Source organism: Malania oleifera, chromosome 7, assembly GCF_029873635.1.
Source record: "Malania oleifera isolate guangnan ecotype guangnan chromosome 7, ASM2987363v1, whole genome shotgun sequence".
Classification (NCBI taxonomy): Eukaryota; Viridiplantae; Streptophyta; class Magnoliopsida; order Santalales; family Ximeniaceae; genus Malania; species Malania oleifera.
Window position 1 is genome coordinate 5726322 of NC_080423.1, and position 72089 is coordinate 5798410.

The 72089-nt window shown below is 37.3% G+C and overlaps 3 protein-coding genes across 5 annotated transcripts; all 3 read left to right on the plus strand.

Annotated features, from left to right (window-relative positions):
- Window positions 1-29077: 29077 nt before the first annotated feature.
- Window positions 29078-42404, plus strand: LOC131159572 (uncharacterized). Of its 2 annotated transcripts, XM_058114591.1 has the most exons (9): window positions 29078-30117; window positions 38737-38943; window positions 39050-39292; window positions 39817-39883; window positions 39974-40165; window positions 40355-40446; window positions 40692-40874; window positions 40953-41089; window positions 41593-42404. In XM_058114591.1, the coding sequence occupies exons 1-9, from the start codon at window positions 29623-29625 to the stop codon at window positions 41777-41779; spliced, it is 1803 nt and encodes a 600-aa protein (XP_057970574.1). In that variant the 5' UTR covers window positions 29078-29622; the 3' UTR covers window positions 41780-42404. The 2 variants fall into 2 exon arrangements, with proteins under 2 accessions (XP_057970574.1, XP_057970575.1); XM_058114592.1 differs by lacking the exons at window positions 40953-41089; window positions 41593-42404 and having other exon boundaries at window positions 40355-40450; window positions 40692-40869.
- Window positions 42405-49233: 6829 nt separating this feature from the next.
- Window positions 49234-53951, plus strand: LOC131159574 (pentatricopeptide repeat-containing protein At4g02750-like). The gene is made up of 2 exons (XM_058114595.1): window positions 49234-50344; window positions 52620-53951. The coding sequence occupies exons 1-2, from the start codon at window positions 49588-49590 to the stop codon at window positions 53579-53581; spliced, it is 1719 nt and encodes a 572-aa protein (XP_057970578.1). The 5' UTR covers window positions 49234-49587; the 3' UTR covers window positions 53582-53951.
- LOC131159573 (putative WEB family protein At1g65010, chloroplastic) lies at window positions 53510-57452 on the plus strand. Of its 2 annotated transcripts, XM_058114593.1 has the most exons (5): window positions 53602-54281; window positions 54443-54719; window positions 54814-54953; window positions 55222-55348; window positions 55450-57452. In XM_058114593.1, exons 2-5 carry the CDS (start codon window positions 54567-54569, stop codon window positions 57304-57306), a joined length of 2277 nt encoding a protein of 758 aa, XP_057970576.1. In that variant the 5' UTR covers window positions 53602-54281; window positions 54443-54566; the 3' UTR covers window positions 57307-57452. The 2 variants fall into 2 exon arrangements, with proteins under 2 accessions (XP_057970577.1, XP_057970576.1); XM_058114594.1 differs by having other exon boundaries at window positions 53510-54281; window positions 54443-54953.
- Window positions 57453-72089: the final 14637 nt, after the last annotated feature.

Here is a 72089-nt window from a genome sequence, read left to right on the forward strand (position 1 = left end):
AGGAATAAAGTCAGTGATGAGAATTTACACGGTGAAGGGCTTGTGGTGAAGGGTAACCAGGATCTTGGGAGAAGCAAGTTCCGAAGCAGGCCTAGTAACAATAAGGCTCAGTCCAATTCCAGGAAGATGAAGGATGTACGGTGTTTTAAGTGTGGGAAAAAAAGGCACATAAAATCAGATTGTCTAGAGAGGAAGAAGGGGAATGCAGAAAATAAAGACAGTTCATCAAACTCGGTGAATATAGTAGAAGAAGGAGACTCAGTGAGCGGTGATGGTGATATGCTTTCGGTTTCATTTGGTTTAGATGGTCTCACGGATTCTTCGATCTTAGATTTGATGTGCTCTTATCACATGATGCCCAACAAATACTGATTCACCACTTACAGGTTGGAAAATTCTGGTTATGTTTTGATGGGGAATGATGCTTTATGAAAATTTTTAGAATAGGTAATATCAGAATCAAGATTTTTGATGGAGTTCTGAGGACGTTATGTGATGTTAGGCATATACCGGAATTAAGTAAGAATTTGATTTCATTAGGCACTTTAGATTGTAATGGATTCAGTTACAAGTTTGAAAGTGGGGTAATGAAGTTGAGTAAGTGTGTTCTAACTGTGATGAAGGGGCATAAAGTACTTGGGAATATCTATACACTGCTAGGTACCATAGTTGTAGGTGGAGCTGTAGCTGTAGAGTTTGAGTCGAATAATACTGTCTTGTGGCATATGCGGTTAGGCCATATAGGTGAGCACAGAATGATGAACTTCATAAAAGAAATCTTTTGAATGGGGTCAAATCATGCAAGCTGGATTTCTGCAAGTATTGTGTGCTTAGGAAATAGAATAGTGTATTATATATACTTCATCCTTAAGGAAACTTGAGATTTGATTTCAATTGAAATCAAATCACAGAGGCAAACCCCCCCCCCCAACGCTCACTGTCCCTCTCTCTTCTCACCTTCCCTCTCTCTTTCTCTCCTCATTTTCTCGACAAATATTCGGCCAATTAAAGAATGGAAAATACCCCTAGATTCCATTCTCAGCCACCAAAATCTTAATTGGAGTGGATTCATAATTAAGGCGTCGTAGGTACCACTCCTGGGATGAGGTAAACTCTCTCTCTCTCTCTCCTCATTTTCTCGGCGAATACTCGGCCGATTGAAGAGCTAAAAATACCCCTAGGTTCCGTTCTCGGCCACCAACATTTTAATCAGAATGAATTCGTGATTAGGGCATCGTAGGCACCACTCTTGGGATAAGGTATACTCTCTCTCTCTCTCTCTCTCCTCAATTTCTCTAAATCTTCAGTCAAATTGAAGATCGAACACTACCACAGGGTCCTAGCTTCAATTCTTAGCAAGTTAATCGGAGCAGATTTTAGGTTTGGGCTTCCTAATCACCACTCCAAGGCTAAGATAAGGGGAATAAATTATGTTAGGAATTTTTATAATTTAACCAATTAAATTGTAATATGAGATTACAAAAATTATATACACGTTTTTCTAAATATTCTGGTATATGGAAATTGAATTTTGGATTATTATTATTATTATTATAAGTTAATTAAATTGGTGTTTGTGAGCCTAAGGATTTTATAATAATTGTTATTTTAAAGTTGAATTGATTGAATTAAAGTATTTGATTTCTAAATTATTGTAGTAGATTTTCTGAATGATTTGACCGGTTAAAATTATTGGTTTGATTTATTATACATATTTTGTAAAGAATTAAAGTGAGTAGGATTGGTTATCTCCATTTTTCCTTTAAATACATATTTTGAGTTAAATAAAAGGTGGAGATAATTAAACTAGTATTTTCGGTAAAATAGATATTGGGTATAAAATGACATGTTTTCTAGTTGTAACAAGCCCAAAAAGGGTTATAGAAGATTAGTACAGTGATTCCCAAATATATATATATATATATATATATTGATTAATTAATTAATTAATCGGATTTAAAAAATAATAATTAAAATTTATTTTTATTTTTATTAATAAAATATATTATTATTATTATTATTATTATTATTATTATTCTGAAGTTAGAAGCTTCACGAGATTCATTTTCTTTCTTTGGTTTTCTTTTCTTTTCTTTCTTCTTCTTCTTCTTCTATTTCCTGTGTGACAAACTCTCTCTCTCTCTCTCTCTCTCTCTCTCCTCTCATTCTCTCTCCCTCTCTCCTCGATTTCGTGGTAGATTTTTACCCGATTGAAAATCGAAAGATACCGCTGGACTCCATTTTTCGCTGCCTTCGTTTCTACCGGAGCGGATCGGTGGTAGGAGCGGCGTAAACGTATCTCCTTGGATAAGTTAATTTTTCATTTTTCTTTAATTTCTTGCAAATTATAAGCCCAATCGACAAATAGACATCACCACGAGAATCTAGGGATGATTCTCTATAAGTCTAGCGGGACGGAATTCTCATAGGATTGTCATGGGCAAAACTCCAAATTTGGGGTACGAAGATTATTAATGGGCTTATTTTTAATTAATTAGTATTAATTTAGAAATGCTAAAATATTGAGCATCTGATGTTAAAGTAGGATTTTTGAAATTTAGGGTTCGGGTGAGCGCCGCAGGTGTAATTTTGGGACCTGCAGGCAAAATTCAGAAAATTAAGTGGGGGTGTTAAATAATACTTTAAATGATAATTTGGGATATATGGACCTTAGGGAAGGTTAGTTGAGTATTGTTTTGGAGGAAATGAGTTAATTAATTTAGGAAAAGTGTGAATTTTAGGATTTGAGTTTCGGGCGCCAAGGGCGTAGAATCTGGGTGTTAATGAGTCTCTCAGTAAGTTAGGTAAGGGGAATAAATTATAACAATATTTTTAGAATTACTATTTGAGTTAATATGTGAAAATGAGCATGTGATATTTTGTCTGAATATTATGATATAAATATCAGATAAATTTTGTGGCATTTGAGTAATTTTAAATTGTGATATTTTGGAGTTTGAAATATAATGATGAGTAATTTTTGAGAAAATATTGAAATGAGAATTATTGATGTGATTAGGTAAAAATAATGAAATATGGTATTTATATGTGAGTAGAAATGTTTTGCCTGAAAGATGAGATTTTGTGAATTTCTGATATTGGAAAATAATGAATGTGGTATTTATTTGTGAGTGAAAATTATTTGCATGAGAAATGAGTTTGTACAAATTATTGATATGAGTATTTTGGGAAAATGTGAAAAATACGTGAAATATGATATATGATATTACGAGATGATGAAATGTACATAGAAAATGATGAGAATATTTATGTTGAACTGAATTGTGATATACTGGAATATGATTGATGAAATGCCAATACCGCATAATGAATGTGGGTATGTGGTAGTGAACCCTGATGGATGATTATGATATTGAGTACGGTACCGTTGCTAGTGGTGTTAGTGTAACCACAAGGACTTTTGGAGCCTGTGGCGTGATAGTCGACTGTGCCATTTTGTACGGTTGTGGGCCCCCTGAGTCAGGATTAGGATTATAGGCCGGCTAGTCGTACTACAGACGCGATATGTGATATGATATTTGATCTAACCGTGTCGGCCAACCGCGGTTAGATCTAACCTTCGGGCCACACAACCTTGACTATGGGGGGAAGTACGGCGTGGATAGAAAGATCCTCAGGGTGGCCATGAGTTACAGACGCGATGTTTGTATTTGATACCAAGGATACTCATGAGCCGGAAAATAAAATGGAAATGGAAAGTGAAAGAATGATAAAATTGGCTAAAATGAGAAATGAAAGAAAGAATGAAAATTGAGAAATAAAGAATGTTAAATATGAGAAATGAATCATGTGAGTTAATGACATAAATAATTGAGGCAAAGTGAAACTCTCCACCTAAGGGCTTACTGAGTAAGTTGAGTGCCCTAATAGATATCATATGTGGCCATACCCGGCTGCATAAAGTGTTAGGGCAGAGGGAAGCTACCTGTATAGGCGGGTAATCTTCCTTATTCTTAGGAACTTCGCAGGTAAAAATGTGTTGGAATGATTGATTTTGAGAAATGATTTTAAAGCTTATAAAAGCTTGTGTTATATATCTATATGACTATGAGAATATATTTGCTAGTGTATTTTCTCAAGTGAAATTTTATTTTGAAAAGTAAAACATGTTATCACTGAACTCATACGGCCACACATTGTAAATAATTTATTCCTTCTTACTGAGATGTGTCTCACCCAAATTATCTAAATTTTTCAGAGAATAGGGATAGACCAAGTGATAGAGCTCCGTGATCATAGGGAGCTGGGACACTGACACATAGGGTGAGTTTTGAATTAGGGGGTGTGTAATTTCCCCTAGAGTTGAGTAGTTTTTGAGTTTGTGATAATGATGTATATGTGTGCATGTAGATACTATGGATATTGTATTCTGAATGATATAAATACACTGTTTTCCGCTGTTAGGTTTTATAAATAAAATGACTTTTTACCCGGTACCCAATGCGGGTCGGGTCGTACGAATGATAGTAGGATCGTTGACGTGGCCAATTTGTGAATATTATGGATGATGTGTGATTATTTATTTATTATTGAGAAAAAAAATTGTACGAAAATCGGGGCGTCCCATATATAATTATAATTTTTGAATAAATCGCGTGGCATGAAATTTAATTATATTTTACTGCATAATTGAATTTGAGTATTTTTGTGGTATTATCGTGAAAATGTGATTTGGACTATTCGATGGAAATACTGGAAATGTGGTGGATTTTGTGAAATGAGATATGATGGCTGAGAGCCAGGTTTTATATGATGGCTAAGAGATGGGTTTGATATGACAGCTGAGAGCCGGGTTTGATATGGCGACTTAGTGTTGGGTTTGATTTGACAATTATACTGAATTACGAAAATGAAAATTTTATTACATTTTTATTACTTAAATTGCATTATATAGTTTAAGAACCCTAAGAACCAGTTGTGATGAGAGTACGGTACCGTAGTTAGTATTTGAGATAATGCAACCACATTGTTTTGGATAGAAGTGTTGGTAATGAAAATTTGATTTGGCTACGAAAGGGTTGTGTACCCCCTTGGAGTTTAGATCAGGCTGGGTAGGCAAATCGGACTTGTAGACATTAGGTTTGACTAAGCGTAGTGGTGGTCCAGCCAGGTCTAGGTCCAGTCTTCGGACTGCACATCCCAATCATAGGGGTTTATACATGATGATGTTGTATGTCCAAAAGGGGGGTTTCTTATATGCATATATGTAAATTTATGTAAATGATATTATTTACTGAATTGATTATATTGAAAAGAAAATGTATATTTCCATCTGTATAGGTGTGAATTATAGTTTGTATGTGAAAGTTAATTATAGCTAAATGTATTTATATTGTGGTATTACATGTAATTGGGGTGAGGTAAACTCTTCGCCTGAGGACTTGCTGAGTAAGGCAAGTGCGCTGATAGGTATCAGTTGTAGGCACACCCAAGTTAAATGGGGAAGGTTATATAAGGTATTAGAGCAAATGGGTGTTACATTTTATGAACTTGTAATCTCTCCAATTCTCAAGAACTCTTGCTTATAAATAATGATGTATTTGTGAGTATAGCCTATAAATGTATTAACAGTTGTTGTTGATTAACATTTGGTTATATTTTGTATACACTGAACTCATTGGCTACACACTGATGATAATTTATTCCGTTTTATTGAGAAGTGTCTCACCTCATTATGATTAATTATTTTTCAGATGCCTTGTGGAGTATGCCAGGAATCAGAGTAGTACAGTGGAAGTATGGGTGGGACTAGATAGAGAGGTTTAGATTAATTGTTAAATTTGTTATTTGTGGTTTATCTTAGAATTTCCAAGGATGTGCTAAATTTGTTCTTGGAGATATTCTTGTAATAAAAAGTTTTTAGCACTTTGGTATATGAATATTGAGGTCTTCCGTTGTGTAATTGTTTGGTATCAGAGATTTATTTTTAAATAACACTCCGGACCCCAATTTCGGGTTCGGGGCATTACATAGTGGTATCAGAGTTTAGGAAATAGGTTCTGTAGACTCTAGGGATGATTATTACCAGAGCATAGGTATGAAGTAGGATGAGGATAGGAATGGGTAGGTTAGGTGTTATAAGGGCGATCGAATATAGGACGCATAATGGAGTAAAATATGACAAATAAATTGGAATTTTGGAGTTTTGTTTCGCAGCCGAAAGCAGAAATTCATCAAGGGTTTTCTATGATTTTTCTAAAACAGTCGACGATTCCAAAAAAGTCATGGTAAATCATTGACGTTTTTCTCCCGGAATACTGCATTATGATATTTTCTTGTGTAAATAGTCACTGCAAGGAATGAACTACCATTTGCAATATTGGAAAATTTGAAATGAATTTTGTGCATTTTTGGAATGTGCTCACCTTTACACATTAGAGTGTACTTGTAGTTCTCTATGGTTCCTTATGATTTAGTGTGTGTGGAATTGAGAGCAACTGAAAGAATATTAGTGATTAACCTCAGATTTAGGTGTAGGAGGCTTGCATTTGTTTGATAAGATCTCATCTTGCTATTTTCTAGGGAGACATTTTGAATGTTGTAGATATAATCTGGAGGTGTGCTACACAATAGATATAGAAGAAGGTTCCTCGGTTTATTTTTGGAGTGATTGTTGGTGGGGTCCTCATCCTTCTAGTTCCCTCTCATATTTGGTTTGCCTACCAATTAGGAGGCAAGGTCGATGCTATACTACTATATTAGTGAGATAGAAGTCAATTAATTATTGAAATCCTAGTTCTTATATGATTATGATTCTTAACTAAGAGAAGAAGAGGAGGCTGTGAGGCTTATCCAATGCTTTATGCTGATGTAATAGTGCCAAATTGAAGCAACAAGATGTTATGATCTATAAATTGAAGCTCTAGGGAGTTTTTTTTTTTTTTTCTTTGGTGAGGTATTTATTTATGAAGTTGGTTGACAAAGGTAATATTTTTTTTTTTTTGGTGTGGGAGCTTGAATGCCTTAAGTAGATTAGTTAGCTAATATATTCTACCTGGACTGTTATTGTCGTATTATTATTATTATTATTATTATTATTATTATTATTATTATTATTTTTGTAATAAAATAAAAATTTAGGGCCCAGTTTGACATTTTGTGTCTAAAACAACATTTGAGAAGTGTTTGAAATTAGAACCATATTTTAAAATAGTTCAGAGATAAGCTACATTCTTTGTTCCTAAACATTGAGTTTGCTACAATGGGATACGAGTGCAAATAATGGGAAGATTGTTCTAATAAAGAAAGAAAAACTAGAAGCCAGATTGGGTGGCCTTAGAATGTAGATGATTTGACACTATAATTTTACTTCTATACTAGCATGCCGTGGTTTGGGAAATTATCATTGACCTAAAATTAGTTATGGAAGAAATTTTGACAATAAACTTCTTCCTAAACTGAGATAGGTTTAAAATTAATTTATATCTCCAACAATATGATTTCTAATTAACCAAGTGGTTAACTCTAAATCATAAGATCACTTTTAATTGAAAGCTATGTTGAAAAGACATGTGTGAGCTGAGTAAATTAATTTGTTTAGTAATTATGACTGAAAATTTAGGGGTTGTATGTAAATTGAATAGAGATGGAGCGGATCGCGATTAGGTGAAATTTCATATTTGAAAAATTGTTACCACAAAGAGAATACTATTAATATTGTGAAATGATAGGGTTTAAAAGGGATGGAGAGAAGGCATATTGCAAGGAATAATGTTTGCAAATTGAAGGCAAATATTATACATTTTAAAGAATCTAAATTTATTTTGTCAGTAAGGCTATTATTGGTGGCATTTAAGATTCTTTTGGTGTGGAGTGGATTTTTTTTGTCAAGCCAAAGGCACCATAGGGGAGTATTATTTTCTAATGATGAGTAAAGATGTCATTGATTAGGTTGATGATTAATGAATAATGACTAATATCCAATTTCATGTTTTTATTAAAAAAAAATAAAAAAAATAAAATAAATTTGACCTGATAATTGTGAATATATTTTTTGTTTTGGCAGTCTACAGGACAAATTGTAATGCATGTTATTAATTGACATTTAATTGGAAAATCATTATCTAAAGGCCTAACAAATATCCTGTTGAGAATTTTATCAGATCATTGTTCTATATTAATGGATGGAGAAGGTAGTAGCCAATGTGAGGACCCTTTTTGATTTGATAATATAGTGGCTGAAAGAAGTAGCTTCCAAGATCTCATGAGAGAATTTTGGGGATCATCTCAATGGTAGGGTAATCATAGTTATACACTGGCGAATAAGCTAAAGGAGAGTAACAAATCTGAAAGATGGAAGTTCTTGTTTGATTTGAACATAGTAAAGAAAGTTATTCTAGAAATGTTATTTCATCTTGATCAAAAGTAAGTTAAACTGATGAAAAACTCTGTTCATTAGGTCCATGAATGCAGTAGGAGCATTCGTCAGTCCGAATGTCATGACCAAAAATTCATAGTGGCCATACTGAATTCGAAACGCTGTCTTGGAGATATCCTTTGCCTTGAACTTCACTTGATGGTACACAGAGCGTAGATCAATTTTTGAATAAACCTGTATACCTTGGAGCCGATCAAACAAGTCATCTATATGGGGAAGAGGGTACTTATCCTTAACAGTTACTTTATTTATTTCTCTGTAGTCTATACACATTTTCATCGTCCCGTCTTTTTTCTTTACGAACAGAACTGATGCTCCCTATGACGACAAACTTGGTATGATAAAACCTTTATCTAATAAGTCCTGCAACTAATCTTTTAATTCTCTCAACTCTACTGGAATCATTCTGTAGGAAGTTTTAGAAATTGGTGCTGTCCTTGGACTGGCAAAATCAACCTCGCGGTTGGGAGGTAGATTCCTTAATATTTTTCTTTTCTTTCTATAATATTTTCTAAATTGTAAGTGACCGATCATTCAATTTGAAAAGTCTTAAATATAACTGTCCGTTTGGATCAAGAATTTTTCTACTTGGGAAAAGAAAAGGAAAAGAAAATAAGAAAAAAACTCATTTTAGATTTTATCTTCTTTATCAAAATTTTGTTCGTGAATTTAGTATATTTTTTATTTTCTCTTTTACTTTTCTTTATAACCAAACATAAAAAGATGAATTTCTTGATAAATATTTTATAAGTTTTAAATAGAGTGTAAAAGTCATATCCTTTAATACTCGAACTCTAATAGTTTAATTTGAAAAGTCTAAAATTTATAATACGACCTTGAAATGAAGATGAGAATGAATTATTCTAACAGGGACAGGAGAGGTGGTAGCCTGGTAGGTGTGGATCTCATTCTAATAAGAATCAGAATACAGAGCTGTCGTAGCTAGCTAGGCCTGCTCTATCCTTTTACAAATTATTTTACGTGTCATGCCGTCAGCTGCATGCATGCATGAATAATATTAATTCATTGTAATTGTCTTCAAGAATTGATTTATTCCATTTATATATATATATATATATATATATATATATATATATATATATATGCATGAATAATATTGATTCATTGTAATTGTCTTCAAGAATTGATTTATTCCATTTATATATATATATAAAATACCCAAACAATGTGCCCATTAGTCAACCTTTTTTTTCTTACTTCGATAATTGGGTAGGATGTACCCCAGTTGAATCTTCAAAACGAAGTATAGACTTTGACCCAAAATAAATAAATTTAAAAAATTCAATTTTTTGAAATTATTTTTTTGTATGCATCACATAATACTAGAGAAAATAAAAATTCATCCAATATGATATAAAAAATTAAAAATTAAAAATTAAAAATTAAAAATTAATGACATGTAAATAAAAAATTTTATTTTCTAATTTAACATGTGTGCATATATAATAATAATAATAATAATAATAATAATAATAATAATAATAATAATATATTATATTCATACATATATATGTACACATATATATATTTTTTAATTTTTAAACAATTCTCTTTTTATGTTTGGTTATGAAAAAAGTAAAAAATATATTAATTAATAAACAAAAAATTAATTTTATACATTATTGTCCTCTGATTTTTATATTTTTAATTATCTGTAAATAAATTTTTATTCTTAATATATTTTATGTAGAGATAAAATATGCTCAAAATAAGTTTTCTTTTCATTTTTTTTCTATGCCCAATCCAAATAAAATCTAAGAAAAAGTAAAAAAAATATAAAATAATTTATTTTTACATGTTTGGTCACCGATTAAGGAAAATTAAATAAATTAATTATAAAAATCTAATTTGAACATAATATTTTTTTAAAAAAATTTGAATAGAAAGATTGACTCAGTTTGTGTTAATAGTCAACAATTTTTTTCTTTTTTTACATTGAAAAAAGTTATATGACTAATTTATTATTCACAAAATATTTGTGGACTTAATTGGTTTGAATGGTCATAGGTGATGAACAATTCTAAGCCTTAGCTACTTAATGAAGTCTACTTTTCTTTCGTGATATAGTGGTATCAGAGCCAACCTGACTCGATTTGACTCACGCCAAGCATCCAAGGGGGTAGGATGTGTTAGGGATGGCAAAACGGGTCAAAACATGACGGGTGACGGGTGACCCGTCCATTTAAATTGGGTTTAGGTTTAATACAAATTGACCTGTTTATAAACGGGTCAACCTGGACCCGAGTCGTTTATTAAACGAGTTAGGTTCGGGTTGGATGATCTGTTTATGACTTGTTTAAAAATAAAATTGAGTGTTTTTTTTTTCTAATGTCATTTTATATGAGATGTTTAAAATTTTAAAATAAATAAATTATATCTTTTAAACAGGTGATCCATTTATTAAACGAAAGAATTTGAGTTTACATAATAGTCACCCGGTAATAAACGGGTCAACCCGAACATGAACCCGTTTAATCCCGACCCATTTATGACCCGCCTGAATCCAACCACTTAACCCATTTTGCCACCCCTACGTAAGGTGATCATCGGTGACGAGGACGTCACTAGACTGGGTAGGGGAGAATTTCACGCCAGGCACTCAGGAGGGTAGACAAGGTGACATGCCAAAGCACCCAAGAGGGGTAGGCAGGATGTCTCGCCAAGCGCCAAAGGGTAGTTAGACAGGGTGCTTTTGTACTACATCGAGAATGGTTTGAGAGATCCTAAGGGCTTATGAGCGTGGACGCTGCACATCTTAACAAGGTACCTTTTTGGGGGAGGGTAATGGCCTGTGATATAATAAAAATAAAAATAAAAATAATAAAAATAATAATAATAATAATAATAATAAGATCTATCCCTTTCCTTCTTTGTGTAGCCTTTTTCATTCCTTGCAGCGATGGATGGGGCGCGTGCAGCTCATTGATTGTGCAAATAATAAAGTTCATCTGTCCCATTAAATTTAATTGATAAAAATCGAAGTATTCCATCATCAACTATATCATCACAACACTAAAGACAAATTTATGTTCAGCACGAGTGTTAAAAATAAAAATATTTATATTATTAAAAGCAACTAGGGCTTTTATTTTGGGTGATTTCACAATGATACATGGGTAGGATTTAAATATTGTCAATATAATTAGGTACCTTTTGTTGATACCTTATTTTGGTAATCATGCAACGATTTTTAGGTCTAGGTATTTCTAGGTCTAGCTCTATATTTCATTGCTTTTTTTTTTTTTTGTAAGATGTGTTTGTTTTATAGTTTAAGTGGCAAAATACTCTTAATTTATGTTTAGTGTAGCACAATTATAAAATAGGACTAATTAGGAGGAGGGTTCGTATCCACCTCACATGGGCTAGAGCTAGTCGGTCCCCCGGGTTGGCTAGCTTCACATGTGTCCTACCCTATTCCTTAGACATGGTAGATTAAACGTAGAACACGATAATTGTTATATTTAGTCTAGTCTAGTATGGTATTATTTAACTAGTTCAATAATCCTACAACATTATTTGTGAGACATTATATCCATACCTAAGGATTTGTATCTTATAAAACGTATTTGTTAAATTTTAGGACATTTATACTCAAATTTTTAGATTTAAATTTTTTGGATGATGAGAAGAGAAATGAAATGGAAGGGACGAATTACCTCTCATTGCATAGCTTAGGCCCAGTGTGGGCTCAAATTTTGAATTGGGAAGATCAGTAGGTTGAGGATTCGAAGGCAAAATTTTTAGGGATTGTTGCAGGGATATTTTAGGAACTTCCTAAGTCTTTTGTATGTGTAGGGCTACTATATAAACAATATTGTAATCCTTGTTTGATGGTTGATAGTGAAATTCAGCCGTTTGCTCTCGTGGACGTAGGCACATTGCTGAACCACATAAATTTTTATATCGTGTGTTTTATTGCTTTGGTAATTACCTGTGTGTGATTGTGCTTCCATATTTTTTATTGTTGATTACTGCATTGTACGATCCGATCGAATTGTGTTTCCGCTACGCATTGGTATTTTTACAAAAAGATGATTGATTCTTCTAGTTGGATGCAAAGGCATCCTCAGAGTTATTTAAAGAATCTAAAATTAATAGGCCAATTGAAAATGAAAAGTGAATGTTTTTTTTTAATTAATAGGGGATTGCATTAATCATTGCCCATTGAAGGCCATGGAAAGTGGTCCTTCTTGCAGTTGCACATCCCATCTCTCTTCCTCTTTGTCTCTCTCTCTCTCCTTGTAATACCATATCAATTAAAACAAAATGAAGTATAAAAACGATCTTCCCATCATACATCAACTCAAATATTTTGAACTCCATTTTTTACCGAAAGGATTTAAAGATATTTGCACCTAATAAGAATTATTAGGTTAAGTGTAGGAAAGAATAATAAAGACTAAAATTCATTTAGAATTTTGTTTGAGAATAGGAAAAAAAATAAAAATAAGAAGGATGTTTATTTTTTAATATGTTTTTCTATATTAAATACTATCAAAAATAATTTTTTTTAATACGATTGAAAATTAGGAAAGTTCAACTATCAATGACGTGTAAGGTTAAAATTTTATTTATAGATTTAATATATATATATATATATATTTTACTTTTAATAATCAAATATAAAAATATAAATTTTTAAATTTTAAAAAATATTTTACGAGCTTCAAACAAGACATACCAGCCCAACACCTAAGGAAATGATTTTTTATTTTTAGCATTTATCCAGTGCAGCAAATACCCTGAAAAGCTGTAACTAAATAAAATGCACTGTCATTACATAGATCTAATTTAGGTATATAGGCGCGCATGTATAAGGAAATATAATAATTGAAAATGTAGGAGAGCAAAATTTTGTGGTCATGATAATTAAATATAACAATAATAATATTTAATTTAATTAAAATTTGAAAAATTTTCATTAATTATCATGTGTTCATGTGTAATCATTGTGATGTCAGTTAGCTGATCTTTCTAATCTAATAGGTATCCATTATTTTGATAATGCCTATATATTTAAATTACTGTATTAATCTTCTTTAACTATTCTTTTAACCTACCCCCACTCTCCTATATATCCTCCTCAAAAAGGTGTGAAGCAATTATGATTATTTGCTTTTTATTTTATTATTCGGTACATAAGGTTGGAGTAAAGTTAAACGGAATAAAATTTTGAATTTGTTACTTGCATTTGGCTGGAAAAGAATCAAGGTGGGTAAGGATGAAATTAGTGTAGGAGTACAGTTTATTGTTGGAATGTGATCACCACATGTTGTACATAGAATAGTATTTGCACAACAGAATATCAATGCAACACTCAATGAAAACCGTATACAGAACACACCCACGAAATTTATATGAAAGCAAATAAACAACAACACATGTAATTACGTAGTTTGACAATGCCTACATTCACAGGAGCAATCAGTAAAATACTTTATTATCTTGGTATCAAAAGACACTTTACAATGATCTTCTTACCGTGAAAATACACCCAAAATGATGTATATATAAAGTTCTTAGAGGGTTTCTCTCCAAACTCCCAACCAACTAAACGTTCACATTTAAAATTTGAAATCAACGCTAGTATCTTGAGCATATTCGTCGAGAATTTCATCAAACCGTCGATGGTTAGAGCCAAATCGTCAATGTTTACAATCATACTGTGAATAGAAAGATACCGAGAGCAAACTATCTCTACATGTTCAGTCAAGCTGTCGATGGTTCCTTCGACGGATAAAAGCCGAGAGAAAAACATTCTGAAATTCAGCCAAATCATCGACGCTATGAGCAAACCGTCGACTGTTTCCCCTAGCACACTGATTTATCTTTGTTTTCTCCTTATGTATGTCATGCACTCAAAGATATGAGACACAAAATACAACAATCTCTACCTTGGCAAATATATGCCCCTTAGGAGAAATTGAAAATATAGCCCGCTGCTCCACCTTGACCTTGGAACGTTAGGTTAGGCCCGTGTCCCTTCTAGCACTTGGAGACATGAAGGAAGTTCAAGTAATGCTTCAACTTTTCAGTAGTAATCGGCTTTGTCAAGACATTTGCTGCGTTCTCAGATGTGAGAACATTCTCTAGTACAAGTTCACCTAAAGTAATCAATTTCCGGATCTTATGGAACCTTATATCAATATATTTGGTTCTAACATGGTACACTTGATTCTTCGTCAAGTAGATGACACTCTGATTGTCATAACGCAGCACAACTCCACCTTGTTATATACCCAACTCCTTGATCAAACCAATAAGTTATAAGACTTCCTTTGTAATTTCGACAACTACCATATATTCAAACTCAATTGTAGACAATGCTACTAGGGATTGTATCATGAACCTCCAACATATAAGTCTTCCCACAAGGGTAAAAATATAACCTGTTGTAGACTTTTTGTCATCCATATCCCTTGCATAATTAGCATCAACAAACCTCACATGCAGTAACCTGGTCCAAGAGAAAAAAAAAATATTATTAATGTTATATTAAATTAATTAATTTAAATAAACAAATAAATGAAGTATTAATAATTAATTAATTATTATTAAATTTAATTAAATAAATAAATAATTTTATAGATATATATATATTTATATATAGAGGATAAAAGTAAAAGGTATAAAAAAAGAAGAAGATAAAAGTAGGATATTTGTAAAATAATAATATAATAAGTCAAAGGAAGCTTCTTTAACAAGCTTCCTAATTCAATCTCACCGGAAGATTGAATTTTGATTTCAAGCTTCCTAATTCAATCCCTCCCAGCGCCTCTTTGTGCTCTCTCTCTCTCTCACACGTTACTTTCTCTCTCCTCTCTCCACTTTTTTTTTTCTCAATTTCTCGGCAATATGTGTGCCGATTAAAAAATAAAAAATACCTTTGGGTTCTAAATTCGACCAGCAACATTTTAACCAGAATGGATTGATCGTAGGGTCGTTGTAGATATATCTCCTGAGATAAGGTTATGAGAATAGATTATGTTAGTTTTTTTTTTCTTAAATTTGAACCGATTAAATTCGAATGTATGAACTTGTATATGTTATATATAATTTTTAGTTGACTTAGGCATATGAAATGGATGTTTTTAATTATCATACATATTTGGAGAAAAACCTAAAATGTGTTGGTGAATCATTTTTGTTTCCTAAAAATATAGTTTTGGTTAAATAAAATGGTGAAGATGTTTAGACTTAGTTTTCAGTAAAAATATATGTTTTCTCGGGTGGTTTAGTATATTATGAGTTATCAGTTAAAAATTGTGTGGTATGATAAATTATTTATATGATACTGCACAACTGAATCTAAGTTTTTACGATAGTATACGGTGGAAATGTAATTTATACTAATTGATGGAAATAATGGAATTGTGGTAGAAATGGTGAAACTTTGTAATGACGGCTGAATGCCAAGATTGATTTGATGGCTATATGCCGAGGGTTTGATTTGACGGTTGTATGCCGAGGGTTTGATTTGATGGTTGTATGCCGAGGGTTTGATTTGACGGCCGTATGCCAAGGATTTGATATGATGGCTGAATGCTAGGTTTTTATATGCTAGATGTTATACTGAATTACAAAATGAGTTTATATATATTTAAAATTTTTTATTACTTAAATTGCATCATATAGTTTAAGAACCCTGAGGACCAAATGTGATGAGAGCACGATACCGTAGCTAGTATTTGAGATAGTGCAACCACACTGTTTAGGATAAAAGTGTGGGTATTGACAAGTCGATTTGGCTACGGAAGGATTGTGTACCCCCCTGGAGTCTCGACCAGGCTGGGTAGGCAAATAAGACTTTCAGACATGAGGTTTGACTTAGCCTAGTGGGCGAACCAGGGCTAGGTCCAGTCTTTGGACTACACAACCCTTACCACGGGGGTTTATACATGGCGATGATGTATGCCTAAAAGGGGGTTTCTTCTACACATATATGTGAATTTATGTAAATGATATTATTTATTGAACTGCTTTATATGATGATAGAAAATGAGCATTTCCAACTGTATAGGTGTGTGTTATATTATGTAAGTGTCATATTTGTTCGGATAAAGAAATTGGGAAATGTATATATATATATATATATATATATATATATATATATATATATATATTCACTAAAACTCATACTAGCCACACACTGATAATAATCTATTTCGTCTTACTGATAAGTGACTCACTCCATCAAACATATTAACTCTTCAGGACCTACAGGAAATCGGGTCTAGGAGCTCCAAGGCGAGACCTAGACGATATAGCTGAGAGTGAGCTAGGTAGGATACCACCTTGTTTATATTTAGCAGTTTTTGGACATTTTGGGGTTGTAATATGGATTTTTGGGTATGGTATATGTACTGTGTGATACCTCATGGAAGAAAGACTAAAAGGATTAGATGTTACTACTCATATCAACAAGGTGCACCATTCTTTTCGGGAGCCTTCCCATAAGAACTCCACGATTAAGCGTGCTTGGCTTGGAGTAATCCTGGGATGAGTGACCTTCTGGAAAGTTTTCTTAGGAAGTGTGTGAGTGAGAACAAAACACACTGAAAAGAACACGTGTTGGTCTGTGGGACCAATTATTAGTCTGATAAGGCCCACTCCCTGTTGTCTAGTCTAGGTGAAAGAGGAGAAACGCAGTGCTCCTTGACAGACTCAAGTTGGGGCATTACAAAATGGTATCAGAGTCGATTACCCAGTCGGAAGTGTGATGAGATTCACATTGCCTGAGTTTGTAAATGTGGGTTCGCAATGAGGACATTGCATTCTGTAAGTAGAGGAGAATTTGATACCTCGTGGAACAAAAGCTTAAAAGGATTAGATGTTATTACCCATATCAACAAGATGCACCTTTTTTTTTGGGAGCCTTCCCATAAGAACTCCATGGTTAAGCGTGCTTGACTTGGAGTAATCTTGACATGGATTACCTTCTGGGAAGTTTTCTCAGGAAGTGTGCGAGTGAGGACAAAATACATTGAAAATGACACGTGTTGGTCTGTGGGGCCAGTCATTAGTTTGATAAGGCCTGCCCCCTATTGTTTGGTTCAAGTGAAAGAGGAGAGACGCAATGCTTCCTGGCAGACCTAGGTTGGGGCGTTACATATTGGTTGTGAGATAGTACTTTAGTAGGTATGGTTTGGATGGTATTGGGCTTTTGCTATATATATTTATATTATGGTATGGAAAGAATGTACCTGGGGCCCTTTTTTGGGTGCGGGTTGTGATAGGTTTGGTATCGAGGCTTATTGTGGAAAAAAAAAATGCATAAATTTTAAGGTCGTTTCAATTGTGGTATCAGAGCCCAGGTTGTTAGTTTCTGCAGACTTTAGATAATAATACTACCAGAGTGTAGGAATGAGTGGTGATGAGAGTGGGAATGGATAGCGAAATAGAGTATTTGAGATTTTGGGGTTTGTCTTGTAGCTTGGGGGCAGAAATCCCTTGACGGTCTTCTTTGATTTTCTTGAGGCGATGGTCTCAGAAAAATCATAGCAATCCATTGACTGTTTTGTTTCTAAGTGGTGAGGTTGAACCTTATCAAGGAGTTTGAAAGATAAATGGTTAAAAGGTGTGGGAAGAGTTTAGCAGGGAAGTTTAAGTGTTTTAGTATGGGGACGTAGTGAATTCTATAGTCTTAGCTAATTGGTTGTATAGGTTGTGTTCCGATAATAGAATTCTGAGGAAATTTTTCTTCATTTAATTTTTAGGATGGATTCTAGAGGTAAGGACATGGATACCGGAGGGAATAATAACGCGGAGAATCTCAGCAAGGAGGATATCGATTCCTCAATGGTACTGTGAGGATTAATATGTTAGGTTAGGGTAGAGATGAGGCGTGACTTTGGGGAACATACCCATCCACTTGAAGGCTAGGGCTGCACTATTACTCAGTTTACCCTGATGAAACCTCCTTCATTTGCAGGATGAGCAGACCCGATCGCAGCAGAAGATTGGGTTCAGGAAAATGAAGAGATACTTGATGTTTTGCACTATACAGACGAGCAAAGGGTACATTACACCACTTATAAGTTGGTGGGAGAGGCTAATAGATGGTGGAGAGCGGCAAAGTTGATTGAGGATCAGAGGCCGGGACCGGCAGCTCTGACTTGGAGCCAGTTTAGGGGGATGTTCTTTGACAGATATTTCCTTGCTTCCACCAGGGAAGCTAAGGCACTGGAGTTCATGAATGTGATTCAGAGATACTTGACCGTACAAGAACAAGTTCATAGAACTATCCCGCTTCACTCCTTACATGGTCCCAGATGAACCAAAGAAGGCTCGGAGGTTTGAGAGAGGGCTGAGGTTAGGGATATACGAGCTGGTAGTAGGCAGCGGAAGCGTGGGTGGGGTTAGAAATAGTAGCTTAGATTAATAATTAAATTTGTTATTTTTGGTTTATCTTAGAATTTCGAAGAATGTATTTAAATTTTTTATTAGAGATATTCTTAAAATAAAAGGTTTTTAGTACTCTAGTATATAAATATTAAGGTCTTCCACTGTATAATTATTTGGTATCAGAGATTTATTTTTTTTAAAATAACATTCCAGACCCCAGTTTCGGGTTCGGGGTGTCACATTACATCCATACAGGCTACTGCATAAGTTTCATATTCACACAGGATACTGTGTAAATTTCTTCACAATCGACATTCACTGTTACACTTTCACAATGACTTATTCATAGTATATCAGTAAAACAAACTCCTCAAGCCGGCCAATGTCTTACCCTATTTATATAAATGACAATATAACGAACTCCTCAGGCTTGCTAACATTATATCGTGATTTATATCCAAGCAATATAACAAACTCCTCAGGCCTGCCAACGTTATATTGTGATATACAAGAATAACCACACAAAAAAATTCATCCAAACATATCAATTCATTCACCCAATTCATCCAAACACATCAATTCACTCACCATAGTATTCACAACCAGTTTATTATGAAGAGTTATTCTCATGCCACACAGTTTGAGCGTCAACCATACTGTTATATACTGTAAATAAATAATATACCATACTCAAATTACTTTTTCCCCAAATATGAATTATAATAAAAAACCACCATTTTCAAATGCTTAATCCATTCATAAAATCATACATATATATATACACGAACTCATATACACGAATTTAACCGGTTCAAACTTAATAAAAAGCTGGTATAATTTATTCCCCTTACATGTTTTTTCGAAAACGGCCTAAAACGAATGGGAAAGCAAAACCCTAGCTTTTCGAAACTCGCCGAGGATGGAGACCAACAAGCTGAGAGAAGAGAGACATGATTGGACAGCAAGCACGGGCTTCGATTAGGATTAAGAAAGCGAGAGAAACCCGAGAGAAGACCAAATCCCGAAACCCTAGGTTTTTGAGAGAGAGATAAAGGAATTTTTCTAAAAAAAATGAACTTAAACCTATTCATAAGTTCTCAGCCCCGCAAGAAACCGTCGACGATTTTTCTATGCTTGATGAAACCATCGATGGTTTGACACTTAAACGCTCTCGGTAGTTTGCCCTACAGGAAAATCGTTGACCGTTTGGTCTTGGCCAAACCCTTTTTCCCTTCATTTTCTTATTTTTCCTTTCCTTTATTTATTTATTTATTTTATTTATTTTTATTTTATTTTCTGGGTTTGGGTCTCTATAATCTCCTGCTCTTACAAAAATTTTGTCCTCGAAATTTTGCTAACCCATCATTTTTCATGAACTTAGAAGTTTATTAACTAACCAAATTTCACACATTTCAACGCCTCTAAATCATTATCCCCTCCAACGTCCACGTCTTTGCCTCTGGGATCCATCCTGAAGATAGGACATAGGTGAGTTTAGAATTTCCATATCTTAACATAACGGGTACAGTGTTAAAGCAAAGAACCAGTTTAACATTCAGATCTTCAATTTAAACATCAAACACCCAATTGACCTCAATCATCAAATCACAACACTTAAATTACTAAAATTCTCTTTCAGAGGCTTATTCCCATAAATCAACCATCCTACCCTTTGAGTTCTAATTTCAAGTTCCAATCTCTCTGCTTGGAAACATCACCCTCAATGGATTTACCATGATTTTATGAAACTTGCGACTGATTTAGAAAATCATAAAAGACCATCAAGTGGTTTTTGCCTCCAGGCCATGAAACAAAACTCTAAATTTCCTACTAGTATCCTAATCTACACGTTCTTATTCTCGTCCTAACTCGAACCTATACTCTGACATTAATCCGTCCTAGAGTCTACAGAACCTAACAATCTAAAGCTCTGATACCACCTGTAATGCTCCGAACCCGCCAAGTGGGGTCCGAGGTGTAATGAGACCATCCATACGTCTTTGATACCACACTCAACATGCACGCAATGGAAATAATTAAACATTCTCCATTAAAATACCAGAGTTCTATACTATACATCCCAAAAAGTGTATCCATTCATTTTATATTACATAACTAGGAATTTAAACGTAACTTTTAAATACTTCATATCTTATAACCACCCATAATTACCAAAAACTAAACCCTGCCCTGGAGCTGACTAAGCTCGATTGCTAGAAGGACTTGAAAAGTTAATAATTCGCTGGGGTAAGACACTTCTCAGTAAGGATGGAATAAATTATAACAGTGTGTAGCATATGAGTTTTAATGTATACAAAATATAGTTGTTTGTTAATCAACAACAATTGACAAGACACATCTAGACTGTACTCACACATACATAACTAATATTTATAGTGAAAGTTTCCAAGGATAGGGGAGATTAAGCACTCATACATGTAACGCCCCTTTACTCTGATACCATTTGTAACTTTACTCTTTAAATTGGGTGTGACTACAACTGATACTTATCAAGGCACTCACCTTACTTAGTAAGTCCTCGGGCAGAAAGTTTTACTTTGTCATAAATATTCATGTAAGATTTTATTCACATACATTTATCCACACACATTCAACATCAATCATACATTTCAGTCACATCTACACATAACACTGCACAAGTTTCACATCCACACATGATACTGCATAAGTTTCACATCTACACAAGATACTGTGCAAATTTCTTCACAACCGACATTCACTGTTACACTTTTACAATGACCTATTCATAGTATATTAGTAAAACAAACTCCTTAGGCCTGCCAATGTTTTATCCCATTTATATAAATGACAATATAACTAACTCCTTAGACCTGCCAACGTTATATCGTGATTTATATCCAGACAATATAACGAACTCCTCAGGACTACCAACGTTATATTGTGATATAAACGAATAACCACACAAAACAATTCATCCAAACATATCATTTCATTCACCCAATTCATCCAAACACATCAATTCATTCACCACAGTATTCACAACCAGTTTATTATGAAGAGTTATTCTCATGCCACACGGTTTGAGCGTCAGTCATATTGTTATATACTTTAAATAAAAAATATACCATACTCAAATTGGTTTTTTTCCAAATATAAATTATAATAAAAAACCACCATTTTCAAATGCCTAATCCGTTCAGAAAAATCCTACATATATATATATATATATATATATATATATATATATATATATACATGGACTCATATACTCGAATTTAATTGGTTCAAACTTAATAAAAAGCTAGTATAATTTATTCCCCTAACATGTTTTTTCAAAAACGGCCCAAAAAGAACAGAAACGCAAAACCTAGCTTTACGAAACTCGCCATGGACGGAGACTGACAAGCCGAGAGAAGAGAGACATGATTGGAGAGCAAGCACGGACTCCGATTAGGATTAAGAGAGCGAGAGAAACCCAAGATAGAAGACCAAATCCCGAACCCTAGGTTTTTAAGAGAGAGAGAGAGATAAAGAAAATTTTATTAAAAAAAGAACTTAAACCTATTTATAGGTTCTTAGCCCTGCAGGAAACCGTCAACGGTTTTTCTGTGCTTGACGAAATCATTGACGGTTTGAAACTTAAATGCTCTCGGTAGTCTGCCCTGTAGGAAAACTGTCGACGATTTTTCTGAGTCCCACGAAACTGTCGATGGTTTGTCCTGGCCAAACCCTTTTCCCCTTCCTTTTCTTATTTTTCCTTTCTTTTATTTATTTTTACTTTCTTTTATTTATTTATTTTTATTTTCTAGGTTTGGTTCTCTACAATCCATGTCTTTTGGTTGAATACCATACAAGGATTTCACCATCCCTTTTTGCATAAGTAAATCTTTCACCCTTCTTTGTCATAAACCGAAGTTCCTGATTCCATCAAAATTTGACAACGTCAAATTTTACAGACAAAGTACCTGAAGCCATAACAACAATTGCTTTGATACCAATTTGTTGTATATAGAATCGTATTTGCACAACGGAATATCAATGCAGCAATCAATAAAAACCAAATATAGAACACACCCATGCAATTTATATGAAAGCAAATAAACAACCGCATAAGGAATTACATGATTCGACAATGCTTGCATCCACGGAAGCAATCAACAAAGTACTTTCTATTTTGGTGTCAAAAGACACTTTACAAATTACAATGATCTTTTTACCATGAAAATACACCTAGAATGATGTATATATAAAGTTCTTAAAGGGTTTCCCTCCAAACTCCCAACCAACTTAACGTTCACGTTCAAAATTTGAAATCAGCATTGGGGTCCCGAGCATATCCATCGACGATTTCATCAAACCATCAATAGTTAGAGCCAAATCGTCGAAAGTTTATAGTCATACCATCAATGGAAAGATGCCGAGAGCAAACCATCTTTGCAAGTTCAATCAAGCCGTTGATGGTTCCTTCGACGGATAAAAATCGAGAGCAAACATTCTGAAATTCAGCCAAACCGTTGACGGTTTGAGTAAACCATTGACAGTTTCCCCCAACACACTGATTTATTCATGTTTTCTCCTTGTGCATTCATCCACTCAAAGGTATGAGCCTTAAAACACAATACCTCCTGTCCAGGAGATCAGGAGTTTCTTGGGGCTAGCAGGCTATTACCGTCGTTTTGTTAAGGGATTCTCAGCTTTGTCAGGGCCCTTGACACGACTAACGAGGAAGAATGTTAGATTAGAGTGGGACGATAGTTGTGAACAGAGTTTTCAGGAGCTGAAGCAGAGACTAGTCACAGCACTAGTGTTGATCATCCCATGTGGGGGTGAAGGGTATACCATTTATAGTGATGCGTCCTTGAAGGGACTTGGCTGTGTATTAATGCAGTATGGCAGGGTAGTGGCGTATGCATCCAAGCAGTTGAAAGAATATGAGAAGAACTACCCTACCCATGATCTTGAGTTGGCTGCAGTGGTACACGCACTAAAGATTTGGAGGCATTACCTGTACGGTGAGCAGTGTGAGATCTTCTCCGACCATAAAAGTTTGAAGTATTTCTTTACGCAGAAAGAACTGAATATGAGGCAGAGAAGGTGGTTGGAGCTAATTAAGGATTTTGATTGTACCATCAGTTATCACCCAGGAAAAGCAAACGTGGTAGATGATGCGTTGAGTAGGAAATCCAGGCAGCCAGTGTTGGCGGCTATGGGGATCCAGCATCCGATCAGAATGGATCTGGAGAGACTCGGCATAGAGTTGGTGGAGAGTGATCTCCCAGTATGTATTGCCAGCCTAGTGGTACAGCCTACCCTGCAGGAGAGAATTAAAGCTGCCTAGAAGGAAGATCCAGAGCTAGTGGAGGTGATAGACAAAGTACAGAGTGGGCAGGGGGAGGAGTTCAGTATCGCAGATGACGGAGCTTTGCGGTTCCGTTCCAGATTATGTGTTCCTGCCGATACTGAGATCAGGAAGACTATTCTAGAGGAGGCTCATAGATCTTTGTATACAGTTCATCCCGGTAGTACGAAAATGTACAGAGATCTGCGAGGGTCATACTGGTGGAGTGGTATGAAGAGAGAGATTGCCGAGTATGTAGCGCAGTGTTTGATGTGCCAGCAGGTAAAGGCTGAGCACCAGAGACCGGCAGGGCAGTTGCAGCCGTTATTCATCCCGGAGTGGAAGTGGGATCATATATCGATGGACTTTGTGTCAGGACTGCCGATGACGTTACATGGTCATAATGCCATCTGGGTGATTGTTGATCGATTGACGAAGACCGCCCACTTTATTCCCATCAAGATCAGCTACTCCCTCAGCCGTTTAGCGGAGATTTACATTCAGGAGATAGTACGTTCTCATGGGGTGCCTGTATCTATTGTATCGGATCGAGACCCACGATTTTGGAGGAGTTTGCAGGAGGCTCTGGGGTCTCAGTTATCGTTTAGTACGGTATTCCATCCTCAGTCATACGGGCAGACTGAGAGGACGATACAGATATTAGAGGACATGCTCAGAGCGTGTGTACTAGACTTTGGGGGTAGTTGGACTCAGTTCATGCCATTAGTAGAATTTACGTATAATAACAGTTATTAGTCTAGCATTGGCATGGCACCATTTGAGGCTCTGTACGGTAAGAGATGTCGTTCTCCTTTGTTTTGGGATGAAGTGGGTGAGCGGCGAGTAGTGGGACCAGAGCTAGTTCAGCAAGCGTGTGATAAAGTTTGTCTTATCAGGGATAGGATCAGTGTAGCTCAGAGCCGACAGAAGAGTTATGCCGACCATCGCCGCAGGAATTTAGAGTTTGATGTAGGTGATCACGTATTTTTGAAGATAGCTCCGATGAAAGGGGTTATGCGATTTGGGAGGAAGGGTAAACTTAGTCCTAGGTTTATCGGTCCATTTGAGATTCTAGATAAAGTGGGACCGGTAGTCTACAGGCTAGCTTTGCCACCTGTATTGTCCAGGATTCACAACGTATTTCATGTTGCTATATTGAGGAAATACGTCCCAGACCCTTCTCATGTCATCAATTATGATGAGTTGGAGCTTAGTGATTCACTGGGATATGAGGAGGTACCAGTACAGATTCTGGATAGGAAAGTGCAAGAGCTACGTAACAGGACGATTCCTCAAGTAAAAGTCTTGTGGAGTAATCATGCAGTAGAAGAGGCTTCTTGGGAGTCTGAGGAGCAAATGAAGCAGAGGTATCCGCATTTATTTCAAGAAGTCTGAGTGAATAAATGTAAATAGTTAAGTAGTTTTCTGTTGCAGGTACATGTAATGGTTGAATAGTGTAGTACTTTAGTTTTTGGAGAATGGTTTTCTTTTGTATATGTAATCTTCCAAGACTCGAGATGTAACCACGGTATTCCTCCGCCATAAGTGAGGGTAGGTAATAAAATGAGTAGACCCTTTTTCCTGATTAAAGGATGGCGAGTTATGGAAACAGTAAATTTCGAGGACGAAATTCTTTTAAGGGGGGAGGAATGTAGTAACCGGAAAAAAAAATAAAAAAAATAAAATTTAATTAAAAAAATATATAATAATAATAAAATAATAAAATAAAATTAATTAATTAAATTAACAAGTAAAATGAATAGTATGATAAGGAAAATATATATATATATATATATATATATATATATATATTGAAGCATGTATATATATATATATGTGTGTGTGTGTGTATATATATATATATATATAAGTAAGTTATTATGATATATATATAAGTAAGTTAATATAAAGGTTAAAGGTATATATATATATAGAAAGTGGAAAGCTTCTTCAAGAAGCTTACTTGGATATTTTTTGGAAGTGCTCTCTCTCTCTCTCTCTCTTCTCTCTCTCTCTCCTACGACTCTCTCTCTTCGATTCCGGGCTAGTTTTACGCCGGATCGACAAACCGAAGCCACCACGACGCTCCTGGCGAAGTTCTCTACAAGTCTGCCGGAGCGGATCGTCAGGGAAACGAAGTTGGATTTCATCCCAAATCCAAGGTAAGGCTTTATATTCAATATTTGGATTTTTGACAGTTGAAGAAAATGATATACGCGTAAAAATACTGAACTTTAATATTGGAAATTTTCAGTTCCAGGGTATTAATTGGGAACGTTGGGAATCATCCCTAAGTTGAGGTAAGACTTTTTAAGTCGAATTTGACTTAGTGGTAGTTATAGAAAATGTTGTACGTACGAAAATACTAAACTTTAATTTTGCGAGTTTTCATTTTCAGGGTATTGAGTTGAAAACCTTGTGGGTATGGGGAAGATTTTCTTAGGGGCTTTTCAGGAATCAGGTAAGGGGATAAACTAAGCTAGTTTTGTTTTGAGAAAATGTATGTATATATATATAGCATCTGGTTTTAGGAAAAATAAATATATTTATATATATGATTTATATTTGGAAAATATTGTTTAAATGATGATATGTTGAATACGTAGAAAATTTGTTTAGTGTGACATGAGTATAAAAATGTTGTGAAATACTATTTTTTTTTGGAATGGGGACGATATGGATTTCTATGATGGAAAACCGGCGTACGGGCCAAGATATTTTTATATGTATATGTGATTTGCCGGCGTATGGGCCGTGCTATGTGGATGAGATTTGCCGGCGTACGGGCCGTGCTATGTGATTTGCCAGCGTACGGGCTGTGCTATGTGATTTGCCAGCGTACGGGCTGTGCTATGTAATTTGCCGGCGTACGGGCCGTGCTATGTTAAAATATGTAATACCGGCGTACGGGCCGATGATTTTTATGATACACGTATATATGTGAAATGATATGATTGATGTGAAAATAAATGATATGAGATATTTATGTATCACGGTTTTAGTATATGTATATGATATCAGAACCTGGTTGGCTTGGTCTAGGCTAGCACTTGCACAGTACCGTTGCTATGTGTCCATGGTCCTCGTGATCATGATATCTGTGTTAACGCCACTGTACGGAGTGGTGTGAGATTGGATGGTTGATGTGGTTATTTTCAAGAAGTGTGCTGTTATCGCCCCTGGTGTACGGACCAGTCTGGGTAGACCCATTGGACCTACAGACTACTGTTTGACTTGGCAGTGGTCGGCCAACCATTGTCAGGTCCCACCTTCGGGCCACACAACCCAGTCATGTGGGGGTAATACATGACAACAGCCAGCTAACCTACCAGGATTGTTTTTATGTTATTATTATTATGATGTGAGATGAGAAATGTTTATGAAAATGCAGTATGTTCTGCCATGTTTTGATATGCATATGTTTTCCCAGATTTGATAAACAGTATTGAATATGTTATGTATGGTATATGTAGAATACAGAATACTCATGTTGCCACACACTGGTATTAGTTTATTTCGCTTACTGAGAGGTGTCTCACCCCTAAATCTTATTAACTTTTCAGGAGCCCCGGATAGGAGAGCGGGAAAAGCCCCGCTGATATAGTACGGTCTATCTACCCTTTTTGAAGGGTAAGTTTTGTAGGGACAGTTAGATTTTGTGGGAAATGTCCCTAGGTTTTATTTTTGAGATGTATATATGAAAATACAGTGATTGTAGTAACTCTGGTATATTGTGGTATATGGTATTGAGATGTACATGTTTGTATATTTTCTACTGCTAGGGCTTCTGCTTGATGCTTTGATATATCCCTAGTGCCCACGGGCCTAGGTGGATTGTGACCTGCTGAACTGGAATGTAAGATGTGATGATAATTTATATAAAAAAAAAATATATATGCGAAAAAGGAGCAGGTCGTTACACAGGGTTTGATACAGGGGTGTTTTGGGAACTTCCTAATCCCATTGTACATGGAAGGTTAGCATATAATCAAAGTTGTAACCTTGGTTTGATTATGATAGTGAAATTCGGCCGCTTGCTCCTGTGGACGTAGGCACATTGCCAAACCACGTCAATTGTTGAGTTTTTATTTATTTGGTTTTCTTTTAATTTGTGTGTGATTGTTTTTCCGTATTATTCATCATTGGCATTACACAATCCAAACAGTTTTTTTTTGCTGTGTATTTATTGTTTCCACAACAGTTAGTAAATCAATCAAGCTTGAACACAAGTAGGTTTGGCTCATTTCGACTTGTGAGTAGCTCGATTATAAGTTTGTTTGGGCTTGTTTATTAGGCTCACTGAAGGGCTCGATAATGAGGTTGTTAATAGACTTGATCCAGACTTGAGTCGTCCCTTTATTTTTTACCCTTATATTCATAAAATTCAACAAATGGACAACACATTGAGGCATAAAAATATTAGGGCAAGACGGCAAAATTGACAATGAAGAAAAAGTAAGTTTATCTCATTATGCAAAATAAAAATGAAGAAAATAAGCAAAGTAAATTGTGTAAAATAATTAAATATTCAAAATATCTACGCAATTAATAATACTTCAATTTTTTTTCATAGTTAACAATAAATATATACACAATTACTTCTTTTGAAATCAATTCATTTTGAAAGTCAAGTTATTTTTAACTTATTTGTTGCCTATCTAATATTTAGACTTGACCAATACAATGGCTTCACAATAGAAGCTACCGAATTCCCATGCAATCGAAAGATCCCCGTCCCTACAAAATTAAGCCCACATACTCAAATTAAAATTAAAAAAAATATTTAAAAGAAATAGACATAAAATTTATAACTCATAATGAAAAAAATATTATTCTAATATTTACACTTTTCAAATATTATGAGAAGTACATCATTAAAATCTATACTAAATCCAAGAGTCTGAGTATGAATATAGGTATCTTGCCATTAATCACTTAGAGTTATTGTATCTTAAGTTGCAAGTATTTATGGTATTGGTAACATAAAATTCTTGAAATGGGAAACAAATTTAATTAATAAAAATATTGGGGCAAGACCACGAAATTGGCAGTTTGACACAACTACCGTGGAAAGAAAAGTAAGTTGATCGTATTACTAAAAAAAAAAATGAGGAGAGTACTTTATGCAGTACGTTCCCCTCAGTCCACAGCCGTTGGATGACCGCGTCATGATAATCAGAAACCCATTCAACGGTCAGATATTCAGGAAAAGATACCTCTTCTGCGTACCGGACTTTTCTCTCACTTTCCCGAGCTCGCATCTGTTCTTCCCCGTCGTGGCCACAAAATGTCACCGATCAAATCATCCCAATCCTCTGTCTTCTCTCTCTCTCTCTCTCTCTAGCCGCCACTGTAATCTTGCAAATCAGTGAACAAAAAAATAATATATAAGTAAAAATATGTAGAATATTTTTATGATACCAAAAATTCAGAACTGAAGACTTCGCTCATCCTTTCTCTGCTTCATTGTTGACGCTGTCTCCGGCGAAGCAGCGAGTTTCCGATGAGTGCCGGCGGTGAGTGTGTCGACGACTGAGAGATGGCGGACGACGTGGTGGCGAAAACGTTCCGAGCGCTGGTGGAGGGGGCGGACCGGAAGTTCGCTAGGGTTCGGGACGTGCCGGCGTACGGGAGGGGGCCGAACCACTATTTTCAGAAGGTGTTCAAGGCGTACATGAGGCTGTGGAAGTTCCAGCAGGAGAACAGGGCAAGGCTGGTGGAGGCGGGCTTGCAGCGCTGGGAGATCGGCGAGATCGCCTCGCGAATCGGCCAACTCTACTTCGGGCAGTACATGAGGACCAGCGAGGCCCGGTTCTTGTTCGAATCGTACATCTTCTACGAGGCGATTCTCAGTAGAGGCTATTTTGAGGGATCGAAGAAGGGTTCGACCAAGGATTTGGGGGTGAGGTTCAAGCAGTTGAGGTTTTATGCGAGGTTTTTGTTGGTTTCGTTGCTGTTGAACCGGTCTGAGATGGTTCGGCTGCTCGTGGAGCGCTTCAGAGTTCTCGTTGATGACAGCAAGGCCACTTTTCGGGTACTTCTTCCTCTCTTTGTTAACATGTTCTCGTTTTGTTCTACCTTTTTTGCGGCAATTTTGGTTTCGGGGACTTTGTTTTCGGATAATTTTGCTGGTTTTGTTGCAAAATTTGGGACCATTTTGGTTTCCATTCACTAAAGTTGCTCATTAATTTTTATGTTTTACGGTAATTTTTAAAGTTTTAGGTGGAGCGTGAATTGTTCAATACAGGAAAATGGCATTAGGAAAAAAAGAAGAAGTAGTTTTTTCTTTTGAGCTGTATATACGATGTTTCATATGTGTACAAGTATATCAGATGGCGTAGCTCTGTCGCGTGATTGTGGGGTTAGATTGATTAACTTCGTATTAGTTTATGGGTTTTGTGAGTTAGGTGGTGAGATCTTGATTTCTACAGGGCAGAGCGGGGCAAGTTTGACTTAATTTTACATTGTTATCATTTGATCTTTTTTTCCCCGGCTGAATTTGGGTCCCATATTTTTCTGGGCGAGAGTTATGGAGTTATTTTATATTTTTCATGTCCATATATACTATCAATCAAAATCACTTTGCTTTTGCGCTATAGATGTTTTTGGAAGGATGAAACGTATTTGCATTTTTTGAGGAAATCGTAAACCCTAGCCCTCCAAAACGTCAGATGTCTCTGAACATGGGATCATAATTTCTTTGACTGATCAAAGGGAAAATAAGGAAAGTGGAAATTACGTTTGTTGGTTTGGTTACTAATTCCAACATTAAATTTATTCAGAGCAGGGTAATTCAACTAATCTTTGTTGAATCTTCTACTGCATTTAAGATTGTAGTCTGAAATGATGGGCTCTTACCTTTTTAAGTGTCCAAATTAGAGGATGCATTGATTTCCTGGAATGATTATTACTCCATTAAGTGAACATGTTTGCTCCAATATAATTCTGGTTGACCATTAATTATAAGTGAGTTAGATATTATATTCTGGAGTCATATATTGAATCCCGTGCCCTATTGAACTATTTCTTCTTGAAGCATGTGGCTGGGTTATATTGTCACTATTATTTATTCGTTTTAGTTATGCTAAAATTGCTAAGTTTACTGGCATGAAATATTGAATGCAGTAATTTTTCCTTCTATTCACCCAAAATGCTTGTCTTGGTCATGAAGGAATTTTGATTACTGTACAGTGTGATTTGGATAGTTTTCTTGATTAATTCCTGAATTTTATGTTCTCTTAGTAGCAACTTGTCAAAGTCGAATAAGCTATGCCATAGGTTCAGGCAAACATTCCTCCCCCTCTGCCAAAAAATTTAAAAAGCTAAATAGGGTTTTTTTTTTTTTTTGGGGGGGGGGAGGGGGGTTGTGCACAAAAGGATCTGCTTTGATACGGGCAAAGTAAAATTATGTACTAATTTTCTTGGAAAATGGATAAGCAATGAAAGAAGACTTCTGGATTGGCGTGTCCATGTTACGGATAGGTAGCTGACAGGCTTAGAAACCTTAATTTTACTGGTGTTTCTGGAGCTTGCTGTCTGAGATTGATTAGATAGTTGCTTTCTGGATTTTTGCCCCTCATTTGACCAACAAAAAAGGGGTCGACTGGTTCAGTTGCAAGTTTTTAAGTAGCTTTGCTTTTCAGATGAGAAAAGTTGAATGCTATTTAAATCTTCTGTAACTGTATTATTGTAAATCGTAGTGTCAAGGGTGCACAAGCAAGGTGCATTGACCTTGTATTGTAATCATGAAGTATGGATTTTTTGTGATTACATTAACATTAGTATTCAAATGAGTTGATTTTTTATTTTATTTTATTTTTATTTTCTCATGGAGAGCTTAAATGAAAGAAAGAGCTTGGCCTCCCCTTGGTGCATGTTGCGCTAGGTGTGCTACTCCTACCTTGGCTGCAACCCTAAGGGCATATTTACAAGGGAGTTCCTAACTCTCCATTGGTGCTGGGAGCCCTACAAATAGCGCCAATCCACACTCATGGACCCACCATATGTCTGAATATACATTAGCATTGAAGGTCTTTGAAACTTTGGTTGTTTAGGCTTGACCCTATCTCCAGGCAGTTGGGATGCTGAATGATCATCCTGTTGATGGCTCAAAATCCCCACTTGCACATTGTTAATCACTTTCATAATTCCATTACATGATTAGGGTGAGAGAGGCCATGATTGTTTTTTAACTGATTAGAAAAAAAATGTTATTTGGTAGTTAACTAAACAATGTAATTTTTTTTTTTCGATTATCGTGAGAACTCCAGCCATTAACGAGCCACTCTTTGGACCGCCCGATGCGGCACCAAACTCACGGGTTGGTGGCCTTCCCCCTTGGTTCGCCGGCGACTTGCTATGAGTTTGTTTTGGGGAAAAACATGAAATAGTAGTGTTGGATCAAAGAACTGAAAAAAAAAATTGGAACACTGGAAGCTACTGGTTGAACTTATTATGTTTTGGGATAAAAGTACTGTGGCTATCCAAGAAAGAAAAAAAAAAAATCTACCTATGGTGAAGGTCATATTAGGAAATCTGCATTGGGTTCATTTTTGTTTATGGTTCATCTATACAACAGTGAGGGCCACACATGATGATGATGATGATGGTGCTGATGCTTTATAAAAATATTTGTATAAATTAAAAAAATTCTTATAGGAACGATTTGCCATCAATTTGGGAAGTGGTAAATTCTCTGCCCATGGATTGCATGTGGAATTTTATTGGTTTCTAGTAAGGATTTTTGATGCAGGATCGTCTAGAACAGAATTATATTAGGGATTTGGGATGAGGTTCTCTGTGACAGCGGGTTAATGGTGATTAGAATGAAGTCAGACATTAGTTTAGTTAGGGCAAGCTTATAGTTTAAGGGTTGAATTTGGATGGGTTTTGTATGGGCTGTGAGCTCTAGGGACTAGGGAGCAACGGGGTAAATAAAAGAAGAGAGAAAATGGGAGGGGAAAGCCATAATCATTCTCACCTAGGGTTAAGAAGTTATTCCCTTCCTTTTGAGGTTGCACAAAGCTGGAAATTTTTTCTAACTTCATTGCTTTGAAAGAGATCTTATATTCCTTTGTAAAGCCATCCTAACCTCAGTTATCAAGGAATTTAATGGCTAAACTTGAACACTAAGAAATTATTACAAGATCTAAGATTTATACCTATCTAAACTAAACAAAAGTACTAAAATAAAATCGAATTAAAGGACTACTTCCTAGAGCAGAGCCCAACAAAATTGGTCTCGACTAGGAGCCCACTGCCCATAGCACAAAATAGCTCAAATGTCCTAACTTTAAAATTAAAAATTAATGAGGAGTCAAAAAATCTTTTTTGAATCTGGCTAAGTAGCCCTATTTTCTGTAGATTTCAGTTTTCCCCTTCATTAATTATATTTTTTTCAAAATCTTCTTAGCATTCATTTTGCATCAGTTTTATACAATAGTTGCTATTGTTGTTGTAAGGATATGCCAGGTCTCAGGTGTCTTAAGGGGTATGCTAGCACTTGGTGGGGAAAATAGAGTCATAGCGTATACCATTTGGAGGGGTCCATAACTGGATGGAATTGGATGAAAAAAATTTGCAGCCAATAAACTAGGGAGGTCTATTCTAGATTGTGCTCCCACACCCAACGCAAAAAGGATGTTCGTGTGTACATTTGAGAGTTTCATGAACATGTCCCCACATGCCGGTTTGATGAGAGCAGGGAGTCCCTGGGCCACAAGGCTTCCTGCTTTGCAAAGCTAGGGGGAGGGTCATTACAGTGTGCACAATCTTCCCCCTGATTTTTTATACAGAGAGGTTGTTTCCTTGGACTCTCACATGTGACCGGTCACAAAGGAACAACCTTATCGTTGATCCAAGGTCTGCCCTCTAGTTTGACAGGAGGAAGTTGCAACAAATTATTTGATACATGGGTGGGTAGATATGGAATTCATATAAAACTAAATAGTAAATACTTTGATTCCATTTAACCAGTTGCATCCTAGGCAACATGGAAAAGAATCCTAGGCAACATGGAAAAGAAATTACCTATATGAGAGACACTTAGGGGAAGTGAACAAATTGTCTTGAGCGTCTGAGCCTAAGCTTGTTTCTGCTCCTAGTCCACCCAAGCTGGTGGGAGACCTCATAAACCCTGGTTGGAGTGCTACAAAATTGGTGAGAAGGGTCACACACCGTCTGTGCCCCAAAAAGAAGCATCTAAATGCGGTGGAAGTAAAGAGTTAGCAGACCGAATTCAGAGAGAGACTGATTATGTATGTGAGCCACTAATCTGCTAGTAGCAAAGAGGCATTTGATAGTGCAGTCACCTCCAGTATAAGTTTGCCTTGGTTCTTTGCTGGGGCATGAGAAAACCAAACTCAAGGCCGTCTCCTAAGCTGATTCAGCTCTTCCACCATGTTGGGTTAGTTACCTGCAAAGGTGTTCATTACATGTACTTGTGGACGACGTCAACACCAAAATTAAGCTGTTAGTTGGGTGTTGCATCTCTTTTGGGTTAGCGTGATTCTGGCATGTAGTTATTGGATCATTTTCGCAACTATGCCTGCGTAGATGTGGAGTTAGTGTGAAAGGAGTTACTTTCCAGTTATGCCGTTATTTTTGTGACTTGAATTCTTTTGATGTTTTCTTGGGGAGGCTGTGGGAGCTTGAGCAGATCCTATGATTTACGATGGTCGCGTGGATACTGTTGAGTGTTGAGTTTAGCTCATTCTGTTAAGAGCTAGACTCTCAACCATTGTCACAGATACAGAGATTGCTTATGAGCATTGGGTCATTGTGGGTTTGTTTTTTGTTGTCTGAGTTGTCCTCTTCTTAATGGGCAATTGAGGTCAAACTTTTTGTAGGTGGGAGAGAATGCTAATCGAAGTGATATGCCCCTCGTGGAGAAGTGAGTCTGGCCGAAAGTCTTGTGTCTCATTTAGAAAAAGATTTTAATTTAAATTTATTCAAGTTATTTTGTTTCTGCTCAATTATTTTAGGCCATTATGTCTTAATTTTTAGGAACTACTCTCTCTATTCATAAGGCTTGTGAACGCATTAGGGTAGGCTTTTTGTTTTGAAATCAAATTATTGGATTTGAGTTTAGGGTATGACCTTCCAACCAGGGTTTATCAAATCTCTTTGCCTCTGCTGGCTTGGCAGGGTAAGATTGCTGCAGGCTTCAGCTCAACATGATACAACCACTTCCTCGAACTGTCTTTCATGGAGGTGATTTTTTTCCTTTTCAACTTCTCTTGTGTTGGATGCAACTGGTCTATGGAATGATAATGGTGGCTGTTGAGCTCTAGTCAAATTACATATCCTTGCGATCAATGTATTGAATAATCTATTTGATGCTCGCTTTCATCACGCTGGCAACTTGCAATGAGTTTATGGAACTCTCGGGTGTACACGTCAACATCCTTCCATGTTGGGTGAGATGGCATGGCCTAAAATAGCTAAAACATGCCTTTTGGCATAATTGTCCTGCACAAATTTATTGGCCATCCAATTATGGGCCCCTCCAAACAGTTCCTATGGCATATATCTTTATTACCATACCCCATGAGACAAGTGATAGCTGGATTTACTTTATCTTCAGTCTTTTAATCTGTTATGGATCTATCAAAATTTTCAACTCGAATCCTAAATCCCTGAAAATGGGAAAATACCTTGGGCATGTTTCATGATGAAAAGCCAGGTAAAACCCAGTAGATGAAAATATTTTCCAGGTAATTAATCTAGTCATTCACATCATGTGGCCTTATCCTCCCCATTGAAATAAGGCAAAATGACTTTAATACCCATAGTTGGGTTGAAAGGCTTGCTGGAAATTTCTGATGAAGCTATGAAGTTTGCCCAGTTGTGAGTGTTGTTAAGCTGGAACAACCACTTTTATCCAGAAATCTCTTATCTTTTAGTGATGTATCTAGGTGGGGCATTATAGCTATCAATTTTCTGCTGAGGTCTACGACATCTCTGTGAAGATGTGCAACACTCCTACGAAGGTTCGCAATTTCCTTCTTGTTCAGTTCATTAGTTGTGCAAGTGTGCTTGTCCGAGGAGTTGGATGTTACCTCTCTAGTATCTCAAGTCAGCGATGTCGTGTTGAATTGGTTCAAACTGATCCTTGGTCATCATAGGTCCTTTTTTCGCCCTCTTTTTTCATTGCATCTATTGGTTTGGTTTTATTAAATGTGCTCCTGTTAAATCAGCATTGGACTGGCAGTTGAAATCTAAATTTGTTTTGGACTAGGGTTAAATAAAAGAAAAAAAGCTTTCTTTTCTTTGGTGTCTCCTACGAATTCTCCAAGCCTCCTTCAAACCAAAGAGGATGTTCGATGCTCACAATAGCTTTGTGATGGCAGTCAAGGATGAGAATCAACAAGGCTGTTGAGTGGAGAAGCCTCAACAATGGTTGAAAATTTCAGTGAGAGAATGTTGGAGGTGGTGCTTGATGGACTTAGTTGATCATGTCAGCAATGATAGGATGTTAAACAATGGGTTTGGTTGAAGAAGAAGTCATATGGCAATGTGGACGTACACTTCTCCCCAATAGGGATGATGGTGATATGAAGAGAAAGATTATGTGCGGCTGAAGTGGTTATAGGTGTGTCAACTACAATCGGATGGGTTAGGGTTGCAATGATGATGTGGATGACGAAGTTTTGGAGGCAGGGTGGTGATGGCCGTTTGAGGCTCTAATGTCAATCTGACATAGGGGTACTATGCAACCTCACAGGTAAAACCCTAGACTCAAATTCAATAGTTCAGTTCCAAACAAAAGCCAGCTCTAATGGACTTACAACTGCTATAAATGGAGAGAATACTTTCCTGAAAATAAGAAAACATACTTGCATAAAATAAATAAATGGAAATAAAATAAAATAATAAATTAAATTAAAATATTTTCCTGAATGAGTCATAGGGCTCCAGGCTGGCCCTCTTCTCAATGAGGGGCTATCACTTCTTGACAAGTAGCTATCACTTCCTCCATTTCTTTTTCAAGATATGGTGCTGGCGGTTTTCAGCATCTCAAGACACCCTTCCAATTAGTTATGGATTGTACGGCCTTTGGACCATTAATATATATGGTTGTACTGCACATTATTTAGATCAGTTTTTTTTCCTGGGTGGATGGAGTATTTTATGATATTCATTTCATGTTATTCCTGTTAGTTGGGCCAGAAAGTTTACCATGATTCCTGTGAAAAGCTGTCTACTGTGGGTATTAGGTTGGACTTTTTGTTTTTCTCCCCTTCTCTAAGAGTTTCTTCAAATCCTCAAAATAGCCAGACGAGAAAACAAAAGAATCAAATGACAAGTCAAGTACAGAACTCCAAAATCAAGGCAACTTGAAATATCTTATGAATTCTCCAAAGTGATTGCTGACCTAAAATTTTGGCTTAATCATGAAAGAAATTATTATTGCTTAGGTGAAGTAGTCAGTGGAACATGACTGAAACATTTTACTGGATAAAGTTGGGATAAGCTGGACAGTAATGAGATATGCATCTCTGTTCCTGAATAGAGTTGCTGGAGTTTTTGGATTTTGTGAACCTTGTGCAAAGGGAATAATGCAAAGTGCAGTGAAAAACTCGAAAGGAAAAATACTAATGGCGTTAAACTGTTTTTGATGCTCTTAATTAACCCAAGATTACATAGAATGTGGAACATTCTGGTTCATGGAAAGGGAATGGGATTGCAGTACCACACATACTCTAAAATGCGGTATGCTCGGGGTATTCTTTTATAAATATATTGATGAAAATGAGTGAGGGCACTTCTATATTTAAGAGGATGCTGAGCTGTTTTTAGATGAGAAAAATATTTTCTTCGGTGAAGTAAAGTTTAATAATGACTTGAAATGTAAAACCCAGTGGACAAGGCTCCTATGCCGTCGGGGTTCTGAGGAGGGCATGATGCATGCAATCGTACCTACACAGGGAGAGGTTGTTCCCATGACTTGAAATTCTACCCTTTTGGTCGAGGTTCTCCCACTAGATTAATATTGACACAGAAAAAAATTATAATGTGATAATACTCCAGTTTTACAAATTTTAAAAAAGTATTTTTATGAGTAAACATGATTTCATTAAAAAGGCATCAAGGGCATGCCAACCCAGTCCAAGAAACCAAGAAAGGATCCAATGTACTTTTTGCATTCCTGTTGCCTACTTGTGTACCATGATTTGTTATTATAGGTTCAAAAGTCCAGATTTGCAGATTCTGTTTAGGTGTATTTGTTTTTCCAGCAACTTCTGCTTTCCTGTATTCTTTGGGTCTTTGCTAGGATTTTGGAAAGCATGAGAAGTAAAGGAAAAAAATTCAGGGGTGCTTAGGATGGAATTTTCTGCATTCTCCTTTCCTTTCCTTTCCCATGTACTTTCCAAGATTCAGATGGGCCCTTTGTATGCCATTCTTACCTACCATTGATTATCTTTTTCAGCCTTTTGTTCTACAACAACAACAAAACCAAGCCTTAGTCCCACTAAGTGGGAGCCTTTTGTTCTGCATAACTATAAATACTAAAATTCCACTTAAATTTCAAAAGATGAGGGAGGTTACAACTTAAAATAGTAAATTGATGTTTTCTATTTATGTGGGAAAATACTCGTGTTTGAACTCTTTATATGTGCATGAACAGTGCCATTCTACTGTTTCTTTTCAGGAGACCAACTTCAAAGAATGGAAGCAAATAGTGCAAGAAATTGTCCGGTTTGTGAAATTTGATACAACCTTTGTGAATATAAGGCCTTTACGATATTGTGCAATGTTTGATTCCCACCCGGATTCCCATCCATATATTGCTCGCTTCCATGCAAAGAAGGTTCTAAAATTTCAAGATGCGTTGTTGACAAGCTATCATCGGAATGAGGTAGGGTTTTAATATGTTTGCATGACCCTTGGTTTGTGTGGATTGAGCTGGCATTCAATTATCAGAGAAGAATCCATCTGACATGTACATATTTTGCCATATCCAGGTCAAATTTGCAGAACTTACTCTGGACACTTTTAGAATGCTGCAGTGTTTGGAATGGGAACCTAGCGGATCTTTCTACCAAAAGCATCAGGTTGAATTAAAAGAGAATGGTGTTGGGATTGATCATTCTGGAGCTTCTGGACTAATTGATATAAACTTGGCTGCGGACATGACTGATCCAACTTTGCCACCCAATCCAAGGAAAGCTATTCTCTATCATCCATCAGTGACACATTTGATAGCGGTGAGTGGTCATAGCCCCAAATTTGTTTTATTTGCTGCAGTTTCCTTGCTTTTCTGGCAGGAGGATAATAGGTTTCTGCTTCTCCTTCTGCACTCAGGATAGGATTCACGTTGAAATATCATGCTTTTTTTTTCGCTGGCTCATCTAGTAGTGCTTCCAGCTCTTATGGAAACTGGGTTTCTTATGAACCATTTGGATATTGTAAATTTTCATGGTAAATCATGTATGATTGTGCCCTCAAATGGAGCAGAAAATTTGAATTGCTTGCCTTGACATGTAGATTTATGTGTCCAGGCATTTTGTCAGATGTATGCTTTTTATGGTTATCATATACTCATGAAAAATGAAGTTGGTATCAGAATGCAATGTGTGTGACACATATTAACTGTTTTCTATTAATTGGGAAGCAGTAGACATTAAATTAGTATAAATTGTGGCATGTATATTTATGTGCATATTTTTCATCCTTGCTTGGATTTTTATAATTATTAAGTTTAATGTTTGCTTATGTCTTGCGTGGGCAGGTTATTGCTACAATATGTGAGGAGCTCAGTCCAGATAGTGTTCTTCTAATCTATCTATCGGCCTCAGGTTGATTTTTATTTGTAATTGTTACTCCAAAACTTAGCTGATCATTATCTGGGAATTATAGATTAATTACCACAATGATTTGTTATACAGGGAAGGCTAGTTGTAGTAATGTCTCCCAGATAGATAGCTCTGGTGGTTCAAGGAAATCTTCAAAGACCAAAGTTGTTTTTCAGGCGTCAGAGCAACAGAATAGCTCTGTTCCTGAAGTTCATGTTAATGGCGAAGAGAGCACTGTTGACTGTTCAGAAAATTATCTACTGTTGGGCCCTAAAGGAAATGGAGGTAGGTGCATGTATTAGATGTAAACTAAGACTGATACTTTTCTTGAGGTTCATGGCTTGGGACTTATTGTAGATAATACTTTCTTTTCTATGTTGTTTTCACTCTTCAGTGTTTTAAAGTGGGGAAAAATAAGCATACTATTACAGTTACTCGACTTACTCTAAAGGGTGTCATTTTTGGATTTTGCAGGTTTGAATATTCTTTACCCTGGTGATATAATACCTTTTACCAGAAAACCTCTTTTCTTGATTATTGATAGTGACAACAGCCATGCATTCAAGGCAGGTTTGTCAAAACTTTTGCATGACTTCCCATGCTGCTCTTGATTTACCCCATTGCAGTGCATACTTTCTAAACCTGCTGTTGGTGATTTTATTTGGGATGTTTCTTTATGGTGGTTGGCATGTCTACTCCATATTTAATTAGAAAGTTCTTTCCCCCTTTTCTTAAAAAATATTTGATAAACCTAACACTTTTTTTTCCCCCTGTTTCTCTGTTGATTTTCTCATCCATGAATAATTTCCAGGCTTTGCATGGAGCAGAAAGGGGAGAAACAGCTGCCCTGCTTCTGTCTCCTTTGAGGCCAGCATTCAAAAACCCATCCATGGTTGATTTGTTTCAGAATGGTAGCCAGTTTACTTTTTTCTTGACTTCTCCAGTGCGAGCTTTTTGCCAGTTAGTCGGCCTCTCCTCTTCAGAGACTGATGCAGTGAGTTGATGGTTTGGCTTCTACCATTTTAGTGTAGTTGGTCTGGTTTGTTTTATTCATGCTTTTTTTTGCTTTCAGGATGTTTACAATGATGCTGATGGCATACTGTCCACTGCCTTCTCTGAGTGGGAGGTGATACTCTGTACATCAGCCGGTTTGCATCTGGTTTGGGCTCAAGTTTTTTTGGATCCTTTTTTGCGGCGTTTAATCCTGAGGTATATTTCTTTCATTTGAAGGATGGGAATAAAATCGTGATTTGAAAATTAGGCAGAATTTGAGGGTTCAATTTTGTGTTCTGGAGTGAGTAGAATGAGAGATCAATGCCTAAATTGCCTTGGTAAATTTTGCCAAGAATTTCAAATTTTTTTTGACGATGGATTTGGAAGCTTGACTGGAAGAGTACCTCATGGACTTGGTATATAGGACACAAAGTATTATGACATAAACAGTTACATTTGTGCAATCCAGAATGACTTGTGTTTTTTCTCCTTGAATCCCTCATGGTTAATGATCAATCAGACCAAATGACCCTAACATAAGCACACTTTTAGTTTTTTTTTTTTTTTTTAATGATGACAACGGATTGCTTCTTGTGGTCAAAGGTACAATTTAGACAGAATAAACAACATAATGACAAGTTTCTTTGTATTTGACTGCTACTATGTCATTATATCATGGCTAATACACAAAATATGCTTGTTTGTTGTCTTCAATCCAGATTCATTTTCTACAGATCTGTGCTTTCTTTCTTCATTCTGCCAGAAGATAGGGATCAATATCTGCCTATCTGCCTTCCCCATCTTCCAAAATCAGTCGTTGCAAACTCCAAAGCTGTGGAATCTGCAGTTGTCCGGCTTGCAAACCACCTCAAAGTTTCTGAATGTTTTCTCTTCAATGACACATAATTTGGGGCAAAAAATTATTCGGCCATGTTGTAATATAAATGCATAGCCATTCGGACTTCAAAATTTCATTGATTAGGGGAGCAAGGCCTCCCGGTACTCTTATGAGTTGCATTGATGTTCGAGAGGGGGCTTTGGAGAAGTATGTCGTCGGTTATGGGAAGCAAAGCAGGGTAGAATTCGGGGGCATGGTTGCTTTCGCTCATTTTAGTGCCAATCCTCAGCCTGCTGTTTCTTCTGTTCATTTGCAGTCGCGGAGAGAGTATACAGTAGTTTGCATGGGTGTTCGATGATTTGCAGGATGTGTTCCCACAATATGCATGGGGGTGGGTTAATCGTTTTCTGGGGTTACTTCTGTATCACTTTATGATGTGATTAGTCTGCTTGTTACAGTTGTTTCAGGTTTAGTGCTAATTTATTTATACCCGTGTTAAAGATAACCGTGTACCAAAGTCTTTTATTGTTATTATTATTTTTTTTTTCAATTTTTTTTGTTGTTTTTTCTGTTTTGGTTTTGGGTCATTGTTACAAATTCTTGGGAAGGTGATTTCATGAGGCAGTTTGTAGATGAGTATTGGAACCTAATGCAAATAACAAATCTGGAGTTTGCGTTGCTCTGCTCCCCTCATTCATTCCTGGGCCTTGTGGTCCTAATATTTTTTTTATTCATTAAGTTTTGGCTGCAGTGTAGTCTCAATTTCCTTAATTCCTTTTCTACTGTCCAATATAGTCCAATCTAAATCACGCTCTTCCTGTAACCTAATGATAAGTATAGTAGAGTGCAATGTGAGTGAAATGGAATAGTGAATATGTAAAATTATGAAAATCGGTTTTATTTTATTTCATTCTGTTACCATATTTTAAAATGTAAATTGACGGCGAGTCGAGCAATAAGGGAGTTTATTTATCACTCTGCCCCTAAAAAATGTCATGATAGGTGAATCTGTCATTCACAAGCAAAGAAATAGGATAATATTTAAGCCATGTTGACCCCTTCTATTTCTCTTTTGCTGGCGAAAAAGCATTGTTCGTTTTTCCTCTTTTTTACTTACTAAAAAACTACTGTTATTTGTTTGTCTTTTCTGTATCTGGGTAAATTTTTTGTTGTGCAATGTTATGATTTGCGAGGGGAGTTCAGGGATAATATGTCCAGAGGTGCCTAAAATCAACAAACAATAACTCCCCACCTTGTGATTCTTGGCCTTGAGCCTAGGTGGTCCACCTACTAACTTCTCATTACTGATATGAGGTCATGTTTAAATCCTTCAAAGAGAGGATTTCCTCTGAATTTTAGAAGGGGATGAGGTCTTGTTTGGGGGTAGGGTTAGGAGTGGGGTGGGTGGGATAATATGGGCAATAGTTTGTTGTGGTGGTCAATATGAAGGTTTGAGAAAAAAAAAAAACTCTCTTCTATCACTCCATTTATAGAAATAATGGAGAGAACGGAGGAACTTCAAACTTCTCCACAAACCTTTGAATACTATACTATATAAAATGCATAAAATATGAATATTTCAGGAGAGATAAGTGACTATTGAGAAAACCAATCTTTACTCTTAACTACAACTTAAGCATCAAATGTTTTCTTGGAGTTTGGACTCATCTTTTATTTTTATATATTCATTTACTAATCAGAGAGACCCTAGCCTCATATAAAGACTAATACTTGCATTAACAACTTGATGTCATTGGTGGGAAGACCATGTAAGGAGCATGGTGTTTGCATTCTTGTTGAAACAATAATGAAAAGGCGGCTCAAGAAGATTAGTGTGAGCATCCTTTGGCATTCTTGTATCTTAGGGACCCTTCTATATAGGAAAACTCCTCATCTTATGTGCCATTTAGGAATGTCTTACTTAAGAGTAATGTGCCAAGCATGAGTAGATGAAATAGCTAGTGCAGAACGCTTCAACATTGTTCATATTTGATGCTTTAAGCCAAGGAAGAAAAACCTAGAAGCCAATGATGCGTAACCCCAAGATAATGATGAAGTGTCTCAAATAAAAAGGAGTTTGGTGCCTAAAAAGCCAAGTGGCTTGGAGTCGGATGGATGACTAGTGCATCATCATATAAAGTTTAAGATTGGAAAATGTAGTTAGGAATACGTTGTAACAAATTTGAGGAAAAATATTAGGGCCAACCTGAAGCAGAGAACGGAGAAAACCCGTTTTCTAAACAAGGTTGTGAAAGAATTACTAATCATAGAGGTCTAGATGCCTACTACTGAATCACAATGCTGGTATAACTTATAGAACACTAGGAGTTAGGAGAATCTTTGAGAGAGAACCTCAAATTTTTCAACTTTAAGGCATTAAAAGTACTATACTTGGAACAAGGAGTAGTTGTCGATCGTAGCCTAACTTCTTGACAACCTTTTAAAGTTGTTAAAAAAAGGTTGAGGTGTATTGCAATGTTGAAGATGTAGAACAAGCTTAAAGGGAAATAGAATATAGAAGGGACATAAGAGAAAGTATAGTACTCACAAGAGTTCAGTACCTTCTTTGAAAGAGAAATGAAAGGGAGAAAAAAGCTTCGTTGTACCTCGGAGAAAAGATTCGAACACTTCATCCATCTGAACACTTCATAGGGTCAAATATTGATATAGATCAAGAAATATCTAGATGAAAATTAGCACAAGTTAAACCTAACAAGGGAAGCTTGAATAATATTTTGTATCGGAAGAATTTCCTTTAGGATAACACTTCTTGGTAGTGTGTCCTAGTTTGTCACAAACTTGACAATGAATGGGCCCCCGATTAAACTATCCTCAACCAGCATGATAAGAGGTGGAGTTACTAAAACTAGATCCACGATAGTTACCATGTCCCCGCCCTCGAAAGCCTCCACGAGCTTGAGGTGCGAAAGTAGTTTGCTGGCGAGTAGACACATTAGCAGATCCATTGACAATAAGAGAGACTGAATTATTGGCGGCAATCCGAGACTCAATTGTTAACAACAACAAGGAATAAAGCTCCTCTAGAGTGACTGAGTCCTATTTGGCAATAACAATTGTGACCAATGAGTCATAGTCATGGCCAAGTCCAGCAAGAACATATGTGATCACATCATCACATAACAAGGTTTGGCTTGCAATATCCAATTCATTAGTGATCTTCTTTACATTGAAGAAATAATCAGTGGCTGTTTGAGAACCTTTGTGTATATTAGAAAGTTGAGAGTGAAGATGGACAACACGAGCTTTAGATTTAGAAGCAAAGGTTTGTTCAAGGGCATGCCAAACATCATAGGAGGTATGTTGAGAGGCAATCTGAGCCACAATAGGCTCGTTTAGTGTGGACATAATAGCGCTCAGGATGAGAGCATCCTGACGAATCCACTGAGCATGTGCACGATTAGGAGAAGGGGAAATAGAGTCACTAGTGGAGGCAGTGCAGGGAAGAGTGGCAGGAGGTTTAGGAATGGTTCCATCATCATAACCAAATAAATCAAGGCCAAGAAGATAAGCGATAATTTGAGCTTTCAATGTAGTGTAGTTGGCTTTAGTTAATTTATGGATATTGGTAGGAGGCGAGGTGATAAAGACGGGAAGAGTAGCAGAATTTGAAGAATTGGAAGAAGCCATCTTAGACGTGTTAGGAATTCTGGTGTGGAACTGTTGGCAGCAGCACCTCCCCATGCAGCCTATGTTGAAATGAAGACCAGCAGCCAGCAGCCCTCCACCTACTCTGTAGATTTTATTGAAATCTGTAGCCACTACCTTTGAATTTAGCTCCCCTTTGTGTATATATATATGTGAGAGAGCTGTGATGCATTGTGTCGTGGGTGTGAGTGTATGGAGTTGTGAGCTGTGTGAGTATTGTATTGTAGTGTGCTTAGAGTGTAGAGAGAAGTGCAGAGAGCAGAGAGTTGTGGTGAGAGAGAGTTGAGCAGTGGCTCCTCCTTGTATTGTTTCTCCCAGTTTATAGTGTAGTGGTGTGTGCTCCCGTGGATGTAGGTTAGTTTGGACCGAACCACGTAAATCCGGTGTTCCTGTGTGGATGTGCTTGTTTATTTTTCTCCGTGTGCGATTGTTGCTCCAGGTTTATTATTCATCAACAATTGGTATCAGAGCTTTGGTCAGAGTAAAATCGCCAGATCGAGATAAATTCTGGATTTTGAGCCTCTGTCTAGTAGCTCAAATTTTGATTTTGAGGCTGCCATCAAACTCTCCTCGCCAAGATGAAGTCAACGAAGGTAACCGGAGCTCAAACAGAGCTTAGACAAAGCCGCACGCGCTCACACGCGCAACCGGCGTAAATTCCACCCTGCCATGCACCGTCACGCGCCGGCACCTGATCGAGAGAAATCCTCACGCGCGCCCACGCGCCGGAGAAAGTCCGGCGAGCTTTTCGGAGGTTGAAGACGCTAACGTCAGCACTGCGTCAGCTAGAGACCCGCCCCGTCAGTGTGCTGTGTCAGCACCATGTCAACAGGGGATGGTGACATGTCATCGCGCACGTCAGCGGTAGAGTTAGCCGCCACGTTAGCCCCGGACCCACCCCACGTCATCAAGTGGGCCCTAGTGCCACTTCAGCAGTGGGCCCCCACGTGCCACGTCAGTAGATGGCACAGTAACGGCATCAGAGAATATTCTGTCAGTTAGTGGAATATTCCGTTAAAGTTGACTAGAGTTGACCAGCGTTGACCAAAAGTTTGACTAGGCTTTTCGAAGCCATTTCAGGTCCATTTTTTGAGCGACTTAAGCCATTTCTAGGGTTTTCGACCGTTCTGGATCCAACCATGCTATTCAATTGAGCTAATTCCATCTCTAAATTGGTGAATCGAGATGTCGAACCAAAAGAGCTCTCACATCGAGATGTTTGACGACACGAACTTCGGTTTCTGGAAAATGCAGATCGAAGACTTCTTGTTTGGTAAGGAGTTGCACTTACCACTGATGGAGAAGTCGAAATCTATGAAGGAAAGTGAGTGGGAGTTGCTTGACCGAAAAGCCCTCGGAGCCATAAGGATGACGTTGGCAAAGTCTGTTGCCTTCAACATCAAGCACTTGACAACCACCAAGGCCCTTATGGATGCGCTATCTAACATGTACGAGCAGCCATCAGCCGCGAACAAGGTACATATCATGAAAAGACTATTTACAATGAGCATGTCTGCAGGTGAGAGTCTCAACAGGCACTTAAATAATTTCAACGAGTTGTCGGATCAACTCGCTTCGGTCGGGATTACCTTTGACAGTGAGATCCGTGCCCTATTAATTCTCAGTCAGCTGCCTGAGAGTTGGAAGGTATTGTAACTGCGATTAGTAGCTCTGCAGGAAAATCGAAGCTGAAATACGACGAGGTTATCAGCATGATTTTGATCGAGGAGATCAGAATGCAGTCAAACAATGACTCCACTTCAAGTTCAGCTTTGAATGTGGAAAGCCGAGGAAAGGGAAGCGGGCATGGACGATCTAATAATCGTGGTAGATCTAGGACCAGGCGGTCCAAATCCAGAGATCCCAGAGGTTCCCAGGGCACAAAGAATGTTGAGTGCTAGAACTGTGGAAAGACCGGACATTTCAGAAACTAGTGTAAAGGTTCGAGAAAGGAATTTGAGGCGAAGACAGAAGCAAATATTGCTTCCGAGAATGATGAAATTTTGATCTGCTCTTTGGAGAGCAAACAGGAGTCTTGGGTTTTAGACTTTGGAGCCTCATATCATGCCACATGCTGCAAAGATTGCCTAGAGGAGTACACACCTGGTGATTTCGGTAAGGTGTACCTTGGCAACAATAAACCTTACGACGTAATCGGCAAGGGAGTTGTGAAGATCAAAATGAACGGGTCAGTATGGAAGCTGAAGGATGTTAGATATATTCCAGACCTGAGAAAGAATTTGAACTCAGTTGGTCAGCTGGAAGATGAGGGATACACGACGAAATTCATTGGCGATGAATGGAAAGTTTCAAAGGGTGTACTAACGACTGCGCGAGGTAAGAAAAGTGGAACACTTTTTCTAACCTCCAATGCCTCCATGTCGATTTCAGTTGTTGCAGGAAATGACGACAACAACATTTGGCACCAACGACTTGGTCACATGAGCGAGAAGGAACTCAGGGTGATGCACTCAAAGGAAAAATTGAGTGGTCTACAGTCAGTGCAGATTGACATGTGTGAGGATTGCATAGTCAGGAAACAAAATAGGGTCAGTTTCCAGATAAACACCCGTGCCCCAAAAAAGTGTGTCGGGACACAACAGCAGAATGCCGAGAATCCTCAGGGAACCAGTGGAGCAGATCGTCGCACCACCATCTCCTACTCCAGCACCGGAGCTTAGGAGATCTACTCGACCTCATATACTAGACGGAAGGTATATAGATTGTTTACTTCTTACAGATGGAGGAGAGCCTGAATGCTGTGATGAAGCATGTTAGGCAGGAGATGCGAGCAAGTGAGAGCTTGCAATGAAGGACGAGATGAAGTCCCTCACCTCTAACAGAACGTGGAAATTGCCCAAAGGCCTTCACAATAAGTGGCTGTACAGAATTGAAGAGGAGCATGACGGCTCTAGAAGGTACAAGCCTCAGTTGGTAGTCAAAGGCTTTGAGCAGAAGAAAAGGATTGACTACATTGGCATTTTTACACCAGTTGTGAAGATGAAAGCTATTAGATTAGTCCGCAAAAATCTAGCGGACAGGAAGGTGGTGACTAGAGAGAAACTGAAGTTGTGCTCAACTTCAGTTGGTCTTCATGCTTGAAGACAGACATAAGCACGTCATTCGTCTATACATTGGTTGAGATGCTGCCTCCGTCTCCAAGTGGGAGATTGTTAGGAATTCTAGTGTGGAACCGTCGGCAGCAACACCTCCCCATGCAGCCCATGTTGAAATGAAGACCAGCAGCCCTCCACCTACTCTACAGATTTTGTTGAAATCTGCACCCACCACCTTTGAATTTAGCTCCCCCTTGTGTATATATATATGTGAGAGAGCTGTGATGCATTGTGCTGTGGCTGTGAGTGTATGGAGCTGTGAGCTGTGTGAGTATTGTATTGCAGTGTGCTTAGAGTGCAGAGAGAAGTGTAGAGAGAGTGCAGAGAGCAGAGAGTTGTGGTGAGAGAGAGTTGAGCAGTGGCTCCTCCTTGTATTGTTTCTCCCAGTTTATAGTGCAGTGGTGTGTGCTCCCGTGAATGTAGGTCAGTTTGGATCGAACCACGTAAATCCGGTGTTCCTGTGTGGATGTGCTTGTTTATTTTTTTCCATGTGCGATTGTTGCTCTAGGTTTATTATTCCCCCAACAAGACGTTAGTCGACTGGTACCGTGTAGAATTTAGAATAAGGAAATTGCTTGAAATTGTATTTTCATGATCTCAATGCATATCATTTACAAATTATTTAAAGGCAAATTGATGCACAGCTGGCTTGATAAAGTGCCATAAATTTTGCCTATGAGTTACAAATTTAAAATTGAAAAGATTAAAAATAACTGAACTTTAAGCTCCAATGACTTCTCATGATTAAGCTGATTTGACTGACTTGGTACATTTCCCATGTGGAATCAACCTTGACATGCGATGAATTTACAAAGTCATTTGTTTTTTAATTAGAGATTAAATTTCAACAATCATAAATAAACCGTGCTTGAATTATTGGTTCGGTAATCCGTTGTAGTTCTGACTTGTGAGGTAGTGGGAAGTCGGTCGATCATGGGACATAGTTGTTTCCAATGAACAAAAGTCAAAATCTGGTAGTAATCCGTTGTCCCTGAAAAACCTTTGTCGTTGGCCTCCCATATGATCTCCCTCTGTTTCTGCCAGCCGCCTAATTTGATTTTTCTGTTATCCTGTGTTCGAATTATCCGCTGTTCATGTTTCCCATTTTCCCTTGCCGCCGCCTTTCCCGCGGTTTCCTTCCTCTGTCTTCGAAACTTTTCTCCACCCAAAATGTCTATGCTTGCAATGTCGAAATTGGGTCCCTGTCTCGCGCTGGGAAGATGGAGGCCGCCCGCCAACTGTTCGACAATATGTCCGAACGAGATGTCGTTTCATGGAACGCCATTATAACTGGGTATTGGCAAAATGGGTGTATTGAAGAATCCAAGAAGTTGTTTTGGTCGATGCCCGAGAGGAATGTGGTGTCCTGGAACTCGATGATTGCTGGGTGTGTGGAGAATGAGCGGATTGATGAGGCGCGCGAGTATTTTCTGATGATGCCCGTGAGAAATACGGCCTCCTGGAATGCAATGATTTCTGGGTTTGTTCGCTGTGGTTGGGTTGAGGAAGCTTGTAGACTGTTTGATGAGATGCCGCGGAGGAATGTCATTTCTTATACGGCAATGGTGGATGGATACGTTAGGAAAGGGGAGATTGTGCGAGCAAGAGCTTTGTTTGACCGCATGCCGCGAAAGAATGCCGTCTCTTGGACTGTGATGATAAGTGGACATGTGGAGAATGGGATGTTTGATGAAGCTAAAGAGCTGTTTGATCAGATGCCGGATAATCATGTTACTGCAATGACAGCTATGATTACGGGGTATTGTAAGGAGGGGAAGATGGAAGAAGCAAGAATTTTATTTGAAGAAATTCAATATCGAGATCGCGTTGCTTGGAATGCAATGATAACGGGTATAATTTGCTTAACTGTGGTAGAAACTCTTGAATTTTCAGTATGAATACTAACTGCTGAATTAGTAAAAGATGGAATCCAAGCTTTCATGTTATATTTATACTTGCAATAGGCTGAACTAGGATGTTAGATGCAGGGCAAATTTTCATGAATATAGTCTACTTGGGTTGCATTTCAGTCTGTAACCAACCTATGTGAGATTTTTCATAAAATTTACTTTAATTTTTCACTATATGATGCAAGTCCATCCTTTTGTTCCAACTATTGTTGTTAAAATTATTGTTTGCTTTAGTACTGTAGCACTCCAGGGTAGAAAAATGAACCTGTATGTCTGGTGTGGTGCATTTTGAATGTTGGACTAGGATAGTTAGGTCACTGGGAAGTGTGAAAGTTGCTCCGATATAGATATATTTTCCCTGATCTTGTTCGAGATCATGGTACCTCTGTGAATCACAGTTTATGCTGCTAGAATCATTGTTTGTAACAAACCTGTTATGGGATTTCCTCAAATGGTTGAGGGTAATCGTGGTTTGTGATCATAGTGTGATAACTGGCAATGAATGAGACTTCTTTGGTGACCATGGCAGTCAACTTTACAGTCTGCTAAGGAGCTGTCTCAGGTGAATGACAATCAGGATAAATGTTTTAGCTGTGGGTTCATTTATCACAGCATGTAATGGCAGGTTTTAATGTTCAGTGGGAGGCTTAGAAAATTTCTTTAATGCAGGAAAATAAATATATAAATAAAAAAAAATATTTTTTATATGTCCCAAAGCAAGTAATTAAATGCACATTCACATTTAACACTAGTAATAATTATTTCATTAACCAAAAAAAGTCGAAAGAAAAACTTCCTAGCATGTTATTTACTATTGTTTATTCATTTGTCACAAACACACACACACACACACACATACATTTCCCTCTCTCTCTCTCTCTCTCTCTCTCTCTCTCTCTCTCTCTCTATATATATATATATATATATATATATATATAAAATTTTACTTAAAGGTCCTGAGTCTCTCCTAGCATCTATTTTTTTTTTTTTTCTATTACGTCGGATGTCCTCAGCCGGCATCTACCAGATTACCCTGGGATGCATCACAGCCAAGACTAATCCCTCTCTCCACAGAACCCACCCCAAGGCCCTGCAGGGGGTAAATCGAGATTTGCTCAAAGCAGCAGGAATCGAACCCAAGAAGCTAACCTGGGTCACAGGCTCTTTAAGAGTGGAGGAAAAGTTGTATTTTCAGTGGAGTTAGCCCCTTAATTTACCAAAAACTCCTTTTTGTTTTCAACCTTTTAGTGGGGGCACCTGCTCCCACTTATCTCTATGTGGGTCAGTCACTAATAATGTCCTACTTTTCAATCTTAGTGTAGGTACATAAGAATCTGAACATTTTTAAGTATTTGCTCTTGCTTTGAAAATTATCGTTTCTGCAAATTTGGATATTGTATGCACCATGGAAATTTTCTATTTTTTGGATAAACTCAGACCTTTTTGGCTCATTCTTAGACTTCACATTTTAAAAACTGAGCTAAAGTTGTAGAGTTGAAGTCTTTTCCTGCATTCATGCTTCACATGGGTCATTTTGCAATCAGTTATGAGCTTGGACTTGAAGCATGTTCAATTGTAGTTTTGAAAAGCTTTCACCCTATGTTTTGAGAGACCTTGGATTTGGAATTTTATTAGATTTGGATGATGTAATATAAAATTGTATTAAAATTTGCCTAAATTCACCAAAATCCAAATCTAAGGTTTGAAATCCATACTCCCAAACACAGTTTTTGTTATAGGCTTTTCCTTAAGGTGAACTATGCTTAACTTATGTGTGAGCCAAATCAAGTCATACTGTTACAATCATTTATAGTCTGAGTGGCTGGTTAAAAATGCCACCTGATTTGGTGACTGGTTTAAAGTTAAAACTGTTGGTCTCCCGGCAAGTGTTTGCAAACAACAATTATGTGGTTGTAGAAAATATTTTTAAGTTGCATGATGGTCACCTTTAACTATACTGTTCAATGCATTTTTCCCGAGATATTGAAAATTTGGGAATCTTGTTGCGATAATAAGCCTTGTAATGTATCCCTATATGCTTTGTTGTTATAAATTGAATACAGATGTTGATTGAGAAGACTGTAATGGTTATAGATGCATATACTGTGTGGTACAGCAGACTGCTTATTGATGCTGATCCTATCAGGCTTCTTTCTTTTTTAAAGTGTTCATGTTATCCAGTGTTACAAAAAAAGGATGTTTTGCATATTTTTCAGGTTATACGAATAACGGGATTGGTGATGAAGCACTGAAGTTACAGTTACAAATGCTTAGGATTGGAATGCAGCCTGATCACTTGACCCTTGTTTCTGTACTTACTGCCTGTTCTTGTCTTACATCACTAAAAGAAGGAAGACAGATTCATGTGCTTGTGCTTAAGAATGGGCTTGAATCAGTTGTTTCTGTATGCAATGCTTTGATTACTATGTACAGCAAATGTGGTGGCATCCTTGATTCTGAGTTAGCTTTTGGACAAATTGAGAGTCCAGACATAGTTTCGTGGAACACCATAATTGCTGCATTTGCACAGCATGGGCTTTATGACAAAGCACTTAGTTTTTTCAACCAGATGGGATTGGGTGGCTTTGAGCCGGATGGAATAACATTTCTTAGTATATTATCAGTTTGTGGTCATGTCGGGAGGGTGGATGAGAGCTTAAAGTTGTTTGACTCGATGGTTAGGAATTATGGAATTGTACCTGGGTCTGAGCACTATGCTTGCATTGTTGATATACTAAGTCGAGCAGGCAAATTGGAGAAAGCGTACAAGATAATCGAAGAGATGCCATTTGAGGCAGACTCTGCAGTCTGGGGTGCTCTTTTGTCAGCTTCTCGGGCTTATCAAAATGTGGGATTTGCAGAAATTGCTGCTAGGAAAATAGTGGAATTGGAGCCTCAGAGTTCCGGGGTATATGTTATTTTATCTAATCTATATGCTGCTGCTGGCATGTGGAAGGAAGTTACAAGAGTTAGGGGTTTGATGAAAGAACAAGGAGTTAAAAAGCAACCTGCATATAGCTGGACAGAGATTGAAAATAAAGTGCACTGTTTCCTTGGAGGAGATGTTTCTCACCCAGATATTGTCCGCATTTATTTGGAGCTTAAGTGGATGAATTTACAGATGAAGAACATCAATGATATTGCAAAAATTGTTTCAGCATGGAGCTGCTATGGTTGAAGTACTTCTTTTTATGCCGGTGTGTGAATTATTATGGAAGGAAGAAAAAACTTCAATTGAAGAAGATTTGGAAGTCTTAATTCAACTGAACAAAAGCAATATTGGGCAGAAGGGAAAAATAGAAAGGCCTTCCTTGCCAAGTGACTATATCGGTTAGATACTTGATGCGTATAGCTATTGAACTGGGCCAAAATTGCTTAAAGAAGAAAAGCCTTTCGTGCAATGCTTTTTGAGTGGCTGAGACTGGCATCTTGTGGAAAATTGTAAGAAAATTAAAGACCTGAGGCGCCCATTAATGAGCATATGATGTAATCATGCAAGTGATATATTACGATTTTAAAGGAAAATATTAGGTATGTATCGGGCTGCATTTGTGCGTGCTTATGGACCATGCAAAAGGTTGATATTATTGATGATTTTAGAGAATAATTTGGGAATTTTATTTTGCTTTTGTGAATGGTTAGCATGGACTTAGATAATGCTGGTTAAAATCTTTTCTGGGTGCCAGAGTGAGGAATAGGTTCGAAGGGACGTAGCAACCCAGAACTCTACTGCAGATGGGGCTTGTCAGTTCTCGAAAGGGCACGTTATCTGAAATAAGCATGCGGCCATTGCTCCACAGGGACCCTGTTGGATTTGTTTCTTTCCTGTGATTTTTTTTTAATGGCCACCCAATGGCTCAAGGCAATCAAGATTCAAGGTATGCCCAAAACTGGTTAAATGTTATAATTTGAATGCTACATGATAATATAATTTCTCACTGATTTATGATGCACGTACGATGCGTTTTCATTGAAAGCCATTCTCCAGCTTATTGGGAGCATAGACAGAGTCTGAGGAGTTCCTTTTTCCTTTCTGTAGCTGCTGAATTGAACCCAAGGAAGGGGAGACCTGTATATGGAAATTGGAGAGTAGACGGAAAAAAATTCCAGTCCCAAAGTTTATTGGGCCAAAGCCCAATGAAAGCACAGGCCCATAATGGGCGATGGAACATTCCATATTCCTAGGGTCAAAACATAACATGCAGACAGAGACAATTGAAGAAAGTCAGGACTCAGGGGCGTTTCCGTCAATACACAAGATACATTGGGCCAATTTGATACTTCAGAAACTTTCAAATGTCTGTCAGCCAAACCAGGTCCCGCAAAACATTTTAAAAACCCTCTCTCTCTCTCTCTCTCTCTCTCTCTCTCTCTGGTTTGCCGTTGCGCAAAATAACTGAGCCTTTGCAGGAAGCCGCCAAATTCGCTTTTTCTTCACAACCAGTAGGGGTCAGCAGCACGTCTCTCTCTCTCTCTCCCCACCCCCCCCTAAATATAGACGATATACAGATGGAGAATTGTCGGTTCAAGATGCTACCTTCCAAACCCAGGTGCTTGTTATGAATCCATTATATATATTTGCATTAGGGTCTTAGTTTTTGTTTTTTTGTTCTTTTTCATTTGAATCGTAAGTTTGTATTTTTTGTTTTTTTCATTTTTCATCGTTTTTGCTTCGACGGGTTGTGCTTATTTCGCGCTTTCTTTGCTTCTGTGACTTTCTACACCGTTAATTTCATCTGTTTGGTAATAAGCGTTTCCTTTGCTTTCTGCGACTTTTCTAAAACCGTTACTTTCATGTATTTGGTATTGAATATTCAGACTTCTAGCGGGATGTGGATCTGGGTCTCCTGATGTTGTGAAAAATTCTATCTCTGCATCAAAATATAGATTTATTTTATCTAAATCTATCAGGGGTAAGCCCTCAAAAGCTGCAAAACTGCCTGAGGTATTCACATTTTTGTGAAATTCTGTCTTTGATTGGGGATGGATCAAATTATTCTTATGCGTTTGACATTATGATGATAGGTTTTTTGTAATTTGATGCAGAAAGGGATTGTGGAAGCATCAAAGATGGAGCAGCGCATGGATCACCTTCAGGAAGAGTTGAAGGCGGCCAAAGAACGACTGAGTGCAACGGAGGAAGAGAGAGATCGGGCACTCGATGAGCTTAGAGAGATGAAAAAGGTGGCTGACGAAGCCAACATGACGCTTAGTGAAGCATTACCTTCACGTAAGGCTGGAGAAATATATATGGAGCTCAATGCGGTGAAGAAATCACTCTCTGATGCAAGTCAAGAATTGAGGATCAAGGAAAAGAATATCGAATCTCTAAAACTTGAACTTGAAAAGGCTAGACAATTGGGGCTGAAATTATCAGACAAAGATGCCTCATCGGATAAGCTAAAAGAGGAGTCGAACGATGCAAAATCCTCAGAGACTTGCACAGTGGGTTTATTGTCTGAATATAAGAAGAGAATTCGAGAACTAGAAGTTGAAATAGGGAAAGGAAAGGAATCAGAAGCAAAAATGTTCAATTCATTTGTCACACAAACAAAGCAACTTGAGGAAACCAAGATTGCGCTTGAAGAATCCAAGCTTGAAATTACTTCACTTCATGAGAAACTGGAAAGGTTGGAGGGTGAGCAAAGTAGCAGAAGTCCTAATGCATCCCATAGTGTGAATTCCGTGAAAGAAGCATTAGAAAGTCTAAGATCTGAGCTTCAATTGACAAAAGAAAATCTCACTCATGCCCAAGAAGGTGAGAAACTTGCCTCTTTGAAGGCCCAAAGTTTACTTGAGGAGATGGGTTTTCTTAAAAATGAGTTGAGATCTGCTATTGAGGCAGAAGAGAAGAGCAACAAGGCCATGGATGATCTGGCATTAGCACTCAAAGAGGTTGCAATGGAAGCTAACCAGGTGAAGGAGAAACTTAGCATTGCCCAGGTGGAACTAGAGCATGCCAAAGGGGAGGCTGATCAATCAAAGGTTTTGCTAAATAGCAGTGAGGGTAAGTATCAAGAACTCTTGAATGAAACAAATACAGAATCTGAGCGGTTAAAAAATACTGTTGAGAGACTCAGAGTAGAAGCAGAGGAGTCGCTTTTGGCATGGAATGAGAAAGAGATTGGGTTCGTCAGTTGCATAAAAAGAGCTGAAGAGGAAAGGACTGCTGCGCAACAGGAGTACAATAGACTGCTCGAATCAATAAAAGCCTCTGAGAATAAGACTATGTCATCGAGAGAGGAGAATCACAAATTGAGGGATATATTGAAACAGGCCTTGAATGAGGCTACTGCTGCAAAAGAAGCCGCAGGGATTGCTACGGCTGAAAATTCTCAGCTCAAGGATTGTTTAGCTGAAAAGGACAATGCTTTAGATATTCTTACCCGGCATAATGAGAGCCTTAGAATCAATGAAGCTGCAGCTCTTGAGAATGTTAAAGAGTTGAAGCGGTTGCTTTCTACATCCTCAGCAAGAGAGTTGAGGACTAATAACGAAGAGTTTGGAGGGATATTCAGAATGCACAATCCGGCGCTTAAGGTGCATAAAGGTGACAAGAAACTGAACAAAGCTTTCAGTTTTGATCTTAAGGACCTTAGAGTTCCAAATAGAAACAAGGATGTTAATGAGGACCCTAAGAAGGCTGATGCACTCAAGGGCTCAATATTTGATACGGTAGAGTCACCGAAATCAGAAACCCATCACCGAAAAGGGTCCTCTTCTACATTCACAGATGATGGAGAAACAATCAATTCAGACGACTATGATCATCTGAGTGGGACTTATGCTGATGATATGGAGAATGATCGAAACTCACAAAGAAAAAAGGTGGCTTTACTGCGAAGATTTGGAAATCTTATAAGGAGGGGTAGTTTCCACAAAAAGGAACCATCTATGGAATAAGTCCTTGCCCTGGTTTTATTTTTTATTTTTTCCCTTTTGTTTGTGTAGTTTTGGTCTGAAGTTACGATGTTCTATCCAGATTTTGAGTTGTAGATTAATTTTTCGCTATGCTCCATGCCATCCAATATACTGTTTATTTCTTTTCATAGGCTTTTAAAAAGTAAAAGAAGAAAAGAGAAAAGTCATCTTGTAACATAATTTATCTAAATAAAAAGCACAATTTCGGTTGCGGTCAACCCCACTAATCATCCATTGACAATTTGGCATTCCTCTTCATGAATGTTTGGAGTCCTTTTCCCATAAATGAGAAAATTTCAATGTTAGGCCTTTGGCTTTGGTTTTCCAAAATTCTATTAGAGCAGACCTCCTCCTGTTGTGAGTTGTGACTGAATCTTTGGGTATATTTCTCTCTTTCTTTGCTTTGATGCATTCAAACATGACCTCAGGAAAATGTCTATGCCTTCAAAAGATTGATCTGTTCAAGTCTGATTACTTCGTCTAAGCTTCTTTATGTTCTTAGCTTCTACAGTCTCCCTTATCTGCAAATTGACAGCCCAGGTAGGTTGTGCAGAACTGCCACAAGCTACCAGCGAAAAATGCTCTATTTGCTGGAGCTAGCTAACATAAAAATGCCAGCAATAAGGTATCCCCCATTGAATTGGTTTTAGCATCGATGCATTTTCCACCCCAAAAGTTTTTCTCATCTCTTTCTAAAATTTGAATTTAAAAGTTTACGATTCATTTGGCTCGACTGGGTAGCTATTCATTGGATTAAGATGAAATATGGTTTAAATTTTTGGACTCAAGACTAAAGTTATTTCTTTCGTGTTTCTAACTATTTCATTTAACATGTAATAAGAAAAAAATAGACATCTCTATAATGATGTTTGAGAATAGCTATTCCTTACATATTCCTTATTATGGACGCATAAAATGTTTGACATTGTTATTTGCTTTATAGTAACAACATAATTTCTTATATAACTAATTGTAACTGACGTACTTAAACTAATATATTCTGGAAAATACGCATTCCACAAACCAAACATAGCCTTAATATGAATGTCATAGACTTAAACCATTAAGGTCTCCCAAGGGAATAGATTTTGTCACTTTCTCTAATTTAGATATGTTGCTGATCTACGCATGCCAAATAAATTTATTTAAGCAAGATTTTATGACTCTGATGAAAAAGCATTTTAATATCAAGACGAAATTATTTTTCTATAGAAGCACTTTCAAAGCAATCTTGACATTAATTGGTTTTATTAATTGTTATTTAATGTTACCAGTAAACCTAAGAAAGTGATATGATGATACCATTCATTTCTAATCAAAAGATTACTCTTTTCATTAATTATTTTCTAAATCTATCTATGCTTAAAATCGTATGAGTTGGCCAATACAAAACATTGAATGCTGAACTATTTTGTATGGCATTGAATGAATTCTTTTCTTGAATTTAACTTTAAACTACTTCCATGTAGGATTTGAAATTATATGATCTATGATGATTTAGGTTAGAAATATGGCTTAGCTTTGAGAAAGAGTAAAGTAGAAAATACCATAGAGCTCCATTTGGTAGCTTTTTGCCAGCACATCAAATTGGGATTGAATGGTCTCAAATGCAGTGACAATTTTTGCAAGCATTGATCTTGTGAAATTGACAATAAATGGTATGATAATTATTGAATCAAATACTTAATTAATCCAATTGAATAGTTATTTCATACGTCAAAATATAGACTTGTGCTAAAATGGTTTTTATCAAAACTTGAAACTCAATTTAAAACGACTAGCATACACTAAAAAATGGTCGCTTAACACGTTTTAATCCTGCTCTGGAATATCGATTTTATGAACGAGAGTAGGTCTAATTCCGGTCCGGAACAGTAGTGATAGAGTGGGGATATTTCATTAGGAGGGCAGCTACTTAAATTTTAAATTTTTGTTCTATTGAAGTTGGAAAAATTGCATGAATCCTTCTTGTGGTCTGACCAACAATTACTAAACCACCCAGTAGTTTTATCGTAAACGCTAAATCCCTCTGGTTTTCAAAATTGTGAAAAGCTATAACACTATTAGTTTTTTTTTTTTTTTTTATGAGATCAATATATTGGATGAAAATGCTATTTTAATGGACAAAAATACCCTTAAACGATAGTACTCGTTTTCTTTTAACCTCCGGATAACAATAAATTGTTTACTATAGTCCCCATTATTATTAAATATAGTCAAGGTATGCTCCTCAAGGCTTATGAAAATACTATATACATTAATTACTGAATACATTAGATATAAAATTAGAATAAAAATTTGGGATATTTATTTTAGTGTATATTCTCAATAATTATTTCATGAACATAAATACAGTAGGGGAATAACAATATAATACTAATAAAAATTAATAAAATATATTAATATTAATTAAAAAAAATAGAGTTTGAGGGCAACGGATAACACCCTTAGCCCTTGGATCAGTCCTTAATCCCTCCACCCATGTGATTAGAAGATCCTTATTACTCTCATCTATTTCTTGCGTTGATTAATTACATGAGACATTTTAGTGCTTCAACACATTTGAGTAAATATGAGTTAGCGATGCTATAATTTTTCATTATTTTAAAATTCTAATGGAGCGTTAATGATCATAATAAAATCACAGAGTGACTTAGTGGTTTTAGGTTAAAACGTAAGGGGAGTTTATGTTGTTTCTCATTAACATTTTAAAGCATTTGTTATTATTCACACTATTAACATCATATGAGTAATCAAAATTAAAATTAAATTTTCGAATAATTTTTTTTTACTATAATTACTAAAACAAATGCAAGCATGTTAACCATTATCACCACAAAAATTCTAAGGAATACGAATCTCTCACAATTGCTCCCAATAGATGTTCATAATTTCAGGTTCAAATTTTTTCATGGTCATTCATCCAACCATATCTCATCTTATTACCTTATCAATTCTTCATAATTTTCATCATAAAGAATGTCCATTTCTACTATTATTTAGCAATACATAAAATCAATGTTGACTTCATATGTAACTAATTAATGGACAAATTAGATTTCTCATACTTTCAATCCATTAATCTACTGGGCAACAAGTCCCTCTAAATTAATAAGTAATTAAGTATTGATGAAAAGAAGAAACCAAAGGAAATGAAGAAAATACAGTGGACAAAGAGGAAAGGAATTCTGCTGGTTTTTCACTATATGCATAAACACTGTACATGGAGAATATATACACGAGAAGGAGAAGAGCAGAATCTTTCCTGTAACAAACTTAACAACAAATAACAACGGAAAGAATAGAATATTAGATAGAGACAAGAATTAGTTGAGCTGAAATTATTCTTCTGCTGAGGGTGGTTGAGTATTGCTGATATGCCCCTGCTAGTCAAACATGTGTGTAAGAACAGTGAGGCTCGAACAGAGAGAGGCAAATCAAGAAGCAGATATTTGTGAAGATATCAGCCAGTTGATCTTTGCTTGAAAGAAAGGACACTTGAAGGGGTCCTACTTGAATTCGATCACGAACGAAATGATAGTCAACATCAACGTGTTTAGTTCGAGAATGCATAACTGGATTCATAAACAAGTAGGTAGCTCCCAAGTTATCAAAAAAAAGTGTTGAAGGCGTGGATAGAAAAACACCCAATTCAGAGAGTAGAGATTGTAGCCACAGTAGTTCACAAGTGGCATGAGCTAGGGCCTTGTACTCAGCCTCTATGCTGGATCTGGCAATAGTGGATTGCTTCTTTGAGCTCCATGAAACTAAATTTCCACCAAAGAAAACACAGTAGCCTCTGGTTGATTTTCTATCATCGAGACACCTTACCCAGTCTGCGTCGGTATAGGCAGCTAGGGATAAGGTGTTGGAGGGTTGCAGCAGCAAACCATAATGCAGAGTGTGTTTTAAATAGCGTAAGATGTGCTTAACACCCTGCCAGTAAGATAAGCTTGGAGCATGCATGAATTGGAAAACACAATTAACTGAGAACGCTAGGTCCGGTCTAGTGAAGAGAAGGTACTGCAAGCTACCCACTGCACTGCGATATAGAGTAGGATCTGGAACAGGAGTCGAGTCAGCCGCAGACAATTTTGAGGAGGAGGACATAGGGCTGGTGATTGGTTTGCAGTTCATCATATTTGTCTTGTTAAGTAGATCCAGAATATATTTCCTTTGACAAAGCATAAGCCCTGCAGAGGTATGCTGACATTCGACACCTAGGAAATAGTGTAAGGATCCCAGATCCTTGATAGGAAAATCAGAAGTCAAAGCAGAGATGAAGTGAGATATAACTTTCGAATTGGAGCCTGTAATCACAATGTCATCGACATATACAAGAAAGTAAACTGTTACTGATTGATGCTGATAAATGAATAGGGAGGTATTTGACTTTGAAACAGTAAATTCAAGTTTCAGCAGCCGAGAGCTGAGCCTAGCATACTAGGCTCGAGAGCCTATTTAAGGCCATAGATTGCACGATTGAGTTTGCAGACATAATGAGGAAATTGTGGGTGAATGAACCCAGGAGGTTGAGTCATGCACACTTGCTCATCTAAGTTGCCATGTAAAAAGGCATTCTGAACATCTAATTGATGAATCGGCCAGCTAGATGAGACAGCAATGGAGAGAACTAACCTGATTGTAGTAGGTTTGATCACAGGGCTAAAGGTTTCAGTGTAGTCCAAACCTTCGAGTTGGTTGTAACCTTTGGCTACCAGGCAGGCCTTTCGTCTCTCAATGGAGCCATTGGACAAATGCTTAGTCTTAAAAATCTAGCGACAGCCAACAACATGTTGATTGGGGGTAGGAGGAACAAGGGACCAAGTATTTGTGGACATCAGGGCATCAAACTCAACCTGCATTGCTTGTCGCCATTCAGGAAATTTAGAGGCTTGAGTAACAGAGGTGGTCTCCTTTGGGACAGCAACAGTAGTGGCATGGGCGCGAGGCGGGGGCTAGGGAATGGTGCCATCAGTTCGAATTTTAGGGCAAGCTTTTTGTGCTTGAGCTCTTGTGTGCATGGGATGAAGGGACGTGGTAGGAATTGCAGAGGGAGAAGAAGAATAGGGCGAATGAAACTGTGGTGATGGTGAGGATTCAAGGGAAGCCCTAGTTAATTGTTGAGATGAAGACGCGGTAGCAGGTGAGACAGGTGGGAGCTGAAGTTGGGAATGAGGGATGAAAGAGTGTTTTGGAGGCCCAGTGTTACTGGGAGGAGATGATGGGCTGGGCCCAGGTAGGGATATAGAAGCGGGGGAATATTTGATGGGCTGTCTGAAAGAGGGTAATGAAGTGTGAGACGGAGTGGGCTAGGCTGGACTTTGTTGAAGTGAGCTGAAGCTGGAAACTACAAAAGGAAAGACAGATTCATCGAATAAAACATCCCTAGAGATGTACATACGGCCAGTAGGAACATGAAAGCACAGATAGCCATGATGAGAAGAACTATAGCCGAGAAAAACATAAGGAAGGGATCTGAAGTCCATTTTGTGTCGATTATATGGCCTAAGATTAGGCCAACATTGACAGCCAAAAGTTTAAAAAAAAAGATAATTAGGTTTGTAATGAAATAAAACCTCGAATGGGGATTTGTGATTTAAAATGAGGGAGGGTAGACAATTAATTAAAAAAACAGCAGTAACAAAGGCATCTGACCAATAGGATTGAGGTAAGGAGGAATGAGCAAGAAGGGCAAGACCAGTTTCCACAATGTGCCTATGTTTTCGTTCAACCGAGCCATTTTGGGAATGAGCATGGGGACAAGAAATGCGATGACAAATGCAAAATATTTTAACACATTATTAAGAGTCCGAAATTCAGCACCCCAATCAGATTGTAATGAACGAATTTTTGTATTAAAGAGTTTCTACATGGTTTTTGAAAAACAAAAAAACAGAGGCTACATCAGATTTACATTTTAATGGAAAAATCCAAGTAAATCGACTGTAGTCATCAACAAAGGAAACATAATAACGAAAACCACCACGAGAGATCACTGGTGCAAGGCCCCAAACGTCGGAGAAAATGAGCTGAAGTGAGGCAGATGAACGATGAGGTGAGCGACCATAAGAGAGCTAGTGAAGCTTGGCCTTGTAGCACGATGGGCATAAACCTAAAGAGGAAGAGGAAGTGGTGGGCATAGACGTCTAAGAGATGAGTTTGTGTACTAATTGCATTGATGGATAACCGAGACAAGAATTCCACTGAGATGAGGAGACACGCTCACCAACATGAGCTTGAGGAGAGGAAGGTGGGAACACGTACATGCCATCCTTAGTAGAACTGCGAAGGAGAACCTGCTGGGTTTGGGAGTCCTTCACACAAAAAAAGGAAGTGTGAAATTCAAAAAATACAGAATTATCCTCACATAATTTGAGGACTGAAATTAAATTTTTAGAAATTGAGGGAACATGGTAGAGTTGGGAGAGGAGAATACTACCGTCGAAGGAGGGTATGGTGGAGCTGCCAACATGATGGATTGGGAGAGAAGAGCCATCACGAACTCGTACTTGTTCATCACCTTTGTATTTTGAAGGGTTGAGAGAGAGAGATTGGAGAAATCATGGGTGAAGTGATGGGTAGCAGCAGAATCGGGGTACCAATTAGGATCGGTAGGTGTGTAAGGGGGTTGCTAAAATTGTGGTCCTGAAGTAAGGTGAGCAGAAAGGGAAGGTGGTGGAGGAGATTGATAACTGTAGTCGAATCTGTGATAACAGGAGATGGCGGTGTGGCCCCTTTTATGACAGACCAAACAGGTGGGTCTGTTAGGATAAAAGGGAACTGAAGTGGAGGAGGGAGGACGACTCCCATGCCTGTCACGACCACCACCTCTGAAATTGCCCCTGGTGTGTGAGAAGCCTCTGCCGCGAGAGAAACTGGTAGCTGATTTCGTTTGAGTGAGGTTAGCAGAGAATTCAGGGGATGCTGTAAGCGTGGAGCTTTGATGGTTCAGCCGTGCTTCATGAGTTAGGAGATGACTGTATACTTGTGCAGGTGTAAGTGGATCCACCTAAGTAGTGATGGATGTAACAAGAGAATCATAGTCAGATCCTAGACCAGCCAGGAGATATGTAATGAAATCAGAGGAGGAAATGATTTTACCAGCCATGGCAAGGGAGTCCTGAAGGAGCTTTGCACGATGGTAATATTCAGAGATAGTTTCTGAACCCTTCTTGAGGGTGGTGAGCTGGAGTTGAACTTGCATGATGCTCACATTTGATTTTGCAGCAAATAGATCTTCAAGAGTTGTCCACACCTCACGGGAAAAGGAAGTTGTGAGGAGGTGAGCAATCAGTGTTTCAGAGATGGAGGAGATCAAGACACCGATGATGGCTTGATCTTGCTGTTGCCAGGCGAGAAAATCAGGAGATGGCGTATCGTTCTTGCCGATTGAGGGAGGAGGAACTGAGGACCCATCGATGTATCCAAATAGATTCTGACCTTTGAGATATGGTATGAGTTGTGCCTTCCACAGTAGGTAATTATCATGCTTCAACTTAACTATAATCATATTGATGGGAGATGGAAGAGAGATAACAGTAGGTTGCGTGTGAGAGGAAGATGCAGTAGGAGACTCAGCCATACTACAGGCTAAGGAGTGGACGTGAGTCCTAACAGGGCTCTGATACCATGATGAAAAGAAGAAACCAAAGGAAATAAAGAAAATACAGTGAACAAAGAGGAAAGGAATTCTGCTGGTTTTTCATTATATGCGTAAACACTATACATGGAGAATATATACACGAGAAGGAGAAGAGCAGAATCTTTCCTGTAACAAACTTAACAACAAATAACAACAGAAAGAATAGAATATTAGATAGAGACAAGAATTAGTTGAGCTGAAATTATTCTTCTGCTGAGGGTGGTTGAGTATTGCTGATAAGTATGATCTTCCAAATTATTAATTTGAGTCGAGATAAAAGTAGATAATTTTGCACAATTATCATATGTAATTAATTTTGATTGACTTGCTTAATTACACATTATAATTTACATTTATGTATGATCTCACCTTATGTTTGAGCAAGCCTTGGATTTGGATTTGTATAGATTTAAACAAAATGCAATACAAAATTTTACTAAAATTTGTCTAGATCCACCCAAGTCTAAATTTAAGATTTGAAATTCATACTTTCATATGCTATGCCAAAAGTTTTCAAAAGGAAAATTATAAAATAATATAATAATGATTTGGCTTCTTTTGTTTAAATTAGTTTGTAGAATGCAATGAAAGACACATTTAAGGGCCATTTGGCACACATTCACACGACTATTGGAAATATTTATATACATTAATGCTGTGTTTTGAAGTATGAATTTCAAACCTTAGATTTATGTTTGAATGAATTTAGACAAATTTCAATATAGATTTGAAAACACCTAATTTTATCCCAACCTTATATAGAAAACTTGGTATTGAAATCTATTAAAATTAATTTTGAAGGGTTTTTTAATATATTCCAAATTTTAATAAGAGAACTTTCTTTTTTTCTTTTCAAATTTGGTAAAAATTCTATGATGCCCTCTAAGGTCTTTCCTTATATTGTGATTGTTGAGAATTCTACTTGTGGAGTTTGTCCTACATTGGAAAAAGTGAGTATTTGATGGGTGCTTATATACATGATGTAACCCAAGATCTAGAAGGCTTAAGCATTTGGGTCAAGTTGGTACTTACCCATGTGTATCAAGCACACCTATGGACTTCTCTGGTGTTAACAAGTGGTATCAGAGCCGACGATTCATAACTCTGAGTGTGTTAGTAAATGACTGAAGCTAAGAAGCATCATCTAAGTTGCCAATATGGATCCAAATTGGGTTAAGACGTGGGAGGTAGGATTGGTTTGGAGGCCTAATTTGAATACAATCCGAGACTTGAACAAACTTTTGGAGAATTTGTCCCATGAAGGAAAAGATGACTTTCGTTCAAGGGGGAGCAGTTGGACCTCACAAATAAGAGGGAGATTGTTGAGAATTCCACTTGTGAAGTTTGTCCCACATTAAAAAAAAGTGAGTATTTGATGGGTATTTATATACATGGTGTAACCCAAGACCTAATAGATTTAAGCTTGAGTCAAGTTGGTGCTTATCCATGTGTATCAAACATACCTATGGACTCCTCCAATGCTAACAGTGACATCCTTATTTAATTGATTATCCCTGCAGCCCCCCAAATCAAATCTGGCAGTAGCCTATACTACTGCGCCAACTGCCCTAGCACCACTCCCATGTTGCCTGCAACAAAATTATGTAGCAAATGGTTGCTCAAGCAACCCAAAATAACATGTTGCAATTAAAAGAAGAAAATCAAGAAGGGAAATTAGACAAAATCATCTTTAAAGAAATTTCTAGATTTTTTTCAAAATTTTGTAGAATTTTTTCTTTTTTGAAAATTTTCAACATTTTTCTGGGATTTTTAAAGATTTTTTTCTCATTTTTTTGATATTTTTATTTTTCATTTTAAAAAAAATTTCTAGCCTGAATAACTCAAAATATTTTTCCTCTCTTCAAAAATATTTTTCCTATTTTTTCCTAAATTTTCTCTAATTTTTATGATTTTTATTATTATCTTTTCAATTAAATAATATAAGAAAACTAATTAGAAATTTAAATAAATAAAATAATTAATAAAATAAATAATATAAAAATGGTTCAGGTAAAGCAGACCAGTTCGAGACAAAAGACAGGGATCGCTGATGTGGCAGCGATCTAACCATCTAGAGAAAACATAAATTGGACGGTTGGGATCAAGCAGGTAGCCCATTTAATACTTGGCCAAGAATGTAACATGTGTCACTATGCGGAAGTGGCATATGTCCAACTAACCCCTATATAAAAACCAATTTTTTTTCCTTTTTTTTTTTTTTCATTTTTTCATGCTTCTTCTCTCTCTTCCTCTCCGATTTTTCTATTCCTCTCTCTTTTCCCTCTCCGGTTCTTCTTTCCTTCTTCCTTTCTCTCCTCACATCTTCCTCTTGTGACATGTGTCACTATGCGGAGGTGGCACATGTCCAACTAACCCCTATATAAAAACCATTTTTTTTTCATTTTTTCATGCTTCTTCTCTCTTCCTCTCCGATTTTTCTTTTCCTCTCTCTTCTCTTACTCTCCTGTTCTTCTTTCCTACTTCCTTTCTCTCCTCACATCTTCTTCTTTTTCCTCCATCTCTTTGCTTTTCTCTCATTTTCTCTCACTCTCCTGTTCTTTTATCCATCTCTCTTCTATTTTCTATTCTTTATTTCACTCTCTATGTTTTTTATGGATCTCACATTCTCAATTGTTCCTTTTTTTATTTTTCTTTTCTGCAGATCTGTACCAGAGGGAAGAAAATATCACGGATGAGAAACATCCAACCTTCCACCGACAAATATAAGTTTCTTGCCCTTATTCTTTTTTTTCTTTTTCAAAATTTCTTGCAATTTCCTGCATTTCCATCATTTTCTCACGAAGCAAACATGGCTTAACCTAGGGTCTATTTGGGTCAGGGCTTGTGTTAAGTCCTATTTGGATCAGGGGTTTGGGCCTAGCTTATTGATTTAAAACAATATTTGGGCTCAGGCCCACTATTGGGTTTGTATATTTAAATGGATTTGGGCTCAGACCCACTGTTGGACTTTTAAATGGATCTGGGCTCAGCTCTACTGTTGGGTTTTAATTTCATCTTCAATGGACCCAGTGATGTAGGACAGGAATGGTCAACCTAATCCTATGGTTCAACCCTCACACAAGCACATACACTCAAAACACTTTAAATTAAGAATTCAATTAACTAACATAAGCATAATAAATTATGCTACCTTCCACATGTTGTCGGATTTTTGAAAAGGTGTATGTTTTTGTCCAGAAAATAAGTCCTAAGAGTTACTGATCAAGGAATCAAACTTTATGCGTAAAAATGTTAATTTCAAAGCCAAGATTACAAGTGCTAAGCTAACAAACTAATATTCATACAATTGATATTAGCTATCAAGTATCAATATTGAAATCTAAGGTCCAAATGTGCTATTCAAATATGGAATTTTAGACTAATCAAAGGCTTACATAATATTAAGTAAGGGTTCAAACAAGATCTAAATTTACCACGAGATTCTTTGGATGACTTGACGTTGTTTAACACGAGATAGACCATGCCATAAGTCCTTCAAACAAGCTTTGATTCAACAAGATGAACGCAATAATGGAGTGTAGGGAAAATAGATGTGTGGGTGTTTGGATGGGGCGGCCGTGTGGGTGAGAGGGAGGAGATGGTGATGGTGTCGCTGGATAGAGTGGTCTCTCACCACTTGATTTCTAGAGAGAATGTTATAGCCTCACACTACTCAATCGATAGATTGGACGAAGCTAAACAAGCTTCAATAATGGAAATTCATTCAATATTCAAACATAGCTGCTATAAAAGTTCTTACAACGAAAGATATATAACTAGCATAGGGGGACAAGGCATTAACTAGCTTACACTTCCCACACAAGCATGGAAGACAAACATACTAAATACTAACACATAACTACTAACATATTAAATACTCTCCAACTTACTAAGCACACATGCAAGCTTAGTTGTCTTTCATTATTACAAATTAAATATGAGACACGTGCCAAAGGTGGTCGACCGTACCACATATATCTGAATAGGTGGTTGCATTCATATAGTAACATAGTATCTGTAGCAACGATACCATGCTCTGTAGCTGCAAGTCCAATAGGGTCTGATATCGTATAATATATTTCTATATACATGTCTATCTGATTTACCATGATTCTGAAGTACTGAAATAACCATGATACTACATAATGTACTGAAATCTGAATAATCATAACATGGAACTGCATATTCGTAATACTGAAATTCGTGTTATCATGGTACTAAAATTCATAAGATCAAGGTACTGAAATATCGTAAAATCATGGTATTGAAATTCGTATAATCATGGTACTGAAATGCGTATAATCATAATACTGAAATTCGTAAAATCATGAAACTAAATTCATAAATGTATCCCCGTACCATATACATAATCATAAGCCACACCATACTAAAATACATAATTTTCGTAAATAAATAAACTGCATAATATTCAGAACTTTCCTAGCATAGCATATTTCTCTTACCTTATCTTTGAAAAGCCCCTACTGTACTCTAGCCTGATACCCGCAGGGCCTTCTACAAAACACCCTGGAACTAATATTTTCTAGAACTAAACATCAGTATTTTTCCGTCTATAACATTTTCTCTAACTGCCACAAGGCCAAAAGGAGACTAAAAGACCTTACCTTGAATTTGGAATGATTTCCAACTCTGATTTCCCAACGATCCGCTCCGGTAGATGCGTAGAGAACTCTGCCAGGAGCATCGTGGTAGCTTCAAATCGTCGATCCGGCGACTGGTGGGGCCGAAAATGAAGAGAGAAGGGAGAGAGAGTCGTAGGAGAGAGAGAGTGGCGAGAGAAATGAATAAAAATCCCGTCTTTCCACTATTTATAGGGCTAGGTTCGTCGACAAGCCCTTCACAAAATTTGTCGACGAGACCCTGTGTTCGTTGACGAAATTCAGAGCAGCCCGAACCGCCTCTCGGTATTTTCTCGTCGACGAAGCCCTGTGTTCGTCAACAAAATTCTGAAGACCTTTGTCGACGAGACCCTGTGTTCATCGACGAAGCTGAGCAATTTCCTTGAAATTATTATTATTTAATATTATCTCCAAAATGCAATGTCGTCGACGAAGTCTACGGCCTCCTTCTGTTTTTGTATCTAGTTTCTCTCTCTCTCTCTTATTATTTAAATAGTATTATTCTTCCAGTTACTACATTCTCTACTCCTTATAAAATTTCGTCCTCAAAATTTACTATCTGAATCTCTATATATACTCTCCATCATTCAGTAAAGAAAAATGAGCTACTTATTTTATTACCTGCCCTCACTTATGGCGGAGGAATACCGTGATTACATGAGTGATACTGGGAGATTACATATATCATAAAAGAAAATTTCTCCCAGAACAAAATACTATCTACTAACCATAATCAATACATGTACCTGCAAAAGAACTTATCTAACTACTATACTCTACCTGAGTACCTCTATATCTCATGGAACAGCTGTGGGTATCTTTGTCTAATTTGCTCCTCAAGCTCCCAAGAAGCTTCCTCTATGTCGTGATTTCTCCACAAAACTTTAACTAACGGTATTTCTTTAGTGCGTAAAATCTGAACCTTTCTGTCTAAAATTTGTACTAGAGCTTCTTCGTATGCTAATGAATCCTTGAGCACTATCTCTGCATAGCTAATGACGTGGGATGGGTCTAGGATGTATTTACGTAACATGGCAACATGAAACACGTCATGAATATGAGCCAAAGCTGGCAGCAAGCTAGCCTGTACGCAATTGACCCTATTCTCTCAAGTATCTCCAAAGGGCCAATATACCTAGGGCTCAGCTTGCCCTTCTTTCCAAACCTCATAACTCCTTTCAGAGGAACTATCTTTAGAAAAACATGATCACTTACTCCAAATTCCAATTCTCGATGGCGAGTATCTGCATAACTTTTTTCCCGTCTCTGCGCTGCACTGATCCTGTCATGAATAAGTCGAACTTTATCACATGTCTGTTGAATTATCTCTGGACCCAAAACTTGCCTTTCTCCCACTTCATCCCAGAAAAGAGGAGATCTACATCTCCTACCATATAATGCCTTGTAGGGTGCCATGCCGATGCTAGCCTGATAATTGTTATTATAAGCAAATTCAACTAGCGGAAAGAACTGAATCCAGCTACCCCCAAAGTCTAGCACACAAGCACGAAGCATATCTTCTAATACCTAGATGGTTCTCTAAGTCTGACCATCGGTCTGAGGGTGGAAAGCTGTGTTGAATGCTAGCTGAGTCCCGAGTGCCTCCTGCAAACTCCTCCAGAACCATGATGTAAACCGTGGATCACGGTCTGAGACTATGGATATCGGCACTCCATTGGATCGAACAATCTCCTGTATATATATATATATATCTGCTAACCTGTTCATAGGGTAGCTGACCTTAATAGGCAGAAAATGCGCTATCTTCGTCAATCTATCAACTATCACCCAGATGGCATTTTGACCATGCAACGCCGGCAGCAGCCCAGTAACAAAATCTATGGACACATGGTCCCACTTCCACTCAGGGATGAAAAGTGGCTGCAACTGACCAGCCAGCCTTTAGTGCTCAGCCTTAACTTGCCGGCACGTCAAACACTGCTCCACAAACTCTGCTATTTCCCTCTTCATGCAACTCCACCAGAAAGAATCTCGTAAATCCCTATACATTTTCATACTGCCAGGATGAACAGTGTATAGGGACCTGTGTGCCTCCTCTAAAATCTTTCTCATGAGGCCATCATCTGTAGGCACACACAATCTGGTGCAAAATCTCAAAGCCCCATCATCAGAAATACTGAACTCCTCCCCCTAACCGTCATAAACTCTGGCTATAACCTCCACTAACTCTGGATCATCTCTCTGAGCAACTTTAATCTTCTCATACGACATGGGCTGTACAACCAAACTGGCCATAAATGTCTGAGGATCATCCTCCACTAGCTTAAAACTGAGTCTCTCTAAGTCCATCCGAATCTAATGCTGAACTACTACTGCAAACTGTGCTGTGTCTTCTGATTTACGGCTCAGTGCATCAGCTACCACATTTTCTTTACCCGGGTGGTAACTGATGGTGCAATCGTAATCCTTGATGGTTCCAACCACCTCCTCTGTCGCATGTTCAGCTCCTTCTGCGTAAA

Bases quoted from the DNA above. Each gene is read 5' to 3' on its own strand.
- LOC131159572 (XM_058114591.1), top strand. From the start codon at position 29,623: ATGGCGGACGACGTGGTGGCGAAAACGTTCCGAGCGCTGGTGGAGGGG. The intron at 40,166-40,354 runs GTAGGTGCATGT...TGGATTTTGCAG, and splicing joins GGGCCCTAAAGGAAATGGAG to GTTTGAATATTCTTTACCCT. The intron at 41,090-41,592 runs GTATATTTCTTT...TCTTCAATCCAG, and splicing joins TTGCGGCGTTTAATCCTGAG to ATTCATTTTCTACAGATCTG.
- LOC131159574 (XM_058114595.1), top strand. From the start codon at position 49,588: ATGTTTCCCATTTTCCCTTGCCGCCGCCTTTCCCGCGGTTTCCTTCCT. The intron at 50,345-52,619 runs GTATAATTTGCT...CATATTTTTCAG, and splicing joins TTGGAATGCAATGATAACGG to GTTATACGAATAACGGGATT.
- LOC131159573 (XM_058114593.1), top strand. From the start codon at position 54,567: ATGGAACATTCCATATTCCTAGGGTCAAAACATAACATGCAGACAGAG. The intron at 54,720-54,813 runs GTCCCGCAAAAC...GAGCCTTTGCAG, and splicing joins ATGTCTGTCAGCCAAACCAG to GAAGCCGCCAAATTCGCTTT. The intron at 55,349-55,449 runs GTATTCACATTT...AATTTGATGCAG, and splicing joins AAGCTGCAAAACTGCCTGAG to AAAGGGATTGTGGAAGCATC.